We start from the raw sequence: 60,000 nt of genomic DNA, 5'->3' as shown, positions 1-60,000 counted from the left end.
GTGTGTGTGTGTGTGTGTGTGTGTGTGTGTGTGTGTGTGTGTGTGTGTGTGTGTGTGTGTGTGTGTGTGTGTGTGTGCGTGCGTGCGTGCGTGCGTGCGTGCGTGTGTGTGTGTGTGTGTGTGTGTTTGCGTGCGTGCTTGCGTGCGTGCGTGTGTATGTGTGTTTAATGTTTAGTGCGTGCTTATGTAATTAAATCACTAGATCGATACCACCAAGCTGTGAGCAACCATACGACTCCCTAGGAGTGTAGAAAACATCCCCCCACTTCCCTTCTGCCTTGCCCATCTTCTCTCCCCCCTCTTTCTCCCTCTCTCTCTCTCCCTCACTCCCCCCCTCTATCTCTCTCTCTCTCTCTCTCGCCCTATTCAGGTATAGGCAGTATTCCAGTGAAGCCTCTTTGACCTGTATTAACCTCTCCTTCCTGTTGAGCTCTCTGGAGATGTTGCTTTGGCTCAGGCGGTTAGTCTGGATGGGGGTGTGCAGCTGGGACAGCAACGCTCCCTGCTCAGGTCACATCTGTAGGGGCCCGTGGGGTCAGAGGTCAGGCGGTGTGGGTGAAAGGCCAGTTTGCTGGCTTTAGGCCAAGGTCAAGGCAGTGGAGGTCAGCCTGCGAGGTGTCAGGCTCATCCTGCCCTTGGCCTTGAGCTGATCGATAACAGCAGAGTGTCTGCTAGCCTTGGCCCAACGATCAATGGGACATTTGCATTTAGCCCACTCACTCACTCACTCACTCACTCACTCACTCAATCCTCTATTCCTCTGCCTTTCTTCTCTCTGTGATGTTTCTGAGGCCATTTTCTTTGTGCCGTAAAACTATTAAATCGTGTTTGCATTAGGAATGTTGCTGTTGAACCATCTGTCAAAGCATGATCAATCTGTTTTGATGCTCAAATTGAACTGGTTTGATAAGTGGAGTAGGTCAGTTCTGATTGTGTCACCAACCGTCTCATACCAAACCCTGGACCAACCAAGCATCTGACGTGGATTTAGCACATGGCTGACCAATTTGGGGCCCGCAGGCCAAGTTTGGCCCATGCTCCGTTTGTTTTGGCCCACCGTGGCTTTGACGTGATGATACTTATAGAGAGCCAAAGTGAAACGTCACTTCCTGCTTTCTCCCTGTACCAGCGCTGCGAAAAATATGAATGGCGGTGGACGGAGAATAAGGTTATTTTTTTGATCCCGTTTGGATTGTTCCACGGGGTGCCAACGCTAATTTTGTCAATTTAAAACATAACTTTGCATGTCAAGAAAGTCACAGTTTGTTTTCAAAATGAAACGTAGGGGTTAGTTTCATATAAAAACTACATAGCTTGTGGAAGCTCGAGAAAGTGACATCACTTACAGTGTATGTAGTCTTTCTGATTTATAACTTCTAGTGCAACAGTTTGGCGACAAACTGTGACACTTTCTTGACATGCAAAGTTACGTTTTAAATTGACAAAATTAGCGTTGGCACCCCGTGGCACAATTCAAACGGGATCAAAAAAGTAACCTTATTCTCCGTCCACCGCCATTCATATTTTTCGCAGCGCTGGTACAGGGAGAAAGCAGAAAGTGACGTTTCACTTTGGCTCTCTATATGAAACTAGAATACCAACCGTGTCAACCTAGCTTGTCGTGAAGTGGTCTATTTTACAATCAACTCTAAATCTAACTAATACAAATAATGTCTTGGACTATTTTCAATAATGAAGACTACTTAGCAGCTAACGCCCAGTTCAGGTCATATCACAGTGCACGCCCCCTTTCTTTGAGTTTGTATAACCCATTCATTGTTAGGCTCCCCCCCCTTTTCATTGATGCTGTCTCCTCATCCATTCACAATTTACCACGCTGCGTGGCAATAACCAATCAGCCCAAGCTATTCCTTTCCAGGTGATCCCAATCACCTAATCAGCATCCGAGTCCATGATGTTTTACTTTGTTTGCTATGTGCCATGTATGTGCCATGTGTCATTCTCAGTTGCTGATCATCATCGCTGAAGCAGTTGTTTTGTCATTTAATGGACAGCAATCATAATTTCCATCCATCACTTATCATCTAGTTTCTTGTTCTTTCATGCTCGCTCACTCGCTCTCTCCACTTGGTGCTCCTATCATGAGCCTCTCTGATGACCTGATGACCTATCATGAGCCTCTCTGATGACCTGATGACCTATCATGAGCCTCTCTGATGACCTGGGACATTTAGACAAATTGCAGCTGTGTTGTTTGGACAGTGTTTCCTATTAAATGGCCTTTCCTCTATATTCACACATGTGCATTTCCAGTCCCAGAGCAATTATACACATGACTACACTTGGAGCTAAAGGAGCAGGCGGAATCTTTATCACCAGCAAAAGAACAGCAGCACTCTGACTTCTATGGAGTTGTCTGCCTGCTGCACTTGTCAGTATTCCTATTCAATATAGGAATATAATCTTTGTTCTGTTGTTTGTTGACCAGGATTTGGACAAGAACATTGAACATAGCCTCAATGAGAGTTTTGCATTCTGTGCAAAATCACACCACTGCAAGTGTTGAGATTGCGGGCCAATAAAGACCCGTCCGTCCGTCCCTGTTTCGTTTCGTGTTTCGTAATTACTCTGTACAACTCAAAGTTAGTTATGGGTTCAGCACCAATAACTATGCAGAAAAGCACACAAGCAAAAAGTAACACCCACTAAGTAGATACGTCTTCTGCAAAGTTAGATTGACAATGACTTTGTGGCTCTTTGTTTAAGTTTTTATATTACAAAAAAAGGTGAAGTAACTGAAATTGAAAATGAAACCATATTCCCAGAAAATCTCCAAGTCTATTCCAGCAGCCACCTTGTCTATGTTGTCTGTTCTCTCTCTCTCTCTGTTCTCTCTCTGTCTCAAGGCATGGCAAAACATTATTTGAGCTCTGTACTGAAATAATATGTCCATTCCCCTTTAGCAGTCATTCCTTCCTGATATTTCCTGGCCTCTGCAGCGTCACAAAGTCTGGCAGAAGCTAAGATGAAGGGCAGTTGTTTGAAGATGAGTAAAGATGTTTGAACCCGCACCCTCTATTCGACGTCCCAGTGGGGAGTGGAAATGGAATGGCAAGTCATGTATTATTTAGAGTCAGATCTGCCTTTGTGCTTGATCAGGGCTTGATTGAGAGAGGTTCTGACTGTGGGTTTCTCTCTCCGTACAAGAGGGATGACTTTGAAAGTGTGTTCAGGAGTGAAGGTGAACCTATGACCTTCATACAAAACTCCATCAGTGCCAACAGCTGACTGCAGTGAGTGTATTTCACTCATCACTTAGATAGCAAGATATAATATAAAATGAGTCTCTAATCATTAGTTCCACTCGGTGCATTGTTTATTGAACAACTGGATAACATGCGTATGGATAACTTGTTGTTGGAAGCACTAATAAACATAAGCACGTAATGTGGCAGCAGGGCCATGTGGGAGCTGTGTTTTAGCCACTACCTAATTAAGTAGCTCCTCCAGACTGGCTCGGCTGTACGGCAAACGAGCCATAGCTGATATGCTCGTTAAGTCATTAGCAGCTCTAAGTCTGAGGCACAGCACCTTGTTAACAGAACAGGGCTCACAATCCCAAGACAACCGCTCTGCCAGTTCAAAGTGGAATGCGAGAAAATTTAATCTGTAAAGTGTGTAATTACTGTATTAGTCCATATTAGTTATCATTCATGTTTTACCACACTGCCAATCTACGATGTCATGCAGATGTTCATGTCTGGAGATAGAAAAAACAAGGGACTGTGACCCTATGGTATGTTTTCTTATTTGGAGCAGATGCTACTGAACAAACCTCAGCATGTACTGTAAGTCCATAAAGTCAGCCTGTGATTCGTTCTGAGTGGACAAACAGTTTCTCAACCAACAGCATAATATATCACCCCTCTGTCACACACCTTGTGCGTGTTACCCTGTACATCTGGGGGCCCTAAGCAGGATACATTTGGGGGCCCTGCCTTGCAAATGGATAGACAAGTATTCATACTGTAGAATCAGCTACTGTATGCAATTATAACCCTTAGGCTGTGGCCAAACTGATCCATGATGTCTGTCAGTCTGCGTTCATTTCTCTGTTCACTTCCATTCATTTTCAAAGACAGCTGTCGTGAAGCACTGATGAGGTGTACGTTTCCAGCAAATTTGCATATGTTTTGATACAGAAAGTTCAAGGGGGCTGAACTTTTCTGTTCTCAGACCGGAACTACCAGAAACAGAGTAGCCGCCATGACAGTTGCCCACATTTCCGTAAAAATGTTATTTTTGAGCCAAAATAATGTTCTAATATCAACAACTAGCATATTATATCAAAGCTGATGGGCTTTATGGAAAGATCGTGACTCGACGTTATTATCACGGCGGTCTGAGCCTGGCGAACACTTAGTTATCAAACCTAGCTCAAAGCTAATAGCTAATGCCAATACTGCACAAAAACAGTTCATGGATCCAGAATGGTTATTTAACCAGGCTACCAAAAAAATGCAACGGACATAAATCTATCAGCTTTATAATTCTGTCCATTTTCTGACTCACTGGAACACTCAAAGTAAAGCTGACTGACTGCACTTGCCATTTTACTATTTTGTTTCTGTCTGAATTAATACTTAGTGTTGAATATTTAAAAATGGCATTAACTGTGTTTGTCCACTAGGCAGCTCCAAACCTCCCTTCAGTATTGCTCATGAGAAACTGATTTTTTTTCTAGTACAAAATTATGCTAACCCTAAATTAATGTAAATCCAGGGATGATGTTATTTAGTTATTTATTTAGAGTAGTGGTGTGGACCCAAATGCAGACACTTGAGCAGTGGCCAACAAGGCTTTACTGAGAATACTACAAGGAACTAGCACACAGCTAAAAGGTAACTCAGAGTAACAAAACACATACCATAGACAATGACACGACAAGGGCGACAAACAGACAGACAATAACAGGTAAGTTAACTAATGAGACATGAGGGAGAGGGACAGCTGTGAAGGTGGGAACACAGGAGAGAAACGGAGATTGATTGGTGGGGAGAAATTCACAGGGCAGACTAGACAACATTGAGGGCAGGTGTGGAGGGACAGAGCACACAAGGAAAAGACAAGACCAATAGATACAGTCTGTGTGGGAACACCCACAAAATGTTACTACAGCTGGCGCACGAGTGGGGTAAAAAAAAACATATCTCGATGGGCTGACTCACCAAAGGACGGTGCTGCAGCTCTACACTACAGGATTGGGGATTCTAGAGCAGGTACATAGATGTCTGTTCACATGTGTACTGCGGTGGTTGAATCACCGATCCTGTCGGGCTGGGCTAGCAGCTAAAAGCTTACTATGCTGAATGGGGAGAACAGGAGGATTTACCCCACCCTGACCACGCCCCCAGCCAGCTACCCCAGCGTCTATGATGAGACAATATCCTCGAAGTTTAATAATGGGACCAGAATCCTACATTTCCTGGGATCCGCTATTTTAATTTAAACACCAACATGTTTTCTGATTGATAGAAGTACAGTAGGTTGTAAGTAGGTCATTTTTGTTGACAAAGCTGGGGAAGCAGGCAAATCCTTTGATGAAGCAATACGACTTTGAAAAACTGAAAAGTATATTGGACTTCACTCTCGATATACTGAAATTAATATAGAAGACATCCATGTTCCTTTTCCTTTTATTTCACCTGTCACAGTGAATTTGGCAAGGGGGGGGGGGTTGTCTTTATCTAGATGCCTCTAACCAGATGTAGAGCATATATACAGCAACTAATTTATGGGTGTAAGTCTAAATCTGATAGTCTTTTGCTATAAAACTGGCCCTAGTAGGCCAAAGATCCTTCAAAAGACCAGTTGAAGATGGTGATGCTGGTTGGACACAAGCGGAGACCGTCAGTGTTGCTGCCTCAGACTAAGGAAAGCCTAGAGAGCACACAGCCAACTGAGCTTTCTAGTCAGAAGCTTTTGCTGTAAAGCCTTCAGCAAGCCTTCATGATGATGAGCAACTGGCCAAAGATTTCCCCCCATAATTCTTCAGACGTAAATATCAAATGATTTTGAAGAGATACGTGCATTTAGATGAGAGCACCATTTTATTCATGGTCATACAGCATTTTATTTCCTTTTTTACTCCCAGAGAATCGCTGAACCATGAGTAAGTGCTGTGAATGGACAAAGCCTTCCGTATCAGCCATGCTGTATTTGAATAACAAATTCAATCAAAAAACAGGTTAACCTTCAAGCTACAGTGTGCATTGATTCAGTGTTAAATATGCATTCAGAAGATTTATTGTCCTGCGTTGATAGGTCTGTGAAGTTGGACAAAAGCCACCAAAAAGGGAGTTTATCCTCCTTCTCCCCCTCCCCCCCTCTTGTCAACGCTAGCATCTACAATCAAGATAATCCATCATTGTGGCACATAAAGCAAAAAAAGATATTAAACTCACTCTGAGAAAATGTATTCCTAGGGACCGAAATGAGAATAAAATGCTGCTTAAGCATTTAGTGAAGGTTAAAAAAAGGAGAAGACTGCAGGTGACACACCTTCTAACTTTGTGCTTGACATGAAATATTCATTCATATTCTGAGGAACTTTCTTAAAGCTTTTATAGGGGGATGTCCAAATGTGTTCTGAAATATGGAAAATAATCAAAATCATCTTTGGATATGAAATACAGTATTTCAATGGAAAAGTGAACCAATCAATAATAATGTTGAAGACTAAAGAAGTTATTATGAATTAATCTTACATGTGTGGCCATCGCTTTCCGCCTGCTTATCTCTACTGTGCACAGGTTTCACAATTGTGGCCCAGATCAATAAAACATGCACATATATCGATGATATTTCAGAAGCATTGATTCTATAATTATGCAATCTTATTAAATCCCAATCTGTATCTTGGGAGGAAAATTAAACCGAGCAAAACCTAGTGAGAACAACCAATCTATTTCATATCATTCTGCACTTATTCAATCTCAAATCATGCCAACTGTCACCTGGATGTGAGTGAGATAATATTCACTGGAAAGTTCAAGGCCACTGAATCAAGCAGAGGCTCGCCATAAGGATCAGGAACAGGTTGAGGGAACAGATGGCAAGGTAGGCAAGGAAGAGTTCAAAAGAGATGGAGCAATGTGTGGCAGGAGAAGCCAGACAAAGGTCAGACACAAAAGGAGAATCTCTTCACCGTAAATATACAGTATTGGTTGGGGTTTACAACAGATATACTAGTTTACATTGGGTTGGACAGATGTGGATCTTTGAAAGCCCATACTCATTTTTAGACACACCGCCATGCAAATCTTCAGCCCAATCCGACCTGGGGTGTGGGCACGAGGTGGTTTCCAGGTGGTTTCCAGGACTTTCCAGGTGGTTCCAGGACTTTCTAACCTGCCCATGACCTTCCCCGGATCATAACCTTCCTTGCAATAAGTAATAGTTTATCAAGAAGTTTATAAGATGCTGAAGGAGGTTTTACCTCTCTGGAGGGCAAACCGAGGAGAAAGAGCCCGGGGTCTTTCATGATTTTAGTCCCAAAAATTCCACCAAGTTTGTGGGATATGAAGGTCCAGAACTTAGAAATAAGTCTGCCCTTCCAAAAACAATGAAAATGGGTGCCCAAATCCGTATGACACTTCACAAAGGTGAAACGGTGCGATTTGATTTGTTCAGAATCACAGGTATGTAACCTATGGGAAAAAAATATTGTATCTCACTTAATCTATTACAGGAGGAGGAAGATTTAATGAGGTCTATGGCCTCGCGTCGTCAATGTATTCTACCTCCAAAACTCTTAAACATGTCAGATTAAGTTAATAGCGAGTGGAAGGATGACAATTTTTTGTTCAAGAATGGACTTTTCAGCAGGGGGTGGGAGTGCTATCTTCGGTTTTGAGTCCACGCTCATCTTTCCAGTATGTGTGCTGTGCCAAGGCCTCCTCAGAAGCCTGTTGCCAAGGGCAACGCATCCAGCTCCTCTGTCTGCTTAACAGATGCCCCTGGCTCATCCCAGAGGCACAGATGTCGCCGGGCCGACAAGCAGGTTTCCAGTGTTTGACATTTTGAACATACATGTAAGGTTCAGATACACTTACTGGAGTCCCCCCCCGATGACCCATTTCACATGTCACCCTCAACAGTCAACAGAGTTAACAGCACAATATGCACAGTTTGTACACACACACACACACACACAATCTGCACTACTAAACACTAATTAACCTCATGTCCGTTAACGATTAATTTCCTTTTCTTTTTCCGATTTCCTAATTTTCTTCTATGTCCATTATGGCTTACGTTCAGGGTCAGTGTCATGGGGGCCAAAGGTGGGCCATGGCCCGCCAAATGAGTTATTGTGCCCTCATGCAGGCCAGGCAAGCCCTGTCACTTTGCTTTTTTTATTTATTTATTTGTGTTATTTATTTGTCATATTCATAGTGAAGTGATGATCTTGGGTATGTAGTCTATTTCAAATAGCCTGTTTTCGCTTTCACCAATGCGTAAGATGCAGGCAGTGCACACAGTGCGGTGTGTGTGTGTGTGTGTGTGTGTGTGTGTGTGTGTGTGTGTGTGTGTGTGTGTGTGTGTGTATGTGTGCGTGCGTGCTGCGCGCAGTGGGAGTGCACAGTGCATTGTGTGTGTGGAAGACAGAGACTTTATAGCATGTTTTATAATTGGAGTCGTGTTGGTGTTTGTGTGTTGGTTGTTGACGGCAGTGTGTGCCCCCCCTCAGTTTGTTATTGTCCTCCCATTTGATTTGCTCTGTAGCTGATCCTGCTTACGTTCATTAGCTGTGTTCAATCAGAAGTAGCCTGGTTTTGACAGCATGTGTTTGTTTACGTTTTTTGTTTTTTTGTTTTTTATTGCTCTGGAATTCAATTATTGCTATCATTTAAAAAAAGATCTTTAAAAGTCTTAGATCTGGCTCACTGAAACCAGCAGATAGGCTACTGCACATTCACAAGCAGACCAACCTCTGCGTGTAGTGGAGTCACACATTTATGATGATGAGATACCAGTAGAGGTAGCATTGTAATCCATCTGGATAGATTCTATGCTAATCTGAGTTTAGCATTTTGTCATTTTAATATAATAATACATTGTCAGGCTGTTGATGGTTTTCCGAGATCTATTAACAGGTTACAATGATTGTGTCTATAGCTCTGGATCTGTATTCTATAAAAAGATACAGAGAATCATCAAGAAAGCATGTAAAAAGTTAGCTCACAACTAAGATCTCCCCCACCCCATGCATTCTTACATGTTTAGTATGTAAATCTTAAACATCAATGCATAAGTCCTCTCTGTGTGCTGGTGGCTACCAAAATCAAATCTGTGATTATTCATGTCATTCAGAACAGTGATTAAATATTCCTTCCCCTCAGAGCAATGAATCAAGTGAACCACACGGCCACAGGGACACTCTAACAGGAGCTGACAGATCTTTTTAAATCATGTTTATTTATCAACGGTATACATTTACCAGCCTTCGTATGCTCACACTGGCATGAGAGTCTAATGCAAGTGTGGCCTCTTCAGTTGGCATTTCCTCTACTTTGTAAAACTTTGCATCCGGCTTTTCCTCCGTTCAGCTCATCGTCAGACATGAATGAGACAAGAGGGAGGAGGAGGACATAAGAGACACAGTAAAGAGGTTTGACAGACAGGAACGGGTAGGCCTACACAGGCAGGAAAATGAAATGGTATAAAGTTAGAAAAGAACAAATAGTCCACAGAGAACGGGACTAGGCCTATATACTCATTTTGAAAGTAGAGAATAGATCATGAGATAAAACCAACAATGTGCTCCTTGAATTTCCCAGAGGTTAATCTATCTCAGAACTCACTGCATGTGTTGCAGACAGTGGATTTAATGACAGATCAGATGGCAGACGTTGTAAGTGAGAAGAACCTCAATTGCAATCCAAAAGTATAAATGAATAAATGAACATACCGTATTAATTTATCATCTGCATGGAGATACATTATTCACTGCCCCCCCCCCCCCCCCCAACGTCCAAGCTAACGATATACTTCAATTAATATAGTCTGCTTTTACCATTGCAAAACCAGTAAACACCCTACACTTTCCATGCAAGATTTTACTTTTAAGGAATGTCAACCCTCCTTGGGGTCAAAGGTGTAATTCTGCAAGCTGAAACCAGTATAAAAGCACATTTGCCAAAGGAGGAGAGAGCATAAGACTGTGTGCTGCTCTGCTGAAGCAAAGGATGTCAATATTCACTTTTTGTTCCTTTACTCTTGTTCACATTAGTCTGTTACATTAGCGTTTACATTCAACATTAGGTTGTTATTTAAAACGTTAAAAAACGGAGCAGCCATCATCTAAGATACAAACAAAAGTTGAGAGGAATTCATATGGTAAAGTATCCAATCTCCATAATATTTGTATCATGTTGTTCTCTTCTGTCAGATGTGTTTATTTCTCTCTCTTTTCATTTGACAACCATGCTCTCTGTACATAATTCAAAGTTACTGCTACTGATGTTAAAAGAGTAGTTAAATAAATGATTGTAGCATGTGCATTGGAAAATGTACTCTTCTTTTTCTGTCTATATGTAAACCTCTTAACTTTCTTATTTACAAAGAATTTTTGCAAAGGACTCTGTAGTGTACAAAGTATTTCCTCAAGCTATACGTTTTGACATTGTTTCCAGTGCTGTTGTGCATATATGAAAGTGGCAAATAGTGTGGCTGGCGCTGCTCTGCTGTAACTAACTATAGAGAGACGTCACCTACATTATTACAGTATCCAGGCTGTGTGTCTCGTGCCTGTATGGATGTAGTTCACGTGTTAGTAAGAGGCCTGTGTTTTCTTTGCTGTAATTTCAATACATAATATATCATGATTTTCATAAATGTTACTCTAATGAGGTAAAGACGCCTAAGAAGCAACTCTAATGAATACACATGAAGAGCAAAACAAAGAACAAGGAAGCCATTTGAATAGCTACATTAGAATTGTATATTTTTGTTATTAAATATGGTAAACAGGTCTTTTTTGTACACTTTTGAATCCATTTAGGCATACTGACATGTTCAAGACTAACAGATATGACAGTGCCCTCTTGCAAAGTGGCATTAATAAACATGCTTAACATTAAAACAGTCTGAGGAGTTATGGTTCAGTGGAATGGAACAGCAAACACTTCATAGCAGCACTGAGACAAGCTGAAGCAGAGTCAACAGTTTGAAGGCAGAGAGGAGAGGAATGTATTCATCTTGTTCAAAGACATTGTTTGAAAGTTAAGTGAGTTTTAAGGAGCCAAGAGAGATGCAGAGGAGAAATGCAGTGTGCAAAATGTGGCCATTTCATAAGTTGTTTTTCAAATGTAGTAGTTTGCTCCCAAATGTTTGTTTTTTTAAGTTACTCCTACTTTTGCAAAATGATTGATAGCACAAAAATATACTATAGCAGCCTACTGCTGTACTGTACGGTATAGAGAGCATCTCCTTTTACTATTGCAAAACCAGTACTTTCCATACAACATTCAAGGACTGTCAAGCCTACTTGAAGACAAAGGTATAAATTTGCAAGCTGAAACCATTATAGTAGCACATTTACCAAAGGAGAGAACATAATATGAAGACTTTTTAACTTTTTATTACATTACTGTGTTGTTTACCTTACTCTTTGATTTATAATAATAATAATATATATACATGTATATAGTGTATATATGTAAGAGAAGGGCCAAGCAGTTAGCGAGATACTGTTCAGTATCTACTATTATCGGCAGCCGCTCAATATGGAGGAGGCGCTGCTTTTTGTACCCATGAAGTGGATACTGACCGCTATCTTGCATTACAGTATAACTGTATATATCAACCTGCCATGTTATCATCCTGTGTGTTTCTTGTGTGTATGCATTATTGTGGTTGCCGTCTGGGCACTCATGTAACTGACTGACTCCCAGCATTTGACTGCACTATTACTGTTTATGTCCTTTGCATACTTGTATTTATGTGGACATAAATAAATATTTCAAATGTGTGTGTGTGTGTGTGTGTGTGTGTGTGTGTGTGTGTGTGTGTGTGTGTGTGTGTGTGTGTGTGTGTGTGTGTGTGTGTGTGTGTGTGTGTATATATGTATATAGATAGATAGATAGATAGATAGATAGATAGATAGATAGATAGATAGATAGATAGATAGATAGATAGATAGATAGATAGATAGATAGATAGATATATACACACACACTATGATACTTTTAAACTAGGAATGCGCTGTGTCTCATTATTTTAGAGCTCCTGCTGATGGAATTTAGTTGATTGAGTTGATTTTTCTAAATTGGATATTGCATTTTGTAACTGAAGTCTACAGGTACAAATAGGTGGTAATGATATCTTGTTTCCTCCCAGATTTGTTGATTTGTTTGGTGTCCTTTGGGTCAGAAGTAAGAACCAAATTGTTTAATAATAAAAGCAATGTAAAATAACTAAGCGAACAAAAGAAACTGCAACATAATAACATTTTGAATTCAAAAGGGCAGTGATCACATTTCAGTATGACAGCTTGTTAATTCTCACCATGTCAGATAAAGAGGTTACTCCATAGATGAGGACAGATAGGTAGCCTACAGGACAAACCCCCCCGACGGGCTTTGAAACAACGTTGCCTTCTTCACCAAACCCCCTTGTTACAACACTGAATAAGAAATGATATGCGAGAGGTCGATTTGAATATTCATGACAGAATCATTGGCTGTTTGTACTGTAGCATTAATTAATTGCTGGAGGGGAAGCCGAGCCCAAATAAGGAGCTACTTGTGCTAAAATGTTGCAAACCCAACCCCCCCCCAAACACACACCCCCAAACACACACACACACACACACACACACACACACACACGCGCACACACACACACACACACACACACACACACACACACACACACACACACACACACACACACACACACACACACACACACACACACACACACACACACACACACAGACAAAGTGATACATTTTATCTTTTGGATGTTTGAATGGATCACTTGCACAACATGTTGTGTATTTACTTTGCACAAATGAAACATTCAGATTCAGATTCAGATTCATTTATTTAAAGAATGGGACTTTACACATTAATGAACAGTACAGCCGTACAGTAAATATGCCAGGTTGTAGCCCAAGGGCTAGTTTCCACCTGCTCCACATTATGCTGATTCATTTAGCAACTAATAGACACCACAACGTGTTAAGTGCAAAAGCACTAAAGTAAAACTCAAATAAACATTGAAATAATCTGATTCCACTGATGAAATGTTCAACACAATCTGTCTTTGTTTAGGATTTATGGCTATATTATGTACTATTAAAAATGTCTGAATATTCAAAAGGAAAGGCGGCTGAAGAGTCCCAATCATCTATTCCACAGTTGCTCTGGCAGTTTAAAGAGGAGTTTCACAGTACTAAACATTAGCATACCTTTGAAACAAGAGACCTTGAGTATGAACAAGGGCCATCCATACACACTTTGGAATGTAATTTATATGCATAAACTGAGGCGTGAGGCCAGTGGGAGTTCTACAGGGGCAGAAAGGATCCACTCCATACAGGTGTAGCTTTAACTGCCCAACAATGTGGAGGCCCTTTCACACTGCCAGCCCCTCTTTACACATTACACATTGAGTTTCTCTGAACTTATTGGACTCCATTGAAACTATATGGAAATTTCCATCTCTTGAAAAGATTATATGAGGATGCCTTGAAATGTACTTCTTTGTTTCTTTGATTTTGGGGGTAAAATATTGCCTCGTACGAAATATTTCGTTTTTTACTTCAACCTGAGAGCCAGTGGAAGTTGATTTGCAGCTGTTTGTTGGGGATTTAAGTTACTTTTTGTGCCATTACCACCAGTGACCTATAGTGCTCAACCCTCTGAATTATGCATGGTGATTATGCGACGCAGTCCTCTGAATTGTACATCCTCACAATTATACAGCCCATTGTCTATTCATGATTTCAAAACTAATCGGAAATTATGTAAAAGTATCTCTAAAGAGGAAAGCAGCGTGTAATATGACTTGCCATATTGTTCATGCAATTCAAATATTTCCTTTTTTCTGAGAGTTGAAATTAATCAGATTTAAATGAAATCTGACTTGAATGTCATGTGGGATTATGATACATTTGGAGGATAAGCTATGATAACTACACTATGTGCCATGAGGTGAGAGCACTCAGGCAAAGAGTGTTTTGCAATTAACTTAAACCTCCCTCAAGGTTAAATATACATGGGCCTACATAAGTCTCGTCTGTGAGTCTAACTTATCTATGTTCCTGCACCACAAGTGAAAGACTTTAGCAGCTCACTGTAAATGATTGGAAACGTGCACCGTCGTGTCCGCTTCTCGTCCTTTCACCTTGTGTAAGTAAGAACACATGGACAGCGGCATACACAGATGCCTGGGCTATGATTGTTTGCGGAGGGGGGGGGGGGGGGTGTTATGTATATAATTTTCAGTTTTAATTTGACTTTAGTTTAAGTTAAATCAGTTAAATAGTTTTCTAGTATTACATTTGTTGTGATTTTTCAAGAATGTTGGTTTTAGTCTTTAGTCTATTTTATGGTGGTTGTTTGTTTTACACAATTGCCTTTGAATGATCATAAAACTTTAGTATCAGATTATTCATAGCTAATTGACATAATATGATTATTGATTGCTGTGTACTGTTATGCGTGTACTTTTAATTTATGTTTTTACTGTATCTGTGATTATAGTGAAGACACATTTACAGCCTAGGTCTACAACCTATTCTACAACCTCTATTCTATTCTATTCTATTCTATTCTATTCTATTCTATTCTATTCTATTCTATTCTTGATCAAAAGACTAAAACAAACTAATTCATGCTCATTTTGAATTTATTCAGCTTTGTTTTTGGAAGCTCTGATTTTTAGTCGCAGTTTCTTCAAGCGCTTCAGCTGTTGTTTGTGAGTCCGTTTTGTTCAAATGTTTGATGCCTGGTTTTGGTTGTATCATGCACAGGATGTAAAGACCACCACTCGCCCTCCCCTCCTCTGGAAGTCTTCCCTTCTCATCCCATATCTCACCTCATCCACTATTCTCCTCCTCACCTCCTGCTGCCTGCACTCCATCCCTCTGCTGAGCACAGGTATTTGTTTAGGAATCTCTCGGTGGAAATTATACTCCATCTCCCGCACTCCCTATCAACACACAATTATCATGGGCAATCATGCAGAACAGTGCTGAATTCAGCTGGGACTCCCACTCTGATGACATTACTGTCTGCAAGGCCTGGCTTCTGGAGGTATCCTGCTTCACACCTGCATTCAAGCTCTGCCCCCCTCTCTCTCTCTCTCTCTCTCTCTCTCTCTCTCTCCACACTGCTCTCTCCTATGCACTCTCACTTAGATATGGATGGAGGGATGATTAAAGTTTTTTTCATCTTATTAGAATTTCATTTAAACCAGGAAGTCCTCGAGATAAGAAATCTCTTTCCTAGGGGAGACGTGGCTGGGAGGACAGCTCCAGCCTGAAACAGCAGGACGAAACCTGCAATCTTATCTCACACTGTATTAGCATCTCTCAACCTCTTTATGTGACCTGCAGTATTCTTCACTGTAGGACTCTAGGAAGTTTTGGTGTTCCATCTCTGGAGAGTGTGGGAAGCCATATTGAGGGGTTCGGCAGCTTGGAGCTGTGATCCCTCCAGCGTGAGCAGCATCTGTGAACGCAAGATCATCCTCACAGAGTAATCAATGCATTACATTATGTCACTCCTCCCTGCTTTTCTGTGGCAAACCTCGGATGCTTTTCCCTATGTGTGATAAGTATATTATGAACCTGCAAAGGCACCGAGTTGATAGGGACTCTTGAGAATCGACACAGGAGTCCATTCAGATCCTGATCAAATGCTCCATTCATGAGTGAAATTACCATCCGTCTGTCAGCCAAGGTGTGAATACTTTCATCTACAGATCCTGCTGCTGAAGTTGTGATTAAATGCATAACGCCACATAGACTTGGTCCACACAGACCCCAGATAAGCAAAATAGGATTTCTGTTTGTAAGGGGAAATCTGATGTGTGAGTCAAATGGGACAACATTGCCCTCTTGTGGTTTTCAATTTGAATCTTTAGTATTTTCCAGCTAATGGCTACAATGACAAAATGATGTATTTTTTACATCAAAGTTGGCCTTCCCCTCATCATTTTATTGGCAAATAGGTCACAGAGGAAGCATTTTAAGTTATTTAGACAAATATAATGTCACAATCTCATTGACTATCCAAATACACTTAAAACCTCATAGAAGAAATGAACAAATGGTAAAAACATATTAAACAAAAACGTGACTCCTACATAAAAAATAAATATTTTTTCATGCTACAATACAAGCTTCTCTTTTAGTATGAACAAATTAAACCGTTTCCTAAGAGAGAAAACAATGACTTAAACTGGTCAAATGGGGGCTATGTGTGTATCTCACTGCTAAAAATTATATTGGGAAAAATATATGCTGAGCATGATACAGAATTGTGACTATTTGAATATTAGATCTCTAATAAGTCTGCTGCTGCTCAGTTGATCTTGCCAATGGCAACTATCATGCTGTATGATATTCACTTTATATATATTTTTATTTTTTATAAAAAACTATAGAAAAAAATATTTTTTAATCACTTGTTTAATAAAGTGGTTATCAAGACAAGAGTCTTTTTCATCTCTTCAGCACATGTCAACACAATTAAAGAACAGTTAACTGACAAATGAAAATTCATCATACTCACCATAATGCTGGTTGAAACAGTTTCAGTTGACACACAAGTTTGTCCATTGACTTCAGTTGTACTGTACTGAAGTCAATGGTGACTGGTTTTCTCTTGAGTTGTGCTGCCAACCTCCCAGTGTGTTATATGGACAAACTTGTGTGTACTGAAACTGTGTTTCAACCAGCATTAAGGTGAGTATAATGACACAATTTTCATTTTTCAGTGAACTGTTCCTTTAACCAAATCCCGCTCACAGAACACTCAAACTGGTGTGAAATGCTTTGATTGGGCTTTGATGAACACTGTTCCTGGCCCACATTTGATTTCTGTTGTTTTTGCATTACATTAACATAAACTTCTCACATTACACTCATTTAACCCCAACACCCAACAACACCCTCATCAGCACCCAAGAATCAAACAAACATGTTAAATCCCACAGGTATTTAACATGTGATCGGCGTTATCTTGTTAGGGCTTTGACTTGATCTCAAATGGCCAATTATTTTCCACAAAGAGTGCTACTTTTGAGGAGAACTGTATAATGTAGCTCAAGTTAAAGTAGATCAGGATGATTATGCTGCTGCTATTTCTGAGCTCCACAATGGTTGAAACTTGGAACAAACTATTCAAGCCTGTCAGATGTTGTCATAGAGTTCCTACTGAGTCCCAAAAAACATGGCAGACAGATAATGAAAGCATCAAACGTCAGGCAGTAAGAAGAGTAGCGTTCGAGAAACCTCAAGCTCCCTCAACTATTCCTCTAAACCGCCGCTGGCTATTACAAAACTCAGTTGTAGTGAATTCGCACCGTTCGGCCGATGAGGAGGAAGAGGAGACCGGCCAGTAGGCAAAAGAAGATGGCGACGGGGGCGAACATGAAGGACAGGCCATAGTTGAGGGAAAGCTGGAAGTCCGGACACAGCACAGAGCGCTGGTGGGCTACGTAGAGATCCACCACACCCATCACCTGCAGCCACAGCACATACATCACCACCACACACAGCAGGAACAGGCCTGGGCCCAGGAGGACAGGGAGGAGAGGGAAGAGGGAAGGCATCATGAATTTAAGCCACTGGAGCCAAAATAGATATATTTCTAATGAATTCGTTTTGTTCATTTAGTGTCTGAGAGAGAGAGAGAGAAAAGGTAACTACTAATAAGCATTAATTAATAGGTAATAAGGCCCCTATAAGTCCTTATAAATGTTTATTAACACTCGTATGTGTTAATAAGACTATATAAGTGTTAATCATAGCATTATAAACATGTTTATTGGACATGTATAAACATGTATAGACATGTATAAACACTTTTTTTCTTTTTCTTTAATTTTCTTATAATAAACTTGAATATAAAGTATTTAACAACCAAAAAGCGTGGTGAATGTTTAACAAAGACATAATAGGTCAGAGTTAGTAAGAGTTCATAATGTTGTTATAAACAATTATAAGAAACTCACAAGGCCTTTATTAACTTTCTTATTGTTAACAAGTTTTCAATAAATACTTATAAAGGTCGTATAAGCTACCAATAAGCATGTTTATGATGCTATTATTATGATACTATTTTAGTCTTATTGACACATAATAGTGTTAATAAGCACCATATAAGGACATTATTACCTATTAATTAATGCTTATTAATAGAACCTTAATATAAAGCATTACCAAAAAAGATTTGACCAAACCCTCACCAGATATCAGGAAGAGGCCGCCCCCTGCTTTATACAAGTGGTGGCTGGCGAATGGAGCGGCACAGATGATGACAAACCCTGCGAGGATGACAGCTGCCACACCAATCAGCATGAAGATGCTCCAGAAGCCTCTGTAGACTGAACAGCAGAAATGGCAGCCGATTGGATAACAGTCTTGAATCTGAATATACATTTTCTGTGTAGAGGCAAACTTGAATCAACCCACACACACACACACACACACACACACACACACACACACACACACACACACACACACACTTACTTATAGCAGAATCGTAGTCTGTGGCATTGTGGGTCTGATGAGAGACGGGGAATGGGAAGAGGTAGGCATGCATACACACTTTTGAGTGAGGCTGGTTTGCTGGAGAGAGAAGGAACAAATATGTTTGAATGTGGTACAGAACAGTCTTAATACAAGCAGTCCAACCCAATTTGATTAGAGGACAGCACTAACAGATGCACTGTCATTTATGCGGCAAATAACTATATCATGTGTCTTCATCGCAATACTTTGCTTTGATTATTCAATCACAAAATGAGACAGCATATCAGATATGGTGAAAAGAAAGAATTAAGGCTGAAGTCCTTACAAACTGATGAAACTCAACAATACACTTACATCTAAGTAGCCAATTTGAACTTAATTGCTTTTAAATTGGAAACGTGTCTGTTATCTCAGTGGTAGACTCTGCCTCCAGCTCCAAAGCCTTTGAACTGTAAAAGCCTTTATTTACATGGTTGTGCGTCAATGCTGGCAAGTCTGACGCGAACAGTGCAAGTATAATATAATGTAGATGGGGAGATAACAGGAGAGAGTGAAAGCTATGACCAAGTATATGCACTACATTCTCTCCTTGGGCTAACTTCTAGTCATTGAAATCCTAGTGAAATCACACAATTCACTCATTTTGCTGGGGACTCCCCTGCGACCGCTCGTCAAGCAGACGTTCGAGTATATTGCGACAAGCTGCTGCCGGCAAGGCTCCACGTCGAGGCTGACGCACAAGTATATGTTTTCTGCTGAACTCTATGATAAGTCGGTAAGATGATTCTACTGTATACGATCTGTACTTTTTCTTTACGTATAGTCTTTCTTCTGTCTCCACTCTCTTCTCTCTCCTGTGAAATTCAGCAGACCCTTGCCAGGTCCTTCCCCTAGTAGCTTGAGGGTGTTTGTGACAATGACCCTCCCCTCAAGTTCCCCATCAGAAAATAGATGGCACACAATCATCTGGCAAATGAGCAGAATAACATCACTTGGCACGGTCTCTAAAGAGTCACCTGACCTACTGTAGCCGCTGTAATGTGGTACAGCTTCAAATGACATTCAGTTATATTCTGCAACAGAGGCAATTGTTGACATGTGACTATGGAGGCGTAACAGGCCTACTGGACGATAACATTTTCCACTCATCAACTTCATAAGAAAGAGGACAGGACCAATTAAAGAGAACTTAGGAAAAAAAAACACTGAGTGCTCTTATTGGTCTGTTGTAATGGCATGGAGAGGGTTATGCACACTGCGCTAGTTTGACTGCTGGCACAATGTATGTATGTGTCTGTCTCACTTACTGAACCAGACCTTCCACAAAAGGTTCTCGTCATCCATGCTGGCCCCAAAGGAACACCTCCAGAAGAAGCCCTCGTGGTAGAAGGTGGTGTCGCTGACATCGCCCAGCACCACATCCCCACGCTGGGACAGGGGAAGAAAGAGAAATGACTCTACTCTTTATCTGACTCCTCATAGATCTATAGATAGTACAAAATGTACTATCTAATAGCCAAGTCTAATAGCCAAAAATCCTCAGGGACTTCTACAGAGGCACCATTGAAAGCCTGCTGACTGGCTGCTTCACCACCTGGTACGGGAACTGCACCACCATGGACCGCAGGGCGCTAAGAAGGGTGAGGCGCGCGGCCCAGCACGTAACAGGATGTGAGCTGCCAGAACTACAAGTTCTGTACAACCAGCGGTGCCTCAGGAGGTCCATGAAGTTCATCAAAGACACAAACCACCCCCACAACAGTCTGTTCTCCCTGCTACCCTCAGGGAGGAGATACAGGGTCCCAAGAGCACGCACAAATCGCTTGAGGGACAGTTTCTTCTCGCAGGCCACGAGACTCCTTAACATATACAAATAGTGTAGTAGCCGTACTGTACCGCACTGCAGCTGCTACCATCACGTATGACTAATGTTCAATGGTATGTTAATTAGGCATATGCTATTTGCACCTAACAGAATGTTATTATGTTTAATTATGTTTAATTATGCTTAAAGTATGTTCATGCCATTTGCACATATGTGCCACTGTCTGTGGCGTGTCTTACTGCTTTATTGCTTGTTGCCTCTTGTTTTTAATTATTTTTTATTTTATTTTTGCACTATGTTGTAACGGAGTCTACAGCACAAGAATTTCACACGTGATACTTGTACTACGGAGTGACAATAAAAAAATAAAAAAAAATCTTGAATCTTGAAATGGTTTATTAACACTTCATACATAGTCATTATTTTTGAAATGCAGCCAAATACTATTTGAATGGGTGTAAGCATGCGCGTAATGGTAGCCGCTCCTCGAGAGAGACGCTCTCACGACAGACACTAGAGCCCATGGGTTTTAATCTTGTTGCTACATGTATGGTAGAGTGTCCGCCCCCCATGCCGGAGGTTCTGAGTTTGATTCCCAGCTGCGGGGGGACTACACAAACCCAGATTACACAAGTATGGAGGCTTTCAATGTTATCCATTGATGCTATTCCTGGGAGCGGTGTGGAGATCATGGGTCAGGTGACCAGTGTGTTGCCACAGTGTCACGTGACAGCTGCTGTGTCAGGTCAAGGGTCGTGCTGAGCGAGCACCTCTCATGTAGGTTTGGCTTGGCGTGGAGCCAGCATGTGAAGAGTTCCCATCCAAGAAACAAACGTTGATGCTTCACAATCATTCACCATTTTTGCCCTGAACAAAACGTCTGACAGGAATCTGATACAATCTTAAAGCATTTGTTTCCAATGTACAAGAGGATTAGAATGCAATTAGATGATATATAGTTTGCAACCAATCTAGTAGGACCTTATTGGACAATTTAATTGGATCATTAGTTTCATGTAATAAAGTCCTACCCTACCAGGCACCTCTTCCACTACGCTGTCCAGCTCCTAAAGGATCTAAGGCTCTGAATATAATTCAAGTCAAAAATGTTGATTTGTTTGGTTGTAAAAATTAGGTAGGCCTATTGATATAGCATTAGTATGTATACTCTAGCCTATATGGTAGCTCTTTGATTTTATTGTGCGGATATCATGTCTGCATTCCAGTACCATTACTCGCTATGAAAAGCTAGATATGTTCTAGTAGGTGATATTTAATAGCATGCTCAGGGACGACTGGTGTTTGTATTTCTCTCATCGGGGCATATGGCATGTCTCAATCACTGCATAGCTGCACACCAACTACATTAACCAGTGTCTGGTTTCACGAGGAGGATACGCAGACACCTCTCTCTACTGCACTTCATCTCCTGAAAGGAGAATCAGACTAAGCAGTTAGCCAAGTAGAAGATACCTTGCAACTGCACTTCCAGTTTTGACATTTTTAACGTGATCCACTGTTGCAAGTATTTTATCCATAACGATATACCGATTTAGAGCACACCATTTTCGAATTTGATAACACCAAATTCACTATAACATACTAAGTCCTGACCCTGATAACCAATCCAAAGAGACAAAACAGCTAAATAACTGCTTTATTGTAATCTTTTCTTGCCCATGGTCTTTCAGGAACAGGTCACCCAAAAATTAAAAGTCTGTCATTTTCTACTCCCCCTCATGCCAGCTGAAACACAGGTGTAGTTTGTCCATATAACACACAGGGATGTGGCCAGCACAACTCAAGAGAAGGCTAGTCCCTATTGACTTCAGTTGTACTGTACTGAAGTCAATGGTGACTGGTTTTGTTGTTGTGTCAGTCATTCAAATCAATTGTCAGTGTGAGTTCAGGCATTCAGCATATAGCCATAACACTGAGAACTACTCCTGAGCTTCCTTGATGAGGTGAACCTCAGCCTGCTCACCTCTATGATGACTCCGCCCGGGGCAATAGTTCCAACAGGTTTGGGGTCACACGTCTCGGAGGCCAGGAGCCAGTAATCTGTTCCAAACGAGAGGAGGGTGAACACAGCTGCCAGCGCCCCAAAGATCCCCGCAAAAAACAGTGCCACACTAAGCTTCATGGTCCTGGATTTGACCAGCCACTCGGTCACTGGATGGGTGGATGGATGGGTGGACAAGAGTACGCAGTCTACCAGCTACTGTTTGAACATGTGACCAGCAGAGGTAAAGGCAGTCACTCTTCTTGCACTGTATCCAAACAGTGAGATGGGTTGTGTGATTCTGTCTGGTTGGTATGTTAGGTTTTCTTGCCTCCACTCCCTCAGTGAGTTAGGGGGAGAACAAGGCTGTGCACATGACTCTCTTGGACCTCGCTGGGGTCTGGAGCCCTTCCCCCACTCCCCCAGGCTATTTTTGGGGTCTGATTGAAGGTGCCTGCTGCCCCCTCTCCACTCCACCCGGACAGGGTGTGTGGGGCAGTCGGAGAGCGTGAAGGGAGGGGATCGACGCAAAAATAACTGGTGGCAACTGGACACCCAACTCATGCACGGGAATGTCGGGGCAGGGTGAGACTGAAAGGACAGAAGAGGAGCAAGGTATTCCCAAAGCTTCTGCCTCACCAGGGTGACACACACACACACACACATACATACATATACACACACACACACACACACACACACACACACACACACACACACACCACTAGCTGGCATTTCCTTTGGCAACACCTGGAGAAGTGGGTGGGGGGTCATGGAAATTAGACGTGTCCTTACATGTCATTTCCTTCCATGGGATTCTCAGCTGTCATCTGACTCCATGACAACAGAAACATTGATGGATGGAGGCCAGGAGTTTTATAGACAGTGATCCGATCCAGATCAAATGATGGCCAAGAATATATTACTGATCCTAATACTAACAATAGTTCTATGTATATGTAGCCTATATATCTATAATATGGAAACATAGTTAGTTTAGTTAATGAATAAAACAAATCAGACAATATTAAAAAGACATAATATTATGTGTAGCCTATACATTTTAACAACTTTTACGTTTACTCACCCTGTTGAGAAGTGGCCAGTACAACGTAGCTAATGTAGACAATGCTAGTGCCATGTGGATCCTATGATCTTTTGATTGTGTTTGTATAGTTTTGGGTGTTGCATGTATGTCAAGTTATTGTTATTTTAGTCTTCCATGGAGGACCGCAATGGAAATAAGTGTTTAAACGTTTATACAACACTTTCTTCTGCCATCCTCTGGTCAAATATGAAATAATTGTCAGCGTGAGTTGAGGTGAGCCACTGGTTTATTAGCGTCTAAGGGGGATATTTAGCACTGAGCCTATATGGAAACACTGGCTAATTTACACCCTGATGTGACTCAGGCCACAACCTCTCGTCGTCCCACTTCCCCTGCTCACTTTCATTTCAAACCCTGTATCATACATGCTGTGTGTGTGTGTGTGTGTGTGTGTGTGTGTGTGTGTGTGTGTGTGTGTGTGTGTGTGTGTGTGTGTGTGTGTGCGCGTGCGTGCGTGCGTGCGTGCGTGCGTGCGTGCATGCGTGTGTGTGTGAGAGAGAGAGAGAAGAGAGAGAAAGGGGTGCAGGTATTTTTGGAGGGCTTGGAGGGAGTTTAGTAGATCGTATTGTCAGAATTAGGCAGGAGGTATTTCGAAATATAGATTACTAATCACATGGTTACAAATGTAATGAGTTTTGGTTCATTTATACGGCTTTACATTATTCCCTCTCCTAATGTGTCAATGCTTTCCAATCTACCAATTTCCATTTGACCCCCCCCCCCCCCCCCCCGTGGAACATGTTCCACTTAGTTAGTCTGTGTAACCAAATTAGGCTAGTGTAATTCCATTACATCATCTGTTGCTTGCTCTCCCTACCCTACACAAGCCAATTGGATTGTTAGAAGTCATAATAATACATGGAGTCCCAAACCCTACCCGATGTAGGCCTCCAGTTGATGGGCTCCAGAGTGATGATCATTGAATCCTGTTGGCTTTCTGCAGGCAGATCATGAATGTTTTTGATGCCCCATCTTTGTCCAGAAGGTGGTGTACAAGAGTCACTGCAACCCTGTTAGAGCACAACACCAAAATCATCACGGAGAAAATATTATTAATACCGGTACTTACTAGACAAGACAGCATAAATTAAAGTAAAAAAAAAACATGCAAATAAAATGTAATCATATAATTAATTGCAAGAGTTAACCCAGCGTCTATTGTGGGCGTTCCTAGAGCCTGTATGGGCGTTCCCAGACATGCGGACTGTCTCTTTTAGCGCGTGAACCTGTTATGTGACGTCAGCGGACGACACCAACTAGCAGAGCAGCTGGAGGGGAAGCGGACGGGACAACACGGGGATTTAACACCGGCGAAATGTACGAGGGCTCGGTGAATCAGCTCTGTCACGTGAAGCCTGTCTTCTCCGGTTTTTACCATTACGGCCGCTCCGCCGTGGACATGTTCTCAGAGGGTTAAACCTGAGCTGTTTATGGCCACCCCTAATCAGTGCGACCGTTGCCCGGACCGGGACATCATGTCGTGATGGTTGACGGCTGGGTACTGTCCGGGTTTACAGTAGAGTGGATTCCGCGTTGGCTGTCTGTCACTGTGGGAGGATGAATAACGCGAAATGTAGCACATTGTTTCAGAAAGCGAGGAGACGGACGCGGATGATACAATGTATCTACGTGGTGGGCTTCATGGTAAGTGACGGTGTGTCGGCATGTCAGGTCTGAGTGGAAGCTGTGGAATGTTTCAAGCCATAGAGTAGACAGGTGCAGAAAATACTTTTAGAAACAGGTTCATGCTTCAAAATATACATAAATTGCCATATTTGGTGTTTGTGCATCTGTTAACGTTTGTTCAAAATGTCATGAAGAAGATGAACTGCAACCATAGGCATATAACATTTAATATTCTTTCCAAACCGTAAGTTCCTTTTGGATTAGCACAGTAATGTCATAGGAGATACAAAATACTATAAAGTATAAGGTCACTATTACACTCTAAACCTTTTGTAAGGGTATTTTGAACACTGGACATAATAGCCTACAGCTTCTTTCTATGGGCAGTTTACAACTTGGATCTGCAACTGCATCCACAATAGCCACAATCAGTGTCATCTGTAAGTACACAAATGATTCATCAGTTACAAATACAGTTTTTGTGTGTTTGGAAATATAGCCTATCCCTCTACAGTAGGCTACATATGTGTTTCAAAGGTTGTGTCAAGTCAGGTTGGCTTGACACCTTGGAATGAAGGTCTCCTCCATGTACAGCATCACTGTCAATGAAATGTGTTGTCAGGTGGACCAGCACTCTTGAAATCGGTGACATGGTTAAATCCATTATTATAAATAAATAACCAAGGCCTTCTGCCATTGTGAACTGATCGGTTATCATAGTTAATGCACTAAACCTTTTTAAAATTACGAAAGTTCAAATATCCATATTCTATTCACAATTGAAACACAGGAATGCCATGAGGACTATCTAACACATACCTAATTATGGTCTATTAAATTATTATCAACAAAGGGTTAGTATGAGGAGGGTGCAGGCAGGTCAGATTTTGAGGCACAGAAGGGGACAGAGGCTGCATGTTTGTTACCGGTGTTGTCGGGGATTTCTACTGACAATTAAACTGTTAGTTTAATGAGTAGTGTGGTGACACTGGATGGATCACAGTGTGACTTCAATAAAGCTCTTGGCAAGAGCTGCTCAGATATGCAGGTAAACGGGTGAGTGATGTGATTGATGTCCTCATGTAATGCTCTGGACTCTTACGACTGTCCCCAAACTCTCTGTCCTTTCCAGTAATGTGATAAGAAAAGTTAACATGTCCTCATTATTTTCCCCATTCTTTCTGTTTCCTGCAGGACTTGTTTGGGGTGAGCATGATCATCCCTCTGCTGAGCCATCATGTGAAGGCTCTTGGAGCCAGTCCCACTGTGGCTGGTATTGTAGGTAGGTGGTGTGTCTATTGATACGGACTATTGTGTAGAGAGGTTGCTGTAACTTACCTAGTGGTCAGTCCTTAAAATGACATAGAAGCTAATGCATTATTCGATAGCAACCTGTCAAAGGCCTTATAAACTCCAATGACTGCGAGAGTTAATAGAGAAATTAGAGCAACTCGTTTTGCACAGGAGTTTTGAATGAAAATGTTTTTCTTTCTTCTTCTTCCTTTTTTATTTCAGTTTTATTGGGTGGTCTAATAGCGGATGAAGAGAGAGGGAACTCGGGAGAGATAACTGCTCATGAAATACATTAGAGGCACCGCGTTGTCTATTGTCTTCATTTTCCAAATAGTTCATTCATGAGCCACTGAGGCCATGTTGGAAGAGCAAGCGCTCCAAAGCTGCTCTGGTTTTAGTTACATTTGAAAAATGTAATTGCATTTCCTTTTCTCCCTTGCCCTTCAGTTAAATGTTGTTGACGCCACACAGTTTGAGATAAAGCGGTAGAACTACTCCCTTGTCGATATGGACTCCAGTAAGCTAGTGTAAACTGACTATATTCACGTCTGCTGCTGCGTAGTCTAAACATACACGCACAGAGCACACATGAATTCACACTAATGTAAACCTGTTTGTTTCAGGCTCTACGTATGGGATCTTACAGCTGTTCTCCAGCACCATAGTTGTAAGTGTTGACTTTGTTTCTCCCTGAAATCACCTGGAGGTCACACTGCTTTGCTTCTGTCAGGCTCACATTGGCTGATCAGAATTGTTACATTCCATGTCACCTGTAGCCCGGTCAGAACCATCCTGATAACATGACCGGACATTCTGTTTCACTCTACGTATCAGTCTGGACTTCCACATTGATTTCAGTGGGCGGGAGTACTTGCCTTGACAGGCAACTCCTTCAGCCAATCAAGTGTCGCCAAATCCAGTCAGAAGAATGGCAAAAATGTGTTTTCCGCCAAGAAACTCCACTGGTGCATACTCTTGTTCTTGTTTAATTGTTGTTATAGAGTCTATTTCTGCAATAACTGAACTTATGGCTGTGTTTACGCTACTAATGTTAACGTTAATGTTAACGTTGCTTTGGGAGACGCCATTACTGTTTTGCCAGCGGTGTCCCTGATTGGTCTGTTACGCTGTCAACTATGGCGCAAGTCCCTGATTGGCCCGGTTATATTCTAATTTCTGGAGATGGCTGGGGGCGGGTGGAAGTCCAGACTGATCTGTGTGGAGCGAAACAGAATGTGAGTTCACGTGATCAGGATAGTTTTATCAGGCTCATGTCATCTGTGGTATTTCATGAAAACAATCCACAGTGTCAGGAACACTGCATCTTTAAGGTTCATTATGGTCACACAATCCTCCCAGTCTCTACGCATTCACCTACTTCAACACCTGACAGGCACATTCACATTCACATATCACCATTTTGACACAGTTTTACTCTTTTTGACCTTTCCAGACTGTATGTTGTAGACACTTTGTCTCTGTGGAAATGTAACCTTTGGCTGGTGTGGTGAAATATCAAAGCCTTTATGATTTAAAACCATGTCGAAACGATTAACACTCCTCCAAACCTAAGTGACTCTACTACTCTGCACTAAGCACGGTATCTGAAGAGAGAGATTCTCAGCGCTCCTCGTCACTTCCCCGCTGTCCGCGGCTCCAGAAATTGGTTTAAATCTCAGGGGTCATGCAACAAATTAAAGAGAGAAGGAGCCATTTGTGTTTCCTGTGTGCTGACTGGCTGAGTCCAGACAAATGTAGGGGTGGTATGAACAGCCGAGTCTATGGTCATCCCCACAGGCCACACCCACAGCACAGCAAACTCAATTGGTCCTAATTTGATTATTTCATCAGCTCTGTGTGTGTGTGTGTGTGTGTGTGTGTGTGTGTGTGTGTGTGTGTGTGTGTGTGTGTGTGTGTGTGTGTGTGTGTGTGTGTGTGTGTGTGTGTGTGTGTGTGTGTGTGTGTGTGTGTGTGTGTGTGTGTGTGTGTGTGTGTGTGAGAGAGAGTGTGTGAGAGAGAGTGTGTGAGAGAGAGTGTGTGAGAGAGAGTGTGTGAGAGAGAGTGTGTGAGAGAGAGAGAGAGAGAGAGAGAGAGAGAGAGAGAGAGAGAGAGAGAGAGAGAGAGAGAGAGAGAGAGAGAGAGAGAGAGAGAGAGAGAGAGAGAGAGAGAGAGAGAGAGAGAGAGAGAGAGAGAGAGAGAGAGAGAGAGAGAGTGTGTGTGTGTGTGTGTGTGTGTGTGTGTGTGTGAGAGAGAGGGGGCTAGTAGCATTTGGCCAGCTTGGTTGAGTTTGGGATTCCTCAGGAGTTTTTGTGTCACCTGATCTTTAACTCATAGCCACATGGTTTAACCACAGAGACAGGAGAAAGTCATTATGTCAGAGGCTGGACTTCAGTGGCACATAGTCACTTTTCTATGTCTTCCTCCATTTGTTGGGATGTGAAAGGACAGATGCAACCAGTCTTTTATCTTTGTGTTATTAATATTGCATTTTGCAACATTGAAGAAATTAGTATAATGACATATGAGTGACCAATCATGTGTATATTCTGCATTTTAGCCTCAATTTTAGGCCTGTTCAGGTGTTTCAGTCGACTGTAGAAAGCGAAGTAGAGATGTCCCCGGCTTGGTGTTCTGTGGTTGAGTGTCACCTCCTGTGTGTGATTGGCTTGGTGTTCTGTGGTTGAGTGTCACCTCCTGTGTGTGATTGGCTTGGTGTTCTGTGGTTGAGTGTCACCTCCTGTGTGTGATTGGCTTGGTGTTCTGTGGTTGAGTGTCACCTCTCCTGTGTGTGATTGGCTTGGTGTTCTGTGGTTGAGTGTCACCTCTCCTGTGTGTGATTGGCTTGGTGTTCTGTGGTTGAGTGTCACCTCCGGTGTGTGATTGGCTTGGTGTTCTGTGGTTGAGTGTCACCCCCTGTGTGTGATTGGCTTGGTGTTCTGTGGTTGAGTGTCACCCCCTGTGTGTGATTGGCTTGGTGTTCTGTGGTTGAGTGTCACCTCTCCTGTGTGTGATTGGCTTGGTGTTCTGTGGTTGAGTGTCACCTCTCCTGTGTGTGATTGGCTTGGTGTTATGTGGTTGAGTGTCACCTCCGGTGTGTGATTGGCTTGGTGTTCTGAGGTTGAGTGTCACCCCCTGTGTGTGATTGGCTTGGTGTTCTGTGGTTGAGTGTCACCCCCTGTGTGTGATTGGCTTGGTGTTCTGTGGTTGAGTGTCACCTCTCCTGTGTGTGATTGGCTTGGTGTTCTGTGGTTGAGTGTCACCTCTCCTGTGTGTGATTGGCTTGGTGTTCTGTGGTTGAGTGTCACCTCCGGTGTGTGATTGGCTTGGTGTTCTGTGGTTGAGTGTCACCCCCTGTGTGTGATTGGCTTGGTGTTCTGTGGTTGAGTGTCACCCCCTGTGTGTGATTGGCTTGGTGTTCTGTTCTGTGGTTGAGTGTCACCTCTCCTGTGTGTGATTGGCTTGGTGTTCTGTGGTTGAGTGTCACCTCCTGTGTGTGATTGGCTTGGTGTTCTGTGGTTGAGTGTCACCTCCTGTGTGTGATTGGCTTGGTGTTCTGTGGTTGAGTGTCACCTCTCCTGTGTGTGATTGGCTTGGTGTTCTGTGGTTGAGTGTCACCTCCTGTGTGTGATTGGCTTGGTGTTCTGTGGTTATGTGTCACCTCTCCTGTGTGTGATTGGCTTGGTGTTCTGTGGTTGAGTGTCACCTCTCCTGTGTGTGATTGGCTTGGTGTTCTGTGGTTGAGTGTCACCTCCTGTGTGTGATTGGCTTGGTGTTCTGTGGTTGAGTGTCACCTCCTGTGTGTGATTGGCAGGGCAGCTGGAGCGATGTGGTTGGACGGCGGTACTCTCTGCTGAGCTGTCTGCTGCTGAGTGCACTAGGCTACGGCCTGCTAGGGATGTCCACCAGCATAGCTCTGTTTGTCCTCGCAAGGATACCTGTGGGTAAGTTACCCTGCTGCGACAAAAGCAGCTAGTGAAGTCAAACTGACTGGCAAAGTCTATTTGAGCCTAAATATGTTGGGTCTTAACATTGAAGCTTTGAAGCTTTGGCACGTGTTATCATCAGGATTATTGTTGTTTACATCAGTGGTTCTCAACGTGGGGTTTCCAGGTGGTCCCACCCCAGTAAATTGACGAGTTGTTAAACTTCAGCATTACTTCATTGACAAGAAGTGAACATAATTAGATAATGTAGAAGAGATCGATTCTCTGTTATCTCTCTACCTGCAATACAGGTCTGTGACTGTGGCCCTAATGTGGACAAATTAGGGGTCCTTGATATGAAAAAGGTTGAGAATCACTGTTTTACAAGAAGGTGTCAGACTAATATCTGTTAGTGTTTACCATTAGGAATCTGTCCATTTTTCCACTTTGAGAAATAAAGTGTCGTTTTGTCTACTTGGATGAGAATGAACGATAAACAACAAAATGCATGTTTTACTCTTTGAAGAAGAATGAATCATAGATTTGACCAAATCTTGTTGAATTTGTTGACATGAACTGCATTGCACTGCATCACATAAAGACAGCACAAATTGTACAGACCAGAACTCTCTGTGTCACTCGGCTAATCATCCTCCTCATGTGTGCTGCCTGTTTTCTCTCTCAGGCCTGTTCAAGCACTCCCTGTCCATCTGCAGAGCCCTGATGTCTGACCTGGTGTCTGAGTCAGAGCGCCCTCTGGTGATGGGACACTTCAATGCAGCCTCCAGTGTGGGCTTCATCCTGGGCCCTGTGGTGGGCGGCTACCTCACCGAGCACGAGGGCGGCTTCTACACCTCCTCCTTCACCTGCGCAGCCATATTCCTCCTGAATGCAGGTGGGTAGGAATGGGATGGAGATGATTGATGGGATGAGGTGTGTAAGGCATGTCATTGAAGTATGTACAGTATCTTACCAGGCATGTATATTTCCTTCCAGGGCTGGTGTGGATGCTGCCATGGAGCGAGACACTAGTTCACCGCACTGACACGAACGCCAACAGCAGCACTAGTAAAGTCTGCCTTGGCGACATCATCAATAACTCTGCATACAACGGTTCCCATGCAAACAACCACCACCACCCAGCGCCGGCAGCAGAGGCAGAGCCAAGATCGAAAGCTCCAGCGAAGCACCAAGGAGGTCTCAGGTGGAGGGAGGTGTCTCCCCTGCAGCCGGCCTGGAGGCAGCTGTCCTCGGTGGGCTCCAGGATCCACATGGTGGCCTCCTCTGACATGTGGGACCTCTTCCTGATGCGCCTCCTCATGGCCTTAGCCATCATGCTGTACTACAGTAACTTCTCTCTGGCCATGGAGGAGCGCTTCTCGCTCAAGCCCAAGGTGACAGGCTATCTGATCAGCTACAGCAGCACCCTCGGGGCCCTGTCTGGGTTTCTGGTGGGACCGCTCACCCAGCTGTACGGGAACAACATGCCCGCCCTGCTGCTCCACTCCACTGTGCTCACCTGTTGCCTCATCTTCCTATACGCCGCTGCACCCAGTGTCTGGCAGGTGCTGCTCAGCTCCACCTTCTTCGCCATCTCCACCACCATCGGGCGGACCTGCATCACGGACCTGGAGCTGCAGAGGGGAGGGGTCCAGGCGAGCGGGACTCTGATCGGAGCCGGGCAGTCGGTCACAGCCGTGGGTCGCGTGCTGGCCCCTCTCCTGTCTGGCCTGGCCCAAGAGATCAGCCCCTGCGGCCCCGCCAGTCTGGGAGTGGTCCTGGCTCTGGCTGCTGTGGGTCTACTGCTCATCAGGATCCCCAAATGGGACGGGAGGGGGAGGGCGAAAATGGCCAGACTCTGAAACACAGTGATCGATTGAACCATAGAAAGAGACTCACAGAAAGAGAAGAGCTCTTGTTGTCGGAGGCCAACAGCAGACTCGTAGTTGGAACGATGTTTCCTCCTCAAGCGTGCTGTTATTCACACGATGCCTCTGACAACGTTATCTGTAGATGTTAAGCGATAACATCACAGGGTCAAAAGTGCTGGTCACCACCGGCATCACAGTCCTCCTTTCAGGGAGAGTGGATTCAAAAACCTGAAGCGCCGAGTTTGAAGACGACGCTGGACAGTCCGGCCGGCTTCCCTCTGCGAAGGGGTTTGGTCAGACCTATGGTCAGACGTAAATGCCTGGGTCATGTGTTCTTGGCGGCACAACATGCTTCTTGAGACAACAAGATTAGAAACAATACAGACCTTGTCTCTAATGTAATTCTATAACCACTACAGTCCAGTCCCTGAGTTTATTGCACTGGTGATGCACTACATGTCCCAAAATACACTATTTTCTTAACACAGGAAGACAAATGGCACCCTGCTTTTTACATTCCAGAGAGTACTACTTAGATATAATCACAGATAAGATGAAACTGTTCCCTGTGTGGACAATGCAACCCCCAGTCACCCCCCAAATAGATTCGGGGATGCTAAGACGGGCATCTGACTCCAATCTACCTCTGTGCCACTTTTCTCTCCAAAATGCACTGCTTCGGAAATGGTTCCCATGGTGGTATATAAGCAAATGTGTACTATTACTAGTATACTTTACTTTTGGATTTTAACAATTATGCAGATATTCAAATCTGCCAATTTATCTTAGGGGCAGGTTTAAGCAAACATTTAAAGAAATTATTCCTTCATTTTGTAATTGGGACCCAGCTGTATTCTGAGTTACTACTGTTATTTAAAGACCCGAGAACTGTACATTACAAATGATGTAAGGCAGAAAAAGTCATAACGAATAAAATTCTTTTTCTATTTTTGAGTCCTTGGTCTTTGAGTTGTATACGAAAAGATAGTCTTTACAAGAAAAGTTGACATTGCTGTTAGTGTGCACATTACATTAAACTCATAGTATAACTGTTTAAAATTAAAAGTAGGCCCCTATTTTCTGTTTCTTCTATAGCCTCTGCCATTAGTGTCTGATTTATAAAGTTATATCTTTCTTTATCCAGTATACTCTGCATTAGTGCCAAATAGTGCTGACAAAAGGTGGTAAATGGCACATAAAAAAATAGATTACATGTTAATTCACGTTATCCTGTTACACACAGATCATGTAAATTGTCTTCCCATGTATATTGTTTAACCACAGAACCAAACGCTCCAGGTGGTTTAGGTTCAAAGAGGTGCAGCATATTGAGTTAGTAAAAATAACTTACAGCAATCATTCATTCATATTACTAACTTCAGATAGATGTGATAAAAATACAGCTTTGGACGATAGACATTTTATTACACGAGGATAAAAAAATAATGTGAGGTTGTCGAGGTCCATCAGTGTAACAGACATACAGAAAGCCTCCAGGACTTCGTCCCAAGAGTTCTATATACGACACAGTAACGTTTCCTGATGTTAAACTAAAATGGACTATTTACAGAACATGTAACCTCGCGGTTACAACTGTCGCACATAATAGACAATAAAAATACAAAAAACTACAATATTTACATTACATGTCTGAATAAGGAAGCAATCATTTATATTAAAATGGTTTAAATTATGTTGTTTAAAACATTTTTAAAAAGCCTACAGGTGGGTAAAACGTATTAAAATCACATTATACAGTACATGAATATTAACTTGAATAGAACAATCTCTTGTCTTTGGAGAATGATTCACTGTCTATACTAGTTAGTATACAATTCCCTCACTATAGTGCATTGTGCTTTTGATGCGTTTGACACTACTCCGTTTCAAGGTATTTCAATGCATTGACACTGCTGGCAGCTCACTTCAGTACCACAGTCCACTGAGACACTGCTGGCAGCTCACTTCAGTACCACAGTACTGCAGGGCCAGTACTGCTGTAACAGTAGGCTCAGTTTGATTCACTTCTCTTGGGAAATGAATGGACCAGTCCGGTGGTGAATTACTGGGGGTCTGAATGAACACAGTTGGATTTAGATTTTAGGCACCCTGGTGCTGCTGCAGAACCTGAGACAGTCGGTAGCAGTCCGGCTGCTTCTGAAAGCCCAGGCCTCCCAGGACTTGTTATGGCTTCTTGGGGTTCCACTGAGGCCGCTTGAGCAGAGGGTTCCGTGCTCTGCTGTCGTCACGCTCTCTGGGCTCAGTGGCCCAGGCCGGGGGCTGCTGCTCCTCCTGCTCTGCTTCCTCACCCCCGTCTCTAAGCACGTCCGAGGAGCCGTTGCCACGATCAACGGAAGGGTCGAGGTGGCGCCGAGGGGCGGGGACACGGGAATCGCTGGAGGAGGAGTTTATTCGGGACATGCCCTGTCCGGGTCTGCCTCCCCCCCGCCTGCGCTCATCCAGCACGTTGACAGAGGGCGCCTCTGGTAGGGTGTCCAGCCTGTGTAGGGGCATCATGGCTCTGGAGGAGGATCGGCCAAACCTGGAGCGTCTGGGGGGGTAGGCCACCTCCGACATGGTTTCCTCTTGATCTGAGACGGGGAGAGGAAAGGGAAACATGATCGTGAAATCAAACATATCATACACCCACAATATGTGTTCATACAATTGGTAGATGCATCATAACACTGAGAAGGCCATTGCTAAAAATGAGGCAACTGGTGTGTGTGTGTGTGTGTGTGTGTGTGTGTGTGTGTGTGTGTGTGTGTGTGTGTGTGTGTGTGTGTGTGTGTGTGTGTGTGTAGTGTCTGTGCATGTGTGTTCCACATTTACTTGTTATGCCTTAGCATCAGGAGAAGTGGGCTTATTCCTTGTCTCTACCTCAGATATGAAAACTAATAGTTAATAATAATCCAGACAGTACAGAAGGTTTGGAAAGCTTACCAGTGTGGCTCATTCTCTTAGGAGGGAACTTGGAGTCCAGATCCTTCCCAGCAGGCAGAGATAAGTATTTATGGGATTTGGGCACCACCTGAGAACAAGATGGGGATAAAACAACAGGGGGAGGATGGAAAGTGATGGAGAGGAAGATTGTTAATGAGAATGATAAATGCGAGATGGAATTTAAAAAAAAGTTTGACTTGAGATACTTCCATCTTTATTGTCTAAAGCTAAATTAATAATTAAAATTAATAGTCTAAAGAAAATTAACCTGTAATTCACGAGTTTAAAATCTGCATTCAATCACATATATTTAACTGTGAAGCTAAGGAGAATTAATGTAGCCAGATTGATCTGATAGCTCCAGTCGATACCCCCCCCCCCCCCATCCCCACCAGCCATATGTTAGGGTTTCCTGCATACCGATGACTGGAAGCTGCCAGGCCGGAGGCTGCGGCGGATGCTGGCGTGGCGTCTGATCAGTATCTCTCTGTTCTGGCTCTCGTTGGGCAGGGCGCTCCTTCTGGTATACGCCACCGTCTGACCACAAATAAACATAAGAGTCACATGATGCAACACATACATGACACACACAACATAACAGCAAGGATGACTCCAAAATAAACCTGCACAACTCGGTAGAAAGATGCCACTTTGGACATGCACACCCGTAAACCCGCAAGCCACAGTTCTTCTAATCTAAGAGTTCATCTTCAAACAGACCCTGAAGATCACAACGAGAGCCAAGTGGAGTTTTAATAGATGCTTTAACAATGAAACAGCACTCAACAACCTTTTTACTGTCTTTAAACTCTTTTACAACACAGCAGATACTTAGATTGCGCAGCCACAACTGGCGACACCTGTCTGAGCCAAGAGGAGAGAGACTCCGTGGCTCTGTTTGGACTTCACAGGCCACCATACTGCCTTCCCTCATGCAGCATTCATCACTCATCTCTGTCAACAGCAGTTCTATGAGGAGCTCTATCCTGCAGCTAGTAGTTAGTCCTAAAACAAACATAGCCACCTTTCAGAAACCCGGTTGCCATTGTTCTTCATAGATCACGCTACTATTGATCTGTCTCATGGAAATAAAATGTTTGCTTTGCAAGAGGTTGACTTGGACAGATAGGTAGAGAATACAAACCAATTTGATATCATCTTCCTTTAACTTCAAAATGCTGTGTTTTCATCAGTGTCACCAAAACAAAACCAGACAGACTGTTGTTAAATGCAACATCTCTCTCGCCCTGATGGGAGGCTGTTGGACCTGTTAAGAGGTTGTGAGTGGCCAGATGCCACATGAAACTCACAGTATGTTAACAAATAACACAGAGAGAGAAGGAGAGAGAGAGAGAGAGAGAGAGAGAGAGAGAGAGAGAGAGAGAGAGAGAGAAGAGAAGTTTGTGAATAGTAGAGAGATGGGAGATTGGAAAAGATGGGCAAATCAGACATCTCACTCCCTAAAACAGAAACACATGGTACTCCCTGTTTGTCTACATCAAAGCTTTAGTGAGAGCCTTTCTGAGGGTGAGATCACAAATGGAAACACACCCTGTGGTTATGCAAAACAGCCTGCAGGTTTCAGTAGCTGGAGCAAAGTGTAAACACTCGCATTTGTAAATAAGAAAATCTGCTTTTCTAAGGTGAAAATGACTTCTGCCCAACTTTGCCAGAGAGAGGCTTATTCTACCTTTTTTCTTTTTTTCTTTTACTGCACACCACCTTTTTCATAATCAAAAGCAATGCAGAGCGCGGCCACAAGGTGGACAGAAAGCAGTGAAGTGCTGCACCTGGCTCCTTTATAGAAGAGTGGAAAATCTTTGCTTTTTAGAGAATTACACGTGACATGGGCTGCTTTTTCTGAACCGTCCAATCACAAGGAAGAAGAGGAGGAGTTTCCATCTAGGCAGCCGGAAGTTGACTACAGCAACTAAATTGCAAATGCAGAAAGGCCCAGTGGAAAAGTGGGTAGCCGTCGTCACTATGGGAGCACATTGTCTGTCTTTCTGCTAAGTGTGTCAGAATTGTACCCGAGTGTTTGCTGGTAAGCGGCAGCAAGAGCCAGCTAGTTATTATGGAAGTACAATGCGCTTCATACCCACTTTTCATTCACACAAAATGCACTAGTTGAGGATAGCAGAATAACGTAAACACAGCCAGCCCAGAATAGTCAGTCAGCATCTCACCCGTTGTCTGATCTTGTACATGTTCTTGGACAGGATGTCATGCATGTTCTGCAGGTCAGCAGCAGCCAGGAACTTCTTCTTCGGTTTAGCTGAGCTCTTCTTTTCCTCACTAGAAGACAGACAAAAGAGAGAGCAATGATTTTAGCTGCTCTTCCTTTGTGACCAGAACAGCAGGCAATGAGGCAGAGGAGGCCTGCTGTTGAGTGAGACATAATGAAGACACGTACTACAGAGACACCAAGGACGGAGCGGCGCTGATGTCTCCAGTCACGGTGTCCAGGATCTCCATGGCGTTCTGCAGCTCCAGCTTCTTATACAGAGCCACAATACTGGACTCGGCCCGGTTGTCTCGGATCAGGATCTTACGCAGGATTCGGTTGTTAAACTTCATAAACCTGACATTTGGACGAAGGAGATTACACCGATTAGCTCCACTGTCTGTATGATACAAAGATCTATGTGTAGACCCTGCAAAACAAGAGGCTGTTATGATCCAATATTCACACTTTGTCAAAATCCTTCAAGCAGGGAAGGGTAAAAGGTTAAGACAGGGGTGCTCTTCACAACATGTTATGACAAGTATAACCAACTTCACATGTCAATTCTGAGAGGAGAAAAACCCGTTTCACAAGATACATATGATGAGCGTATGTTTATATTAAGTGTGTCAGCAACAACGCCAAGAGGAAGATCGGGACGCCGGGAAGGAGAGGGATGAAATAAGTAAAAGCAAGCAAGAATAAATTACTTTGAAAGTAGAATAGTTTTATGAAATCCATAACTTCTCATTGGAAAAATTAGAACTAGAAGAACTAGAAGAAAAACACAAAGCTATTCTCAAAAAAATGTAGTTTTAAGATTTACAGTTATAGAAAAATATGTTCAAACATTACATCTGCAATGTCATATGTCAAAATTACAGGACTGAAAAACATACCACTGATTGTTAAACTTGAAATTAAGTGCAAATAATCTTGTCTTGACTATGTTTATAATGTCCACATCACTGTGTCTGTCCACACTCTGGATGTAAAACACAAACCAAATAATCTGGAGTTAGTCACGAGAAGAAGTGTAAGGAATGTAAAAGGATTACAAGTAAATACATACACACAACACATAATATAATTCTCACTCTTTTTTTTACTAGCCAAATGTACGTAGGTGTAGTTGCAGTAGTTAACTGCACCTCAAAATGACTAAAATAAAGTAATAAAAGACTACAAATACAATCCACATCTGAATTTAACTACTTTAGTTAAACTGTGAGTTTCATTTCATGTAGTCTAACGTCACCAACAGTGGAGGGAACGTAAGAGACAAAAGCAGCTAGAGACAAATATCAGCCTTGCTGATGGAGGAAACCGAACACGACACCAAAGTCTAGCTCGCCATCAACATTCCCACACATTCCCAGCATGAACAATAGCAATGTCAAGCACAAACCACAAAGAGGGAAATGTAGAGCACAACAAGCAAACTAAAGCTGTATTTTCACTTCCAGTTTCACCTGGGAGGAGGTTCTTTCAAAATCCCGTTTAATGAATGGCCAGTGAAGGCCAACTGAAATCTGTCAGTTGTCTGACAACCAATTATCCTATGATGGCAAGGAGGAGGATTTGAAGAGAGGAGTTCTTACTTGTCCTTCCAGTAGAAGTGGCTCCACTGTCCACAAAGGTCCTCTATTCCAGCAATGGTATGCTCCATGAGCTGCAGGTCAAGTCAAAGTTGTTATCACTGCACACAGAAACATGCTGCAAATGTCCACTAATGTACAACAGTTGAAATCTGTGGCATACCCTGCAGTGAACCTCTACATTGATGGTGTCAACATTGCGGTTGGTTCTGCGGACATTGATGAACTCAATCAGGGGTCGGATACTGATGCCCTGTGGAGAAGAGACATGTAAGATTCATCTGCACATCTGTAACACATAGGCATGAGAAGACAGCTATTTCTCTCAGACAGACTGGACCACTGTCCTTACAGACTACAATAAAAGTTCAAGCTTTATATTTTATTCTACTGCCTAACTGTGCGCTATTTGTTAATGTTATAGACTGTAGAAGTATCCCCAAGACACAAGTTACAAAGACAAACCCTTGCGAGAATATTAGTACTAACTCAGACCCTCCCCCCTTACCTGAATAAAGACGGTGAAGATGATAATAACGATGGTGGCAGTGATGAAGAGCTGCCTGCGGCCAATGTTATCCGGGAGAGTGAAGGCCAGGGCGAATGAAATTGCACCTCGAAGGCCACCGTAGGCTAGACCAAACTGGTCTTTCAAGTTAAATGGGATGGTGCGGAAAGGGTTGATGATCTGAGTCAGCACCAAGACACCTAGCGGAGAAGAGATACAAAAAAGCAAAGAAGTTAGTTTCAGAGTTTTTAACATAAACTAAAGGAATAGAAAAGAACCCACACACCATATCTTGCTTGTAGCGCTAGAGTAATTTATTATGCATTGCACATCGGCTAAACATCATTTGTCAAAGCAGACTTTTTCATCAACAAATGTGAAGACTCCCATTACAGAGTATCTTTCATTCTGACCTCATGCTGCACCAGTGCCTAGGTGCAAATATAATTTTTTAACCAATAAAAACCATCCGATTATTAAAGCAGCTACAAGCAACTTTTTCGATTGTTATTAAACAGTATAATTACAATATTGATGCATCACATCTTACCTATAATACTAGCTGAGACCAAAGCCGTGTGAATTGGAGATTGTTCCCTTGGATGATTATTAAGTCTGTGTCTGTCTAAACTCGCGTCAACAGGGGGCTCTCTCTCTCTCTCCTTACCGCCGGCCCGGCTACCCGGAAGTGAAACGCGGAAGTGAAACGCAGCTGCCTGCCTCGCCGTTCGCGCTGCCTAGCAACATAACATAAACAATGTGAACGCCACGCATACTCTCGCGAACATCTCTCGTTATATTCTAACAGGTTTTTTGGAAGTTATTTTGTGGTTATGGCCGAAGTGGCTGCTGCAAACCGTTTCATTTCACTTCCTGATCTTCCCTGGCCACAGACAGACTACACTGGCCGATTCACTCGGGGCTCAAGCGAGACTACTCCGCGTTGGTCTCGTCGACTATTAGAGGTAAGATGTGATGCATTGATATTAAATTTATACTGTTTAATAACAATCGAAAAAGTTGCTCGTAGCTGCTTTAACAGTCCCGCCCCTTCGCACCACTCTCATCAAATTCTTTCCCTGGTTCTGGCCCTGGTTTAGACTTGTGAACGATCCCTAACTGCATGTCCCGCCCCCAACATCCTGTTTCAACAGGAAATGCTTCAAATCATGGACGTACAGATGCCATTTCATGGGGTCTTTTAAGTAACTGGATGTTTGTGCAGACTTTCAGCACACATTTACAAAGGCAAACAGATGACAACAGAGCCAGAGACAGACGACACCAAATGAAAGCAACATGACGCAGGCGCCTCCGCCCTCTCCTTACCTAAACCTCTCCATATAAAGGCAAACAGCAGGGTGAAGAGGATGTAGCCCCAGTTCCACTCGTGTTCTGTTGTGATGGTGACCACGCCCAGGAAGAAGAAGATGAGCGTCTCGGAGATGGTGCCCAGCATCTTGACCACATGGCGGATGGTGGTGCAGGAACGCTGTGACACGTTCTCTTCCACATAGTACTTCATGGTCAGGGCACAGGTCACAATGCTGCACACACGCAAAACACACATGTTGGTTTTTATTTTTGCATGCTTCTGTAGTGACGGAACTATGGAATAGTATTAGGACAGTAGGCTAGGCGTTTTTTTATTTTTTATTTATGTTCTGAGAGAAGAAAATATAAATTATGAGATTAAAATCAGAAAGTTGCGAGAGAAAAACAACAAAGTTGCAAGAAAAAACTCTTTATTATTTCTTCTTTTTTCATATTAATCTAAGAAATTCTCGCGAATTTAATCGTTATTCTGATTGCAAATTTCTTATTTTAATTTTGTATTAAGATTTTTTTCTCACATTTTCTCCCCAATTGTACTTTGCCAATTCCTCCTGCTGTCCCGGTCATTGCTCCACCCCCTCTGCTGATCTGGGGAGAGCCGTAGACTAGCAGATACATCCTCCAATACATGTACAGTCGCCATCTGCTTCTTTTCATCTGACAGCGAGGAGTTTCACTGGTAGGACGTAGCGCATGGGAGGATCACGCTATTCCCCCCAGTTCCCCTCTACCCCAAATGACCAGAGGAGGCACTAGTGCAGTGACCAGGACTCATACCCCACCGGCTTCCCACCCACAGACATGGCCAATTGTGTCTGTAGGAACGTCTGGCCAAGCCGGAAGTACCGCTGCCAGAAATTGAACCCGATTTTAATCTCACAAATTAAAGTGTGCCAAAACATTCTTCCATGTCTGGACTTCACACATTTCAATCTGGACAGATGCGTTACTCTCTACTCATCTACTCACGCCATGATGGACGAGATGGCGAACAGCTCAGCCACCAGATAGGCCAGGTAGCTGTACATGAAGATGAAGAGCGGCTCGATTTCTCGGACGTTGGCGGTGAATCGCGTGGTGAAGGACGCCACGAAGCCAAACAACATGCCGAAGCCCATGCCCCCGAACCCCACCACAAAGAACCGTGCCACGCCCAGGAACACGTCCACCGGCTCCACCACCGGCATCTCCGCCACAAAGTTGAACATGTTGTACAGCACCTAAAAACACCACACACACCGCGCGCGCGCGCACACACACACACACACACACACACACACACACACACACACACACACACAGTCAGAGGTCATGGGTGGTGTCAGGGGCCGTGGCCTCTAATCAGTGTTCCTGATAAAACATGATTTATGAATTATTTGCACTGCACTGTTTGCAATGTGATAGTCTCATTTCCCTGAGCACATTGAATGACTCACTGAAAAGGATAATTTGCCAGAGCAACCGCCTTTCTTTTTGGGGTTTGTGTTATACCGCTGATAATAGGCAGCCATTTCCCTGAATAATATTTGTTCCATGGTCATGTTAGTGGTCGAATGGGTTTTGCATGGAGATAGGGGGTTGAAGTGCCTCCAATACATTGAGGCCACGCAGCAAGACATTTGCAAATACAGGAAATTACATGAATACCTTGAGCAAAGACCAGATACAAGATAGAGTACATTTCACTTTTTTTTTCTTCGGGCCGGGGTGTTCAGAGGAGATTGGGCAGCCACAGTTTAATTGGCGGGAGAAATGTTGGAATCCAATCTACGGTAGTTCATTCGTGGAAAGATCATCTAGTTTGCCCACAAACTTAATATGGTGGGATAAAGTTCCCTAATCTGGCTCCCATAACTACTCAATGTATTAAGGATCAAATAACTCATGCTACAAGATAAGAGGTCAGCCCCGGGAGGGATGAAGAAACCATATAGTCGGGAAGCCTCTGATCATACCAGACAGTTCAGACACAATACAACTAGAAAACTGACGCACCCCCTTTCCTGCCGTTCATATAAAGCAGTTTGGTGTGCCAGGCTGCACGGGTTCCTCGTTTTGATTTGACTGTTGTGATATACTGTAGTGATGTGGCACTCTTAGTAGCCTACAGCATAGCTTGTGCATTCAACGAATATCAGATCTTCACTGATCATCAGCGTAGTTCTGCAACACAAAGGGAGTAGAGGCCACGCCTGGGCTGTCCCAGTCTCCTGGGTAAATGTTTGTCCTCACTCTAAAGCATCAGCTCGGCTACTGTGTGTACTAAACAAAGAGTCCCACCGCTCTCGCGCCACAGCGCTAGTATGAGCGGGTGGATGGGTGTGTTTGAGCATAATAGGCAGACAGAGGGGGGGAAACTCTAGCATGAGCCTGTTTGTCAAGTTTCAGACTATCGATGTGTGTTAACTCCTCCCATACAGCCAAAAGCAACAGTGACCTCAGGAACTGGTTCGGCGGCATCTGAATGCACTCACAACATGCCACTGGACTGTGCTGCTCTCTAACCACATTCCCTGACTTCCGTTTTGAGATGATTTATCTTTTATACAATCTGGCCAGTATGCAAAGAAATGGCCCCACCCACGCGTATTACTCGCACACGACTCATACATGCCTAAGCAACATGGAACAGAGAGTCAACACATGGTACAGTATCTGCTGAAACCTGAGCCGGGCCCTTTGAGTGTGAAAGAATGGCGGCAAAAACAGGTCGTCACCACAAAACAAATCCTCCTGGAAGTGCCATTTCCCTTAATTGTGTTTAGTTGGATCTTAGACAGTCGGGTTGATGGTTCTTTATAGTTTAAAAGTTTTAGTACGTACAGTATAGTATATTCAAGCATGTTAAAGGCCCTATTATGTCGCTTTTTTTTTACCTTAAGGTGCCGTGCAGACAGGACGTGTGTATTTGAGAAGCCAGCGCCTTTCTGCAATTCATTTTGGCATATTTGGAGCCATTTTTCCCAGCAAATCAGTTATAAACACTGGAAAGGTAAGCAAAGTAGACGCAGAGTGCACACAGAAACGGTAAAATAAGGCGGATATCGGAACGTACAAAAAGGGAAGTGTAGTATTAACGATAGCATCTGTAACTGTGGGGGCGCAGTTTCCCCAAATAGAAAAACGACATAATGGGCCTTTAAGTTCTCTTAGTGAGTCATGAGAGGATTATTTACCCCACTGTTGTGAACAACACTATAAAATACCATCAACAGAACGTAACAGCAACTTGCTCATTGCTCAGCATGCTATGATAACAAGCCGGTGGCCAAGAGGAATTCAAGTTAGACCAACGGGCATGTAGCAGCAAGTCTCCCCCCTTGCTGCTCTGGGCTGTTTAGTGAGGGTGACACTGCGAATGCCTGGATGTTTTCCTCTAAACAGGTGGCATAATTTCAAACGCTCTCCCTCTACCCACTCACCACAGTGACGGCATCATTGAAGAGGCATTCCCCAAACACCACGATGTAGAGCTGCTCGTTGACAGACACATCCTCGAACACGCTCAGCACCGCCACCGGGTCCACGGCCGAGATGATGGTGGCGAACAGCAGGTTCTCCTGGAGGTTGATGTCCTGCACGCCGAAAGCCTCGATCTGGCAGATGGCGAACAGAGACATCCCTATACCGATGCTGTTCCACAGAGTGCCCACCACCGCAAACCACAGCACCTGTACGAGGGTCATGAAATGAGAACATATTAACAGGTTGAATGTCTCTCCACCACCCTCTAAAATGCTTATGCTCTGTCAGCAATCTCTGTAGATGCCAAGGCCCATGGAGGCCAGATTTTTTTTTTTTTTTTTTACCAAAAAGCTCACCATTATTTTTCCTGCGCCAAAATGTAGCCCAACTTTGGAGCATTATTTAGCCCCTTTCCCGACAAGCTAGCATAACATGATATCAAGAGATACCTAGCTAGGTCATCTATTCATATGATATCAGAAACTTCACTCTGACTTTAAAACGAAGCCCGCTACAGCCATTTGATTTGTATCACTACTACGAAATTGAGAGATTAATCGGATAAAACAAATCAGGGGAACAGCAGGAGAAAGGGTTAAAATTGAAAGTCAAGAGTGTTGGCAGGTATGAAAGTACAAAATGGGCGGCCGGTGCAGGCAAGGCACAGAATCTGATGGGACCAAATACTGTGTAACACCGGCTTCATCACCTGAGAAATGTACTTCTTTAAGGTAAGTTGAGTGATATCAGTAAAGCAGATTTTGGGAGGGCCCATTCACTGGACCTTTTCAGGGGCCCAGCCATTTCTGTGGGCCGGCGTGAACGTAGTAGAAAAGCACGACTGGTTTGTAACGCACCGTGCCAATGTTCTCAAAGAAGGGCCTGGTGGGCATGAAGTAGCCCGAGTCCAGGACGATGGGGGGCAGCATGTACAGGAAGAAGGCATTGGAGCTCAGCACAGCAGGGGGCTCCTCGTGGACAGAGTGCATGATGGCACCCACGATCAGACCGATGCTGATCAGGAGGCAGGACTCTGGCACCCATACTGTGATCTTGTGGTACACATGGAAACCTGAGGAGAGACACAAATTGTTTTTGTTTTTTTAAAGCAGACTTCAGAGGCTACTATAAACAAAGAAAAATAAAGGTGTGTGAACTGGAACTGCAAATGATTCTTCAGAGTGAGAGATGCCATAGAAGAACCATTAGTGGATGGATTTGGACACACAATGCAGGTGTGGTCTCTAAACGAGTGTCTCTTTGTGGAACCAGATGCACTGCACAATCTGCATCTGTTTTCTGTGTGTATTACAGATCAGGGCAAGTGTGGAGGAATAGGCTTTCTACTCTAATTCTGCTATGTAGGCCTACTCACTGACTGCCAACTTACCTGGCTAGGTTCCTGCCTGGCTAGGTCACACCTATTATTAGGCTACATGTGTACTTATCACCAACATTTTAATCTGCCCTATCTCAGTGTTTCTCAATGCTGTCGCCTATTTGAGCAGCACATATTATTGTTGCTTACCAATCTTAGCGAATGAGGCGAGCAGCACCCAAAGGGTGATCTCAAAGGGTATTTGTATCCTTGGGTAATCCATTGTAAACACCGGCATATTTGCCTTCCCCGCATCCGGAAAGGCTTGAGGGCCATCAGCCGGTTTGACCGGGGGCAGAATCGTGACGCTGCCGGTTGGTTTCGGTGGGATTTCTCCATTGGCCCCATATGGAAGACTTAGAAGTGTGCAAATAGTGAGTAAACGCGCCACTCGTTTGATATTGCTAAAATATTCCATGGTAGACAAGATGCCACAATCCATACATAACCTGTAATCCAAAGTGAATATTCAGGTCGCTGCCTGAGATTCAATCACTCCATCCAACAAAGTTAGAGAAAAGTCACTTGAGTTGAAAATTCCTCTGAAAATTCCTCATTCAACCATTTTCACTGAAATGTACCAGTGATTCCCAGGTTAAGAGTAGAAAGCTCTTCAAACAGTGGTGTGTATGTGTGTGTGTGGTCGGTGTGTCTCCTTCAAACTGCGTGACAATACAACACACCTGTGGTCTACCTGCAGCCAGGCAGCGCGTCCACGCGTTCCGATTCCGATAGGGCTGGGCGCGGCCCCGTGCGCGGCTCGGCTCTGATTGGGTGTCAGTAAAGCAAACGAAGGGGTGGGACCGCCCATGTGTTTCTGCGGGACATTCAGGGACATTTTCGGCGACAGGCCTCCAGGCCCGGGGCGACTCTGGAGTGGTTTCAACTTTCACTTGTACATTTCTCGCAATCCCGGTGCTTGTTGAGGAACTGATTTGATAGGCTAGGCCTGCTACTATGATGAAGTCCTGTCGCATGAATTTAAAGTCTATGGGTTTTACAGTTTTTTACAGTTTTATATTATATATATATATATATATATATATATATATATATATATATATATATATATATATATATATATATATATATATATATATATACATAGGCTACATATATAAAACTGTAAAAAACTGTAAAACCCATAGACTTTAAATTCATGCGACAGGACTTCATCATAGTATCAGGCCTAGCCTATCAAATCAGTTCCTATATATATACATATATTCTTAACACAAAACATCTACCTTATGATTGTGCATTTTTGTGTAATGTTGATTTTTGTTGTATGTTACTATCAACAGGGATGTATTACCGAACGGGCCTACCTACCGGGCCCAGGCCCAGGGGCCCAAGAGCTCAGGGGGCCCATAAACCAGAGCCTCTTCACAGGGCCACCATGTATCTTGCACAGACCTCGGACAAAATTATCCCTTAGAGCCCCAACCCTTTATTTTAGACAAAATGTTCCAGAATGCTCCGTAACGTAACTTAAAATATTAGACCAGGCACATCTCTCTGCATCCATCCGTTCTTGTGCTATGCTGAATGTCATAAATTAATAGAGACATCAGTATTTATTTATTTGTTTATTTGGGCGGGACAGTGCAAAATTTATGAACACAGAAACCATAGAACAGATACTAAAACCTGGAACATAGTAAAAGTGTAAAAATTGCCGGATTTAGCACGAGGCTAATTTCCATCCGTTGTCCCCATAAAACATAAAACACAATAAACATCAAATGTAAAACATAGTAAAACATACATAAAACATAGGTGGTAGCAGCAGTACACTCTAAAACCAAGCAAAACATAAGTAGCAGCAATACACTCTAAAATACATGGCAGCAATTACTCATATAAAAATAAAATTACATAATACACTAAAAGAAAAAGAAGGAAAAACATACTACCTGTGAGTACATGACTGGTTTGTTTTCAGCCATTTTTTGAGACTGCTTTTGAAAGTGGCAAGGGTGGGGCTGTCCCTTATGAAGACGGAGTGATGATGTCATAACTGTTTCTCTACTTACCCATTGTGAGTGTCATAAATCCATTGTCACATCATCAGTGATGTCATAAAATACACATGAGTATCTTCATTAGTGATGTCATAACTCTTTCTCTACTCTAACAGACTAATCGTGACTAACTAGATCCGCCTCCCTGCCTAGGCCATTTTAATGATGATGATGATGATGATGATGATGATGATGATGATGATGATGATGATGATACAAAGGCCATACAAAAAGTATTTTCCTTTAGATAAAATAATTTATGGAGACCATAGAAATACACTGGGAAACGAAGCTCCGCTATCCGCGGTCACGGAATGACCCTGTAGCCTACTCAGCTACTGTGTACAAGCAACAAGCTGCCATCTGCAGACCGGACCTAGAGCGCCGCCCGGTGGAGCGAGGCGGGCGGTGCTGCTCGGTGTTGCGCTTGCCTCTCTCTCCTCGGTGTGTCAGAGGAGATCGGGCAGGGCGAGTCTCCACTGCAGACACCGTCGAGTATGCACCCGAGATGCGCACCAACATGACAAGAAACCCAAACCTTCACACTTCTGCTACCGGTATGGAACACTTCAAGGTTCACTGTAAGTGCTTCTCCTTTCACATTATTCATTTGATCCCACCATGCTTGTCGATGTTATGACAAATCGAGAGGATGATGGCTCGCAGCGGTTTCAATTTGGACGTGCTGTCATAAAAATGTTTTAATGGCCTATTGCTTTCGATATTTGGTTTAAAGATGGATCCGACCCATGGATCCGACCTGCCTTTGTGGTGAGGGCCGGGGGGTTGTGATAGCGGTAGCCTCACTGAATGGGCATCAGCAGCTATCATGACGCAATCTTTGTTATTGTCTGGGTGTCAAGCCATAAGCGCACACTGAGTGAGGTATACTCATCATATTATTGGCCATGCGTCCAGAATAGAAATAGACTTTCAATTAAACAGAGCTAGCCTCCGCCTATAGATGTCATGCACCAAGCCTGGTAAACAGACAGGATACAGCAACCTAGTCCTGGACCACCCAGGCCTAAAACCGTGATGGTGTGGATTGCTAGCATTATGTAGCCTATGCTCTAGTAGTCTGTTCTATATTTGGTTCAATATAACACTACAGCATAGCAGGTTTGCTGCCTGTGTTGCTTATGAGGCAGTGGTCCACACCATCACCCAGGCCTAGCAGATGTTCCCAATAGAGATGTTAGAGTATTAGGTTTGATCTGTTGAATGACTGTTTTCACTCCTGTGGTGACATAACTCCATTAAGTAAGTCCCTATTATGATCCATGTCTGTCTGTCTGTCTGTCTGCCTGTCTGTCTGTCTCTATCTCTCTCTGTCTGTCTCTGTCTCTCTCTCTCTCTCTCTCTCTCTCTCTCTCTCTCTCTCTCTCTCTCTCTCTCTCCTTTCTCTCTGTTTGGAGAAGGACTTATAAGAAAAACAATTGAGCATTTCATGTTAGACTTATTTTATTAACAGCATGAACATTATGTTAGACCTTTAAACATTTATTATGATAGCTAAGAATATTTCTAACGTGTGTGTGTGTGTGTGTGTGTGTGTGTGTGTGTGTGTGTGTGTGTGTGTGTGTGTGTGTGTGTGTGTGTGTGTGTGTGTGTGTGTGTGTGTGAGAGAGAGAGAGAGAGAGAGAGTGTGAATGAGTGAGTGTCGCAGGAGTTCATTATTATCAAATGTTACTTTCTCATGCTGACAGTTTCCCTGCTGTCTGGGTGACAAGAGCTTCTTTGTTGGCGTCGTGACTTCCGCCTTGTGTTGTGTGTGTGTGTGTGTGTGTGTGTGTGACCCCCACACTTCTGAGTCAGTGTGTCGCTATGTGTACAGTATGTGTGTCTGTGTGTGTGTGTGTGTGTGTGTGTGTGTGTGTGTGTGTGTGTGTAACCCCCACACTTCTGAGTCAGTGTGTCGGTATGTGTACAGTATGTGTGTCTGTGTGTGTGTGTGTGTGTGTGTGCGTGTGTGTGTGTGTGTGTGTGTGTGTGTGTGTGTGTGTGTGTGTGTGTGTGTGTGTGTGTGACCCCCACACTTCTGAGTCAGTGTGTCGGTATGTGTACAGTATGTGTGTGTGTGTGTGTGTGTGTGTGTGTGTAACCCCCACACTTCTGAGTCAGTGTGTCAGTATGTGTACAGTATGTGTGTCTGTGTGTGTGTGTGTGTGTGTGTGTGTGTGTGTGTGTGCGTGTAACCCCCACACTTCTGAGTCAGTGTGTCGGTATGTGTACAGTATGTGTGTGTGTCTGTCTGTCTGTCTGTGTGTGTGTGTGTGTGTGTGTGTGTGTGTGTGTGTGTGTGCGTGTGTGTGCGTGTGCGTGCGTGCACTGCACGCTCTTGTCTTGAGCATGAAACGCTTTGCATATTCTCCTCCGCTCTGATCGAGTACAGCGATTCACAGATCACCCGGTCATTAAGCTAACGAGGCATCTGTGTCCGTATCCATGGTTACAGCACAACAGTCCGCCATCGCGAAGAAGATGACTGTAGGTCATCGGACCCGAGGGACAGAACTCAGCTCTGCACCCAACCAGGATGGATGGATGGAGACAGAGAAGAGCATGGGGTTATAGGGAGACAGGAGAGAGATGGAGAAAGAATAAAAGGACAGGGTGGATGAAGCATAAAGGAGAGGGAGCAGTAAAATATTGTACTTGTGGCTGAAGTGAAGGAATGGGGCGTCTGGGTAGTGTCGAGGTAAAAGCACTCGCTTATCACCGGCGCCGCAGGGACCCGCTTCAATTCCCGACAGAGGTACTGGTCAGACATTCCGACAGACACAATTGGCCGCGTCTGCGGGTGGGAAACTGGTGGGGGATGAGTTCTGGTTGCTGCACCTCTTCTGGTCAGTCCGGGCGCCTGTTCGGGGGAGGGGAACTGGGGGAATAGCGCGATCCTCCCACGTGCTATGTCCTCACCAGTGTAATCCCTCGCTGTCAGGTGAAAAGAAACGGGTGGCGACTGCACATGGATCAGAGGAAGCATGTGCTACTAGTCTACGGCTCTCCCCAGATTGGGGATGGAGCAACGACCGGGACAGAAGGGGGAATTGGGGAGAAAATGGAAGAAAGATCCCAAACAAAAAAAAGTGTATGTTGAATGAGATGAGGAGGAGCGTGAGAGCAGCAGGAGCAGCGGGGGAGACAGCTCGACAGCAGAGGGGAGGAGAGAGAGACACTGCAGTGCAGTCGGCCATGACAGCATCTGCAGGGGGCCTGGTGTGTGGCGCCCCGGGCCGGCCCTCCTAACTGGGTCACTTTCCTTCCCAGACCGCCACAGCTTACTGCCGATGTCACACACGATGTCTGAGGGCCACCAGAGAGTCCTCTCTGTTGTCTTCATCCACTCGCCTCATAGCTGCAGCTGCTGCACCTTCACCTCTGTAGCCGACACACCGGTTCCTCTAAAAGGCGGTGAGCATCCGGAGTCAGGCCAACACTTTCCAAAAGATCTAGCGGAGACGCTTTCCAAACCATGGCAACCAGGCAATAATAGCCTACTACATTCGCTTGTTGCCTGCCTTCAAGGAGGTCAGAGGTCAGCTCCACTACAGGACAGCAGCTGGTATGGATGCTTCTTGTTGCGGAGCTTAAACCCAACTCTCTTCAACCACTAGGCCATCTTGCAGCCTCATCAGGCCTCCAACAGACTGTGAGTAGCTGATGATTGCCAGAGAGATGTGATGATGATGCTGGGTGGCTCCCTGTGGCTCGACAGATCCCCACCCTGCCCCCTGCAGGCAGGCGCTGGGGATTACAGCATGTTGAAGCCACCTCCCACTGACAGTGACTCTTAGCCTAATGAGGCAGAGCCTCCACGCTGCTGTCATTGTCTTAACTGTTCGCTCTCGTGCAGAGCTGCCAAAGAGATGAAACTGGCAAAGAGCATTACACACACACCTCCTGGTAGTGTGTGGATGATGTGTCTTTGGGATTGTGGTGGGTAACACTTTACAATAACGTACACAAATAATGTAGTAGTTACTAGTAAACTAATCGTTAACTAATAGTTAGTTAATGAGTAATTAATGAATAATTCGTCATTAGTCAATCACTAGTTAATCATAGTTAATGAGTAGGTAGTCATTAGTTAATAATTAGTATCTAAGTTCCTGAGTAGAGTAGTTAATCATTACTTAATGATTACTAAATGTCAGCTCGTGAGTAGTTAATCATTAGTTACTGATTAGTCGGTCAGTTCCATGAGTAGAGTAGTTAATCGTTCCTTAATGATTAATAAATGTCAGTTCGGATTGGGTGTGTGTGTGTGTGTGTGTGTGTGTGTGTGTGTGTGTGTGTGTGTGTGTGTGTGTGTGTGTGTGAGTGTGCATGCGTGCAGAATGCAGATGACTTTGAGTGTTGAGTGTGTTTTCAGTTGTGCGTGGTGTGTGACGTCCACGTGTAAAAATAGACCTCCTTTGCAGAAGTCCTTACACATCAAAGCACACACACACAAGCACACACACACACACACACACACACACACACACACACACACACACACACACACACACACACACACGTTGGCTGTTTGTCAGTGTGCCTCAACATAATAGAAAAGAAACATCCATGCACACAGCATACAGAAATACACACATGATGCTCCCTCCACCTCTGTGCCCACAGTTTTGGGAAGTGAGGGATAACAGTTGCAGCTGCACCTCTCTGTGTGAGGAGGGCACGTGGACGTTTGTGCGTTTCACTTGTTCTGCCGTGCACGCGTCTGGAGGAGGAAATGTCGAGTGAGTCTGACACGCCACAGGAAATGTCAGCGTTTTGCAAGCGATGTCAAGCTGCTCTGGGCTCAGGTTAGTCACCATGAGGACAATCGCATGCTTCCTCTTCTCTTCCTCTTCCTCTTCACCTTCCTTTTCACATGTTCTCCACACAGCCTTGTTCTGTACTCTGTTCTGTTCTGTCCTCCACTCTCTCCTTTGTAGTTCAGATCCACTCACTCCTTTGTAGTTCAGATCCGTGCTTTCATGCTGCTTGTCTCAGTTCTTAAGAGTTCAAAGAGTTGTTCACACGCTGCGTTCAGAGAATGACATGTAGGACGTGGTGATGTTAGTGGCACATGTCACCTAATATTGTCACAATTCCCTTATAGAGAGAAACTGATCTCCTTTGACGCCATGTTACTTCCTCTTTGACAACATCTCGACTGTGCGGACGGACAGGTTCATTTGGAAAGCTGTGATGACCAGACTGTGGCACCTTTCTGTGGAAAGAAAGAGAAAAAGAGTGTTTTTTATGAATAAGAGACAGTCATGTTTGTTGTTGGAGGCAGTAAAAGATATTTAAAGATGGCTGTCTTTTGTAGCGGTACTTGCGGCGTAGTCAGACGTCCCTACAGACAGTTGGCCGTGTCTGCGTGTGGGAAGCTGGTGGGGTATGTGATCTGGTCGCTGCACTGGCGCCTCCTCTGGTCGGTCAGGGCGCCTGTTTGTGGGGGGAGAGGGGAACTGTGGAGAATAGCATGATCCTCCCACTACGCTACGTCCTGCCGGTGAAACCCCTCACTGTCAGGTGAAAAGAAGCGGCTGGCGACTGCACATGTATCGGAGGAAGCATGATGTGCTAGTTACGGCTCTCCTCAGATCGGTGTGCGGAGCAACGCCCGGGACAGCAGGGGGAATTGGCCACGTACAATAGACTACTTGCACAACTCCACTGCTTCCTGAAATGAGTAGGGCATCTTGGTTTCCTGTCCTACACTATTGGATGAACTGATTAATGTCAGGTGTGCCTGATCACTGTTGTTGTGACTGCAGCAGTCGGGCACACCTGACATTAATCAGTTCATCCAATAGTGTAGGACAGGAAACCAAGATGCCCTACTCATTTCAGGAAGTAGTGGAGTTGTGCAAGTAGTCTATTAGGGAGATGGGAGAAAAATCTGAAAAAACTTGATCAAAAAAGAAAAGAAAACAGATGTCTGATATTCATGTCAAGAAGAAAGCTTTGAAAAAGCAAAATGGGACAACGGAGAGGTGAAGGCTCAGCAGAGCAAAGCAAATCGACAGTTTAGTCCTTTTCTCTTTCTGTTAGAGTAAGAAAGAGAGATGAGAGGAGACGGAGGAGGAGGAGGTTGGAGGCGAGGAACAGAGCAAAGAGATGATTGGAGAGAGACAGCAACAGAGCAACTGTTTCAGTGGGGGGGGGGTGACAGCAACAGAGCAACTGTTTCAGTGGGGGGGGGGGGTGGAAGCAACAGAGCAACTGTTTCAGTAGGGGGGTGGCAGCAACAGAGCAACTGTTTCAGTGGGGGGGGGGCAGCAACAGAGCAACTGTTTCAGTGGGGGGGTGACAGCAACAGAGCAACTGTTTCAGTGGGGGGGGGGGGCAGCAACAGAGCAACTGTTTCAGTGGGGGGGGGCAGCAACAGAGCAACTGTTTCAGTGGGGGGGTGACAGCAACAGAGCAACTGTTTCAGTGCGGGGGGGGCAGCAACAGAGCAACTGTTTCAGTGGGGGGGTGGCAGCAACAGAGCAACTGTTTCAGTGGGGGGGTGGCAGCAACAGAGCAACTGTTTCAGTGGGGGGGGGGGCAGCAACAGAGCAACTGTTTCAGTGGGAGGGGGGGCAGCAACAGAGCAACTGTTTCAGTGGGACGGGGCAGCAACAGAGCAACTGTTTCAGTGGGGGGGGGGCAACAGAGCAACTGTTTCAGTGGGGCGGGGGGCAGCAACAGAGCAACTGTTTCAGTGGGGGGGTGGCAGCAACAGTGGGGGGGGGGGCAGCAACAGAGCAACTGTTTCAGTGGGGGGGGGCAGCAACAGAGCAACTGTTTCAGTGGGGCGGGGCAGCAACAGAGCAACTGTTTCAGTAGGGGGGGTGGCAGCAACAGAGCAACTGTTTCAGTGGGGGGGGCAGCAACAGAGCAACTGTTTCAGTGGGGCTGGGCAGCAACAGAGCAACTGTTTCAGTGGGGGGGGGGGGCAGCAACAGAGCAACTGTTTCAGTGGGGGGGGGGCAGCAACAGAGCAACTGTTTCAGTGGGGCGGGGGGGGGCAGCAACAGAGCAACTGTTTCAGTGGGGGGGGTGGCAGCAACAGAGCAACTGTTTCAGTGGGGGGGGGGGGTGGCAGCAACAGAGCAACTGTTTCAGTGGGGGGGTGGCAGCAACAGAGCAACTGTTTCAGTGGGGCGGGGCAGCAACAGAGCAACTGTTTCAGTGGGGCGGGGCAGCAACAGAGCAACTGTTTCAGTGGGGGGGGGCAGCAACAGAGCAACTGTTTCAGTGGGGGGGGCAGCAACAGAGCAACTGTTTCAGTGGGGCGGGGGGCAGCAACAGAGCAACTGTTTCAGTGGGGCGGGGGGCAGCAACAGAGCAACTGTTTCAGTGGGGCGGGGGGCAGCAACAGAGCAACTGTTTCAGTGGGGGGGGGGGGGCAGCAACAGAGCAACTGTGTGCGTGCGCGTGTGCGTGTGGTTGAAGTGATAGTGAAAGTGTTGTTACATTGTGGCCAACAAGACATGATTCACTGTCTCCAATACAGTATTATGGCAAAAGGAACACAAAGGTTTTATTCTTGCTTTAATTTTCAGGTGGAATCTGTGGAGAGATGGAAAATCAATGTAAAGGTCTGCGAACTGTGTACACCCAGAGATATACCTCATGCACTAATTGTTCTTACACAGCAATCTCTTAATCTAGGTGGCAGTGTCCTGACCTGAATAGAGAAATTACTCATTTCATTTTTAATATTTGTTTGTTATACGGTGCCTTCCACTAATGACACTTCCTGTTATGTCTGGAGTCGATTGGCTTTGGCTGTGTGACCTGTGTGTGTGTGTGTGTGTGTGTGTGTGTGTGTGTGTGTGTGTGTGTGTGTGTGTGTGTGTGTGTGTGTGTGTGTGTGTGTGTGTGTGTGTGTGTGTGTGTGTGTGTGTGTGTGTGTGTGTGTGTGTGTGTGTGTAGTGTCTGTGCATGTGTGTTCCACATTGTTATGCCTTAGCATCAGGAGAGAGAAGAGTTTGCTGTGTTGGCTCCTCACACCCAGCAGCTGTGTGAAAAGTCTCACTTTCTCTCCAAACTAAGCCTTTTTCCCGCTGCCTATATTAGCACACTGACAGGCAGAAGGAAAAAGTAGAACACTGACAGGAAACTTTCAGCACTTTTAATTTTTTCCCCAACCTGGACCCTATTTTCATTTGTTTTTAAATGTATAACTAAGTAATGTGAACAGAAATCTTTGAAATTGATGCAGTAAGCACTAGTATTGACCAAAATCGCTTCAGTTGGCAGCCACTTTTAATGAGCATGTTTTGACCACTGACAGGACCAGATTATTCCAAAGGGATAGCTTCCATACTGCTCACCTGGCGTAATCCAAGTCTCCACAAGCCCTGAGATGTCACGTTGACTTGAAAATATGTCATTTACACCCTGTTCTTAGTTTAAATCTGCACTGTAGCCAGGTGGGGCAGCATCCCACATTGTTACTTCCAGCCCCTGGTGCTAAAACACGGTGTAAAATGACATATTTTCAAGTCAACTTCAGGGTGTGATATTGTCTTCATAGCAAATTCTCTATCTTGGCTTGGCTGAACAACTAGTTTTTCATCTCTTTAACCTTGTGAGATATAGAACATAACAGCATCAATAACAACTAGGCTTGTTTACTTATTATTTATTTATTTGTTTATTTGATAGGGACAAAGCACATTAATGAACATCAAACAAGACCGGATTTAGCAAGGATGCTAATGTCCATCCCTAGTCCCTAGGCAGGTAACTGAGAAAACATATGCATACAATAACACAATCATACAAAGTAGAAAAATGCAATATAGCTGATTATAACATATACATACCTACATACAAAGTAAAAAAAAAAAAAAAAAAAAAGTGGTCACAATTCTGGTCTGCCTTGAGCCTTTGTTTGAGATGGGTCTTAAAGGTAAACATATTGTTTGGCACTCCCTTATTGGCAGTGGCAGGTCATTCCAGAGACCGCTTGAGCGGTATGGGCAGTATTAAGGTACAGTCCTTGCCTGTGCTGGGCTTAGCCTGAATCATTTTTATTCATTTATTTTTATTTTATTCACCATTTGTAGGCTACTTTTATACTTTATTGGTAGGCACGCATAATGTGTTAAAAGCAACACTATATTGTTTAAGACCACTTTAAACTGAACATGTTACAGGCTTGCCCATAACGGTGTCTATCCCGTTCGTTTAATTGTCATTCTCCATTGAGGACATTTGTGAACAATATTGTGCATGTAAATAACGTTTTCTGAAACATTGAAGTTGCAATCTTTCATTGATAGACATCAATTTATACAACAGGATCTTAGCCAACAGAATAATTATTTTTGAGTTAGAAAAGAAACACTTAATACAATTGGCTGGTTCCTAATGACAACATATATTGTGCGATTTAATAGGCCAACGTACATACAGCCTTCACTGCACATCAGTGTTTCCATGGGGACAGCGTAGCTCATCTCTTTGTTGTTGTTGTTGTCTTTCCTGCAGCTTTACCAGTGAGCAGCCTGTGACTACAGAGATCTACACACAAGGAAAGCCAGCACACACACACACACACACACACACACACACACACACGCACGCACGCACGCATGCGCAGACACACACACACACACACACACAGACACACACACACACACACACACACACACACGCACACGCGCACGCACGCACGCACACACACACACACACACACACCCACAAAGAGACACACACACACAGGAAAGAGCTGAGGTAAGAGAGGGGCTTTTGGCATCCGTTCTGACTCTAACCCCCCCTCCTCGGCCCAGCCACCATGTCGGCGAAGGAGCGCAGCCCCCGCCATCGGCCGTGGTCGGTGTACCGGGCCAACACGTTTGATCTCTCTGCTGAGATGATGGGGTTGACTCTCGCAGGTAACCAAAGTAACCGCTGCCACGGCAACCTGCTTGCTCCATTTGATGTTGAAATGGCGGGGCTTTAAAAAAGGGGCTTTTCTCTGTCTTTCTACTGTCCTGTAGGCAACAGTCAGGATCCAGACGAGCCCGTGCTGGAGTTTAGTCTGGGTGAGTTATATTAGGCCAGGGTTGGGGAGTAACCAAATACATGTCATCTGTGACTAGCCTACTGTGAAACAGCACAGTTTGTCATCTCCTGCTGTTTACACTCTGCACCAGCCTGCAGTGAACTGGTCACTCCGGCTCTGGACCGGAGGCCCACCAGCTTTGTGGCAGTCAGCTGCACCACTCCTCCTCAGGCCTTCTGGACCAAGCACGCTCAGACTGAGATCATCGAGGTACGACAACGTCATCACTCCTTATTTCACTCTGTCTTTTTCTTATTCTTTCTTTCTTAGCTTGCAGGAGACAGGGAGAGATTAAAAATACCCAACACTGCACATAATATCAGTATCTCATCTCATCTCTCTGTGTGTGTGTGTGTGTGTGTGTGTGTGTGTGTGTGTGTGTGTGTGTGTGTGTCTCTCTCTCTCTCTCTCTCTCTCTCTCTCTCTCTCTCTCTCTCTCTCTCTCTCTCTCTCTCTGCAGGGAACCAGTAACCCTATCTTCCTGAGCAGCATAGCGTTCTTCCAGGACTCTCTGATCACTCAGCAGACTCAGGTCAAGCTTTCTGTCTACGATGTGAAGGACCGTTCCCAGGGCACAGTGAGCACAACACAACAATCATCTCTTACAACGCTACTCCACCATATTATCACAACAACACAACACAACACAACAATCATCTCTTACAATGCTACTCCACCATATTATCACAACAACACAACACAACACAACACAACAATCATCTCTTACAACGCTACTCCACCATATTATCACAACAACAACAACACAACACAACAATCATCTCTTACAACGCTACTCCACCATATTATCACAACAACACAACACAACACAACACAACACAACAATCATCTCTTACAACGCTACTCCACCATATTATCACAACAACACAACACAACACAACACAACACAACAATCATCTCTTACAATGCTACTCCACCATATTATCACAACAACACAACACAACACAACAATCATCTCTTACAATGCTACTCCACCATATTATCACAACAACACAACACAACACAACAATCATCTCTTACAATGCTACTCCACCATATTATCACAACAACACAACACAACACAACAATCATCTCTTACAACGCTACTCCACCATATTATCACAACAACAACAACACAACACAACAATCATCTCTTACAACGCTACTCCACCATATTATCACAACAACACAACACAACACAACACAACACAACAATCATCTCTTACAATGCTACTCCACCATATTATCACAACAACACAACACAACACAACAATCATCTCTTACAATGCTACTCCACCATATTATCACAACAACACAACACAACACAACACAACAATCATCTCTTACAATGCTACTCCACCATATTATCACAACAACACAACACAACACAACACAACACAACAATCATCTCTTACAATGCTACTCCACCATATTATCACAACAACACAACACAACACAACAATCATCTCTTACAATGCTACTCCACCATATTATCACAACAACACAACACAACACAACAATCATCTCTTACAATGCTACTCCACCATATTATCACAACAACACAACACAAGACAACAATCATCTCTTACAACGCTACTCCACCATATTATCACAACAACAACACAACACAACAATCATCTCTTATATTACAACACTATTCCAACATATTATCACATCTCCTGTTAGGAAATGTATACAACCTTATTTACTTGTCTAGATTAAATCCTCCACACTCACACTCTGGGTTAAAGGTCCCATCTTGTGTAAAACAGGATTTCCCTTGGCTCTTTGATTCTAAAGGACTTGGGCGTGCTATAGAAACATCATGCAAGTCTCAAAACACCAGCCATGTGAGGAGAAAAGGCCTCCAAATGAGCCGTTTTGACTTCCGTAAAGTAACACTCATTAAATGTGCCTGCTTACAGCGCCGTGGAAGACCAAAACTTGTTGTCTGTAGCATGGCTGCATAGTATGTTGTCTGTAGCATAGCTGCATAGTATGTTGTCTGTAGCATAGCTGCATAGTATGTTGTCTGTAGCATAGCTGCATAGTATGTTGTCTGTAGCATAGCTGCATAGTAT

At 44.0% G+C, this 60,000-nt stretch overlaps 4 protein-coding genes across 5 annotated transcripts in view; 2 read left to right on the top strand and 2 right to left on the bottom strand.

The window, feature by feature from the left end:
• Positions 1 to 16,950: 16,950 nt before the first annotated feature.
• On the bottom strand, positions 16,951 to 22,704 carry tmem182a (transmembrane protein 182a; the record flags this gene model as incomplete). The annotated part of the gene is made up of 5 exons (XM_083639529.1): positions 16,951 to 17,768; positions 18,448 to 18,585; positions 18,734 to 18,832; positions 20,044 to 20,164; positions 22,546 to 22,704. 5 exons carry the CDS (start codon positions 22,702 to 22,704, stop codon positions 17,542 to 17,544), a joined length of 744 nt encoding a protein of 247 aa, XP_083495655.1. The 3' UTR covers positions 16,951 to 17,541.
• Positions 22,705 to 25,225: 2,521 nt separating this feature from the next.
• On the top strand, positions 25,226 to 32,375 carry mfsd9 (major facilitator superfamily domain containing 9; the record flags this gene model as incomplete). Its single annotated transcript, XM_083638218.1, has 6 exons — positions 25,226 to 25,315; positions 26,492 to 26,579; positions 27,214 to 27,257; positions 30,402 to 30,531; positions 31,199 to 31,408; positions 31,510 to 32,375. The coding sequence occupies exons 1-6, from the start codon at positions 25,229 to 25,231 to the stop codon at positions 32,373 to 32,375; spliced, it is 1,425 nt and encodes a 474-aa protein (XP_083494344.1). The 5' UTR covers positions 25,226 to 25,228.
• Positions 32,376 to 33,800: 1,425 nt separating this feature from the next.
• On the bottom strand, positions 33,801 to 46,475 carry slc9a2 (solute carrier family 9 member 2). Its single transcript, XM_083638642.1, has 13 exons — positions 45,986 to 46,475; positions 45,315 to 45,529; positions 44,415 to 44,663; positions 41,962 to 42,212; positions 40,987 to 41,204; positions 39,658 to 39,857; positions 39,313 to 39,402; positions 39,153 to 39,223; positions 37,741 to 37,908; positions 37,514 to 37,622; positions 35,748 to 35,864; positions 35,328 to 35,415; positions 33,801 to 34,975 (listed from the first exon to the last, which is right to left on the bottom strand). Exons 1-13 carry the CDS (start codon positions 46,275 to 46,277, stop codon positions 34,569 to 34,571), a joined length of 2,475 nt encoding a protein of 824 aa, XP_083494768.1. The 5' UTR covers positions 46,278 to 46,475; the 3' UTR covers positions 33,801 to 34,568.
• Positions 46,476 to 57,436: 10,961 nt separating this feature from the next.
• inpp4aa (inositol polyphosphate-4-phosphatase type I Aa) overlaps positions 57,437 to 60,000 on the top strand; it is a 19,197-nt gene continuing 16,633 nt past the window's right edge. For both annotated transcript variants that reach the window (XM_083639379.1, XM_083639378.1), the window contains exons 1-4: positions 57,437 to 57,752; positions 57,858 to 57,902; positions 58,014 to 58,132; positions 58,383 to 58,499. In XM_083639379.1, coding sequence (XP_083495505.1) covers positions 57,653 to 57,752; positions 57,858 to 57,902; positions 58,014 to 58,132; positions 58,383 to 58,499 — 381 coding nt within the window. In that variant the 5' untranslated portion in view covers positions 57,437 to 57,652. The remainder of the gene's footprint in view (positions 57,753 to 57,857; positions 57,903 to 58,013; positions 58,133 to 58,382; positions 58,500 to 60,000) is intronic.

Source organism: Poromitra crassiceps (genome assembly GCF_964638095.1).
Source record: "Poromitra crassiceps genome assembly, chromosome: 6".
Classification (NCBI taxonomy): domain Eukaryota; kingdom Metazoa; phylum Chordata; class Actinopteri; order Beryciformes; family Melamphaidae; genus Poromitra; species Poromitra crassiceps.
The sequence above is the reverse complement of the archived record's forward strand: the minus strand, read 5'-3'. Positions and strand labels throughout refer to the sequence as shown.

Bases quoted from the DNA above. Each gene is read 5' to 3' on its own strand.
- slc9a2 (XM_083638642.1), bottom strand. From the start codon at position 46,277: ATGGATTGTGGCATCTTGTCTACCATGGAATATTTTAGCAATATCAAA. The intron at 39,403-39,657 runs GTAAGGGGGGAG...TCTTCTCCACAG, and splicing joins TCTTCACCGTCTTTATTCAG to GGCATCAGTATCCGACCCCT. The intron at 35,416-35,747 runs GTATGCAGGAAA...TCTTGTTCTCAG, and splicing joins CTGGCAGCTTCCAGTCATCG to GTGGTGCCCAAATCCCATAA.